Source organism: Papilio machaon, chromosome 5, assembly GCF_912999745.1.
Source record: "Papilio machaon chromosome 5, ilPapMach1.1, whole genome shotgun sequence".
Classification (NCBI taxonomy): domain Eukaryota; kingdom Metazoa; phylum Arthropoda; class Insecta; order Lepidoptera; family Papilionidae; genus Papilio; species Papilio machaon.
The window spans coordinates 5,806,567-5,867,514 of record NC_059990.1 but is presented as its reverse complement, the minus strand read 5'-3'; the positions used below and the strand labels follow the sequence as shown (position 1 = coordinate 5,867,514).

Here is a 60,948-nt window from a genome sequence, read left to right as displayed (position 1 = left end):
AAGAGCTGCTGCCATAAAAAAGAGCAAAACCCCTTATACAACAATTTTAAAACACTAGCATCTTTAGAATTGGACAGCAGAATGTTTATTATAATTTTTTTTTCACATCATGTTGAAAATGAAAACATAGAATTCAATTTCTACCATGTGTCATGGTACAACAGTACTTCTATTCTGATTTTTTCGTAACAGCCTACAACTTACAATAACAAATATTATGTCGATTAATCTTGTAGGCACATTGTCAGTAATTGCGTTGTTTCGAGCACATACTGTCTACATAGAGCAGGATCAGCGAATTGCCTCGGCTGGTCGCTGCGCGCGCGCACCCGCCTCACTCTCTCGGCGCGGCGCGGCGCGGCTGGCAATACGCGGATTGTGAACAAAGAGTGAACAAGTTAATGTGAACAGTGTCGGACATTTCAGTGCTTGATTTTTATCAATTTTCAGGTACGTGTTTTTATTATTATATAAATCATAAAAACTACAAAATAGAGATGATCAAGAATTTTAGAAATATACAAATTCAATGTTTTAATTTTTTTTTTATCAAAAACTGTAAACTTTATTTTTAGATTAATTAATTTGTTTACTATAATAATTTCATTGTATACAAATAAAAATCATTGTTAGTGTTATATTTTAAGCCGTCATACGAAAGTTCTTAAATAATCGTCCCTGTACAGACAAAACATGCGTCAGCCAATTGAAACTTTATTTGTTTTCATTCTCTATTTCCTGTCGTTGAAAATGAGTTCAGAACACTCATCAAAAATATAAAACACACCTTAAATTCAAATCAAATCTCTAACAAAACATAAAGATGACGTAGTTGGTTAAAAAACGCAAATGCGTAGGACTAATTAAAGTGCATAAAATAACTTCGTTAAGTTCTAGAGACATATGTGGGTTGTTTTATGAACCAAAACATATGTAGAGGAACCGTGACAAGGTCGAAATGACGTCATTATTGTGATGATACAGGACATACGGGTCGACGCTGTCCGCGGGAAGTTGTATTACAGACGTGGTAATTGATAAAGTGACTGATACTTGTACACTGGAGCATATATGAATATCCGGTGACGATTGCGTTATATTGAAAGAAACGCGATCTATGGTTTATATCTAGAATGTCTATATACAAGTTTGCGGTCGAAGGACAGGTTGCGCAGAACAGCCTATAACTACAAGTTGTCTAAGTACCTAGGTATATAACTTTCTAAGGCCTATAAATCTTATAAAGATAATTTCTGCTAATTTCTATACTAAGCAGAATTTTGATTTCGTCTGTATACGTTTACTTAAAATATAATGTGAAATTACTTATATGACATCATCATTGATCATTTAAGGTTAATGCATGGATAAATGAAATATTTATGTGACACCCAATCTTAAAATAAACAACAGCTGGTAAAACTCGTAGTACATGTACAACGTATGTAAGAAATTTGAAATGATGTTTTTTTGGAGTTTTTACGTGCGTTACAAGAATGAAATAGAAACATTAGTTACTATTGATTAGGATTTAAGTCAACAAAATAAGCAAGTGTTTTTATATGTAAATTATTGCATAGTGGAAGGCAAAGGCAATATGGTTTGATTTCGTGATGGATTTTATATTTAGCTATGAAATAAGAGAAATTGTACACACAGCTCATTGTGATCGTTAAAGCAATTTATCAATGTTATTTTATAATCTATTGTTTAAAAACACCATATTTAAATTTTACCAATAAACTCCCACAATCTCGTAGAGCAGAGTTAATTAACAGTGCTGTGGGTCCAGCACGAACATTTGAGATCGCCTTTATACCGTCATATTCAATTATGTCAAAATTAGTATTAAATTTTCGGTGTACTTTACGCTCGATAGGGTTGCACTGCAATGCGCTGCATAAATTTTGATACAAATTTTGTTGATGACGATACGATGTTGATTGTCACAAATATTCGTGCTAGGCCCACTGTCAATACTATTAGACAAGATACCAAAGCTACTGTCCCATTATCGTAAGCTTCGTTTACATTAGGCCTATCACAAGCAAACCTCAGACGCTTAATTCCTACAGGAATATTTAGTTTCATCTAATTAAACTTAATCCACTGTGACTTCTATATCTTCTCTTGAGATTACTGTGTTCTACCAAAGTATCAAATGTTAGTAGTAGTGAAAATGTTAGTGTTCTTAACTAGCCAATCAAAACTACTATTTGTCTTGTGTCTATGTCTTGTCTTGTGTCTTCATGTCTGTTCAACCTGTTTACTGTTGATATTTTTGGTGACAGTAGTCATTCAGTTCACATAAACAATTAATTAAAATTTGACGGTTCCCACGATTGTGTACTCAATCGAGTGTCCCACAAACCGGTCAGTTCCGATTCATTACATTATAATATTGCGCATGAATCACGTTCGTGTGTTGCGAATGCTTAAATGTTTATTGGTTTTGTTTATGATATTGCATATATTGTAATTTTTATAGTAGTCTGTCTTTTCTTTATTTGGGTCTTTTCTTCCATCCGTTTTATCGTGATGTATAGACAAAAGAGATACGCATTTAAGCCACATCCAATATCTTATTGCAGAGAGGTTGCATTTGGTTCAGATACGTATGTTAAGATGGATAAGTGATGAGACAGGGAGGGATGAATTTAAGAATGTCTATATTGGAAGTTTGAAAGTAACGCCAGTGATGGAGAAATTGAGAAGCAATAGGTTAGCGTTATAGACATATTATGCGGTGAGAGATTATCACATAAATAACAAAATAATGAGATTTAATGTGGATGGCTACAAAGGTAGAGGAAGACCGAAGAAAGTATATATGGAATGTGTCAAAAAAGATATGCGTAAGAAAGGAGTGAATTCAGATATGTCGGCTGATAGAGACGCTTGGAAGCGTAATACATACTGTGCCGAATCTCCAAATGGACAAGGGCAGGTTAATGATCGGGATGTACAGTACCTACCGAGTGAAGTGGCGCATGTACGCAACTCCCTTTTTTACAAAAATCCCCTTTTTCGTTTCAGTTTACAGACTTATTTTTAAAAGGACGTCGATTATTAACACCGTTATAATTCAATTTATTAAAAATATCATCGCAGATATTTTAACTAATAGATTCAACTATACGAAAACTGAATCAAAAAAATGTCTAGCCGACAAAATCTCGCACATCGTAACATTCTACTTAAAATGCTTACAATGTAAAACCGATTGTCTAAAGTTAAGTTGTAACATTCATTTTCATATTTAGCGCCACCATAATCGTCGAACAATGGTGATATTAATTTTCCATTCGGATAGCGCATGCGCATAAAACAAGTGCATTTTGTGTCTCGTCGACATTCGCATACGATGACTCTACGTCGCCCACGTCCCGGTGTTTGCGAGGCCATTTAGGGACCTCAGACACTACTCACTGTCCATTGAATAAATTATCAGTTTCCGTAACAGATATCAACAAACGGTATCACAAATATAAATAAAATAGGCCATATTCACTACTTATTAGTCACCTCCTAATAGGTGTATGTATTCAAACAAACAAGTCAAACTGTTAATATGTATGGTTGTGCTAAAATAATTCGGTTTTTGACCGTCACGTATTATTTATTTGTTGGAAATATAAAATTTGTAGTTTTTTATACTATAATCAAGCTTTTGCTCACGTTAGCGAGAAATTAAAAAATAGCTTAAGTTACTCCCACACACATAAGCTACCTTCCAGTAATAGTCCCGTCAAAATAAGTTTAGCCGTTTCGGAGGTTACTTGGAACATTCCTGAATTTGCAGACGGACAGATATATAGATAGATATATATAGATAGATTTTTCGGTTTAAATGGTTTATTATATTTTGGTTTCTCCTTTTGGTATTTATTACCTAATAGTTCTGTTTTATAAAAATTGAAGCATAAAATCGTAACAAAAAACATACGATGCAATTTCATCGAGCGTGACTCGGATACAAAGACTTCTTTTTAGGAGTAGCGATATCTTATAATGATCTAGTAAAAAGTCTTAATCGGAAAGTGTGCCCGACTCGCTCTGTTGCCTCAAAATAGAAGACTGTATCAGTAACACTTTTAGATACGCTTTGCTCTTCAGAATGTCGTAAACGTGTGCATGTTGTAAATGTTTATGCTTATTTATGTTTATCGGCTATTAAGCACTTGATGCTTCGACGAATTAAACAACATGCCTGTATTCGAACCGGTGGGTGTCGTGTTCCATTACTCATCATTTGCAATAAGTAGCGACCAGATACATTTATAAGAAAACCTGTGTTAAAACGTAATACAAAACTTTTCAATTAACTCTTGGACATTTGATCTTTGTTTCTCGAATTTAGTACTTAAACATCTTTGTTTTGATATACATTTTTAAAAAGTTTTACTCGTAAACGGAGCTTTATTGGTACCTAGCTTCTACCGGGGGGCTACCCACTTAGCGATTCTTACCGACAGGGAAATGAAGCGCTAAGCGGGATATCAAAAACTGGTAAAGCATCACTTAGCATTTTGTACAATTAAATTGAAAAAAATCATTGGCCAAAAAACAACATTTTAACAAATACAGTAGGAATCGGGCAACCAATTAGTGTTGAGGTTTTGTGTGCAAATAACATTAATAAATATGGTCTATAACGGGTAAATTTGAAAATTTCTACGTTTCACTCTATTGTGAGTAAAGTACTATGTTGGTTTTTTGGGCCACAGCAAATTAAGCACGATGTTGACAAAAAGACCGTGCCCCCGCGCTTTGAGTGCGTGGCTAAATTGAAATCTCGTGTGCGTAACGGAAGGCATTTTACTGCTTAGTTGGTCAAGAGCGGAAATGTGGTAACATAACGGCCGTATACTTAGAGGCCAACCGCAGATGATAAATAAAATATATTATTTTTGGTCTTGTAAATATAAATTTGTATTACATTAAATTAAAGGTTTAATTTAAAAGAAAGATGTTCTTAAAAGAATCCATCCAGTGCATGTTTGTACTACGTAGGTACCTTAAAGGATACTTTACCACAATTCTGATAATACTGTTTTCAAAACAGATGTGACGTACTTTAAACAACTAGGTTAATTTTGTAATTAGAAATTATAGTTTGAAATACCAAGAACTGGTTTATCTACGAAATAAACTAGCAAGATATTTCTATTAGAGCTCTAAGTTTTATAAAATCTCACATAATTAAATTTAAACTTTTTGGGAAAATTTGTTTTGCAGTGCTTATTTGGATTAATAGTACAGATGTCGATAACCTGTTAACACATTTGTTGTTCTTAGATTTTAAACTTCTATATCTCACCTTGGCCCACAGACTTGTCCTTTAATTATAAATTTCGAGATTAAAGATTTCCATGTATGGGATCGTTTGCAATCCTCAAGGGCATTGGATTGCACTCAGTGCCATGAGCAATGCATTCGAAGTGCGTTTTCAAAATATTTCATATTCGTTGAAGACCACTCTGCAAATTCAAGTGTGTGTAATTCGGGCCTGAAGACGTTAAATAACATATATTAAGAAGCCCCATTGATCTTAAATCGGTGATAAATAACGCAAACATGTCTTGAACCATATACTGTACTAGGTAATAGTGTTAAAAAAATACTTTATTTATTACAATCTACACGTTATCAAAGTTACTTTATATTCTATCTTAAATAAATTGCATTACAGCTAGAGAATAAAAGGCAAATTAATGATTTCTGTCGACAATTATTTAAAAAGAGGACATTGCCCTAATTTAAAAAAAAACTACGACTTTTATATATATGTATCTAAGTTAATCACTGTTACGATTTTTCCGAATAAAAAATATACTATAGGATATATTATTAAAATAAAAGTGCTTCAGTCGCCTTGTTTTTCAAGAGATTTTTCATTTTTTTAAATCATAATAATGGTAAAGTAATTTAGCTTTAGGATATTTTTAAGTTAACTCTCGATCGAGCTCATTCAGACATCAGAAAGAGGTCTTTATCTGGTATCTAACAAACGAGGTCGTAACGAGTGACTTTCTTAGCGACACGTGGGCCTTATTCCAGTGACGAACACTCAAAAATCACTTACGAATACATTTGTCTATCAGTGATGCTTGTCGCCTTTGTTTGCTCAACTCGAGTTTATTTAGAATACTTACTGATTCCTATGTAAAAAAGTGTCTAACCCATTGCTGTTTGAAGATTGACAAAATTTATCTTAACCCCAACACGTTCTAAAATAAGACATTTGCAATAGATTTTAGAGTATGTGTACACAACAATGTATCATCATCTATTAAATTGGAAGTCAATAATCTACTAAAATTGTTTTATAATTAGAAACGCACACTATCAAAGATAGGTTGTTTAATTTGACGTATATTTGTTCGGTAAGACAAGCTTGAAATAGTATCTTAACATTAATACTAGATTCAGAACATCGAATACAAGAACGTTAGTGCGCAATATAAGATGTTTATCTTTTGTTCTTCTAAATGTTGTATTTAATGAATGGTCCGAGTAACCCAGAATTAGATACACATCTAAAGGTCGACGGACACGCAATAACGAATTCGGGCACATCACGTCTTGCCCTTTTAATCCAAATGTCAAACGTCGCTTCTCTTTGGATGTATCTGATGTTTAACTTAGAGTTTCGTACTTGAGGATGTAGTTTCGAGACATGAATCATTTTGACTTCTAATTGCAATGTTTTAAAATGCCATAGTAGCTCAATGTCCGGTCGTATCATGCAAGTACACAAGAACTTTGTCCGGAATTAACGTTAAAGGACTTTCTTTTAAATTCAAATAAGAAAATTCACACCATATGGAAGAAACCGAAATAGATACGAAGAAAGATGACACCAATGATACTAACATACATATATCACTCGGTGGCTTTATTCCACCAAGAGTTGTAAACCGAACAATAAATCAATGCTTTTGTAAACCAACCGAATCGAAACAGGTGATGCCGACGCGGAACGATAGGGTAACCACACTACATTATGGATATTTTTACCTCAAAATTGTAAACAAATTTTACAATAATTTTTTTTAATATAATTACATTTTTTTTTTATTTAAAATTCATTGTTTGAACTTAGTCTTCTTTCTTCTTGGATCTTAAGTCTGCTGGTATTGATGTTCAAATAAAAAACCATAGCCTTGTCACATTAGCCGAAACAGAATGTTGAATCTTTTCAATTCGACGAAAGCGTATTGTTCATGGCTCGCTCGCTTGAACATGTGGAATATCTCATTGCGTTCCAATGGCTGACCACGACTGGCTCCCCATACAACACCACCTCAATAAAGTGTTTTTTGCGTCATGCATTCCCCCTCGGTTGTGAATAGTATTCGTTCAATTGTAATATTTTTGAAATAATGTATTACAAATCTTGATAAAGTACGCAAAATGATATTTATCGCCGCAAATTGGTCGGAATTTTTAAAAATTTCATCGTCAGACCAATAAGCTTTCTAAAGTAATCTTTTTTTTTCGTCAATTAGCTTTTAAAACCTTTACCGCTTAAAACAAATAGAAAAGCGTCGCACCTACGATGAGATAATTGTCTAAATCGATATAAAAACGTTGCTTTTAAGCACTTTAAGCCGATTCAAGGTACGGATTTAGTCACAGTATGCTCAGTGCAAAGTCCAAGACAAATATTTTTCAAAGAGTATATGACAAGCAGAGTAAATGGAACGGTCATGTAATCCTCTTAAGTTTGAATAAAGCGGAACGAAATCTTAGACTTGATAATACTGGTGTAATATTTAACGATTGCGACGATTAAAATAGATAGATATATGAAATAATATAAAATTGTGTTATACAGAATGCATACAACAGTAGTACCTACTATTTCCAAGATCGCAACAGTGAGATCAATAAACAATGACATCACGAACAAATGTTAACTGATCATACGCTTTATGCGGGCGTTACAATATCCTATACAATTTGATGTGAAAACAAAGCCAGCCCACACCAGAAAAACGTTTCTTCTTCACCAATTCACTAATTACAATTATAGGGCAATTGATTCCTTCACAAATTGGAAGCTATAAAACTTTAGGTCGGTGAAATAAATTGATAATTACTAGCTTGCAATATGGTTTATTTTCGTTCGTAACAAACTAATGAGCTTGATTTTTCAATTAAAAATAACGTTATTGTGGGAGCAAATTAGGGCAATTACTAGTATGCGAGTGGCAGTAATGCGGCGCGAGCTGCATTAATTTTATGGCCCATGAATGGTGAAATAGCGTAATGATTTCACCTACATTCCGCCAGGATGATGTTTAAGTTGACTGACATATGCTTAAGAAATAATGTAGATGATTAGATGTATTATTATTGGAAGGCTTATGGGGCGGTATGGTCGTATTGCGACAAAAGCCCCTTTAATAACTAATTAAAAAAAATATATATACTAGCACTTATTTTTTTGGTTGTTGTACCAAAAAACTTGTACTGTAACGATCAGGAAATATTTGAGTAGGTTAAGAAAAAAACTTCCTTTTCTCTTTAAGAAAGGATCAGTAAACAATGATCTTCGAATATAACACATAATTTTGTTTTCATTGCTGAGCTATTTTTTAGCCAGTATTTAGGTGAATTGATGTGAGACCACCTCCTAATTTATATTTACCAAACATTATTATTTAAGTTCGTAACATGACACGTTGCATTCTTGTTTTTTTGAAATTATGAACAAAGTATTCTGAACATTTAAATAAAATGATTGATGAACAGATTTTAAAATATTCAATTATTTGTGTAATAAATTGCAATATATTCTACAGACGATTGGAAAATATACAAAGCCGATGACACAAAATAACACTGTCGTGGACCTTTCACACGAATATTTAGACTTCTCTTAGCATTGTTAATCGAATTGACGGGCATTGGCTTAAGAATTATCACATTTCTATCCACACAAACATGTAAACAAGCTTACACAGTTAACTCCACAGCATACTTATGGTTGATAATGAGATATCTTGTATGATGTTTTAACCTATCAGCGGCGTTACTGCAAGACTTTTTCCTGAAATGACTTGGTTCATATAAAATAATATAAAAGTAATTTTACGGCTACTTTGTCCACTGGCTGTGAATTTTATTTTATTTCTTAACTTTAACAGTATCTGTATTTAGTTTTTTCGTTTTCAAACTGACCGCGTCACTAGATAAATTGTTAATATATAATATAATATCCACTTACAGTTTCCACACATTTCATTGAAATAATTGTTCGACGTTAAAATAAATATTTTTTATTTTATACTTTTCAGATGTGAGCAGTACTTGACGGACACACAAAATGACTCGGGACAGTTACGAGATGGACTCCAATCGAATATCGCGTGGCGGCTCCCTCTTCGGCACTGATCCTCAATTACAGATGAGAAAGGCCCTCAGAAATAACGAGTACGCAACGTTCAAGAAGCTCGTCAGTTATGGTGCCGTGGATCTCGAATATACGTATCCATATCCAGATTACAAGACATGTCTCGAACTGGCCGTCTCGGAGCCAGATAGACAAGAATTTATCAAGCTCTTGCTACAACACGAGGTGCAAGTAAACAAAGTAAACGATAAAGACGGTAAAGCTCCTATTCATCTAGCCGTCGAAAATGGAAACCTCGATGCCCTTGGGCTTTTACTAGAGGATGACAGAATCGATGTTAACATAAAATGTAAGGGCAATACAGCATTACTTATGGCTGTGAAAGGAATTCAAGACCTGGATGACAATAGGGAAGAAAGCATGTCCAAATATGAAGATATGATAGAATTGCTATTAAAAGCTGGATGTAACGTGAACTCGCCAGATAATAAAGGAATAACACCTATATATTCCGCTGCAAAACAAGGCCTCGAAAGAGTGATCAATTTGATCCTAGATTATGCTAAGGATCCTATTGATTTAGATACATATAAGGACATAAGAGGTCGAACTGCGCGTTTTTATTTGAACGATGCTTTTCCTCATCTTTTGGCGAAGTTTGAAACAATATCTAAGCAAGAAGAAATAATAGATCCGGACAAACTATTCTCTTATTTAAATAGACATGAAGAAGACAACTTTATTCGTGACTATACAAAACTGGTTAAGAAAAATGAACATCGTCCAGCTTTGGCTGCCAATAACGGTATGAATACAATGCTGCAATTAAGTACAGAGAAAGGATTCGAAAAAGTTGTTGGAGTCCTGTTAAATTCCGGGGCTGACCCTAATGCAACATGTGCTTCTAATACAGTTAAGCCGATTGCTATCGCTTGTCAAAATGGGTACTACAAAATTTTAAAAATGTTTATTGACAATGAATCAACACTTTTTGATCCAGTCAACAATGAGTCACTCTTGCAAATAACAATAAGAGGAATGAAAACAAGTCCGTTAGATTCAAAAGTAGATTTCAAAAGTTGTATTGATCTGTTATTGAAAAATCCTAAAATCAATACAAATATTAATTATCCCGATATTAAAAATAACACAGCTTTACATTACGCGGCAAGAAACGGCGACAGTGACACGGTATTAGAATTACTCAGAAGTGGAGCTTGTATAGGGCTTCGCAACAAATTTGACGAGCCACCCTTGGCAGATATACATGCGAAAACACTCGAAACGTACTTGGATGAATGTATATCAAGTAATAGTGAACGACCCAGCGATGACGATTATGAAATTCATATAAAATATAGTTTCCTAGTGTATCCAAATAACTCTTTGGAAAATGAAATGTGCAGGGTACCTCTGATGGATAATACAAATAACAATATTAAGGAATATGATGCTATTCTAGCACCTGAAACAGAAGCACTTTTATATATGACCAAAAGTGAAGAATTGCGGCCATTATTAAAACATCCAGTTATAACGAGTTTTTTATATTTAAAATGGCAACGAATTAGCTGTTTATTTTATGCTAACATAACATTCTATTCTTTGCTATGGTTATCTTTAATTTTATATATTATATTGGGCTATGGTTTGGAAGAGGAACAATCGAAATCCTTTGAAGCATTAAATATTGTAACTCATATTGGCGCTGTAATCGGGTTAATACTCTTAATATTTCGAGAAATATTTCAGTTACTGGTATCACCGACAAGATACTTGCAAAGTATAGAAAACTGGATGGAAATTGCTTTAATATTTGTAACTGCTTGGATCGTCGGGTACGATTCCGCTTCAGAATCCACTAAACAACAGCTATCAGCGGTAGCTATTCTCTTGTCTTCTGCTGAGTTGGTTTTATTAATTGGCCAATTTCCTACTTTATCAACGAATATTGTTATGCTGAAGACTGTTTCTTGGAACTTTTTTAAATTCTTACTTTGGTATTGTATTTTAATTATTGCTTTTGCGTTAAGTTTTTATACTTTGTTTCGTAATGTTGCGGAAAGCGATGACCAGACACCACCGAATCCTAATAACACCGGAAAAGAAGGTGAAGATGATGAAGAAGATTTCTTTGAGGACCCGGGGAGATCGCTTTTTAAAACAATTGTTATGTTAACAGGAGAGTTCGACGCTGGGTCGATAAAATTTAGTACATTCCCAGTGACAAGTCATATAATATTTATTGTTTTCGTTTTTATGATTCCTATTGTCTTGTTTAACTTGCTTAATGGTTTAGCCGTCAGTGACACACAAGAGATCAGAGCCGACGCTGAACTTGTCGGACATATTTCACGCGTTAAATTAATTTCATATTTTGAAAGTGTTCTAATTGGCAAGGCATACTCGAAACCGTCAAAATTCTGGTCATTTCTGCCACCGTATCTACAGGAGTTGCAAGTGATAACGCCAAAAATATTGTGTATGAAACCATTTGCAAAACGCATTAGCCTATTTCCATTCTTTTTGCCTAAATACCGTATTATTGTTAAGCCCAATCAAGATTATACTATTATTATCCCACATGCAGAACCACTGGGAAAATATGGCGATGATTATGAAGACGTTGAAGGAGGTAAATGTTGCTTCGAGCGTTGTCAGAACTATAGATTAGATCGGAAGATTGTTAAGAACGCTAAGTTAGTTATAGCCAAAAAGACATATGTATCAGAATTTGATGAAATTAAAAACAAGTTATCGTTATATGATACAAAAATAGAAAACATTGAAAATATTCTGAAAAAGGTTCTGCAGGCTGTTGATATTCAACGTAATTATTAAGTTTAGGTTATAATAACTAACTAATGTGATGTTTTAAATAATTTATATTGTAAACAAAAGTTTTATGTATTCCATTTAATTGCCTTCCATTAGTAATACGCCTAATATATGATGTATTTACCGTTTACATGTTTTTGAGAAATATAAATTGAAAAAAATACAACGCTTGTTTTATTTATTTTTTTGTTACCTACCTGTATAAATATTGTTAGGAGTTAGGTGTTAGATAAAAAAAAAATCATTGCTTATTTTATGAATGTTATTTAACATTGTGGTCACGTGAGCAAGAACGCCCTACAGAACTTTTTTTGCATATCTTTTTTTAGCCTACTTTCAGATTTTTAAAGGCGATAGGACCTAATTTTTTTTATTGAATAGAAACATTTTTTTCATTTATTCAAATTATGCCCTAGCGACCACAGTGTAAAAGTGCACCTGCATTTAAATTATGACTTATCCAAAAAGAAACTTACAAAACGCGGGATCGGGAAGCGGAAACCAACGCAAAGCGTATTACCAGTGCATAAATAAATTAACCATAGAGCAAAGGCTGAGAGATAAATGTGTGCACATTTCGAATAGAAATAATATTGAGCAAATAATGCAGAAATATTCAATTTCCTTTACATGAAATCAGATTTATTTTTGTTGTTTAGATCATCTTTTTGTGTTTGCTTTTTTAATGCCTTTTTATGAACTCTTTAATACGAACTTCGTTAATATGTAGTTGTAATCTTTGTGGTTCTTTCAAGTTGTCGTCAATTTTTCTGTAACTGTCAAATCAACGCAAAATTTTAATTTTAAGTTTATTTCAAGTTCTAATGAATTATTTCTAAAGACATTAAATGTTTCAAAACTGGATTTTGCCTAAGGATAAAATGCAAAGCACCATAAAGGAGGTGCTCGACGCTTTAGGGTAATTCTTTGAATCGAATAATTGAAGTTAACAACAAGAAAATGCTAGTTTTAATTGACTGTTATCAACCAATTGCAGATGTAGTTTAGAAGCAGATACTGTTTGGGACTACATACAGAATGATCCCAATTACGGGAATAGTAATCTCTCTACGAAGCAAGTCAATGAGTACGCACAGAGATTAGCGCTAAAAGCATCTAACGCGAAGACATTTCTAAAGAAATACGATGACCTAAGGAGCCGCAAGTAAGTCTTTTTAGTCTTATTAATAAATTTGTTGAAAAGGATATAAGGTTTTCTATATATCTGGCCATTTTACTCTACTTGTCAGCTTGTTTGCCTCATGGTTTAAAGTATAACTTCCATTTATATCTTTCCAGCACTGATAATTTGTCAGATATCATTGTTTCATTTTATAAATTGGTATGTGATGAAAAGAGATCCCGTGTTACTAAACCAAAAGTTTCTCCAAAACCAATATTAGGAGATAATAAGCATCAAATAACTAAAGAAGATTTGCCACAGGTAAATATTCCATTATATAAATTACTAAACAGTTAGAAATATTCAATCATATAAAAATATTTAAAATCTGAATGTTGTGTATGTTCTACTTAAACAATTTTTGTTGTGGCTTCTGCTTTGTTACTTATTTCTAACAATTTTAGATTAAAGACAAACTTCTTAAAGCTGTTGATGAAAGTAAAAAACTAGTAATGAAGTCATTTGAGGAACAAGAATCGAAACTCCGTCCGAATTGGTACAACAGCTTGGACCTGCCTAATTGGCAAAAAGATAATCCTGCTATGTCATGGGATTTCCCTAAAGAGCCTGCACCAATTATAGCATCATTAGGTAAGTCACAACTATATTAACATTTTGATAGAATAAAAAGATTTTTTTATTGAAATAAAATGTACATAAATAATTTTATTCACATTTAAATCTTCATTTATTGTAAATTAGCTGTCGCCCTTAACTCCGTCTGTGCGGAATTAAAAAAAAAACTTTATAAATAGCCTATGTGTTCTTCCAGACTTTGTTCTACATTTTACACATTACTTCCAGAGATACTTTCAAACAAACATCCATCCATATATCCATCTAAACTTTCACATTTATAATATTAATATGATAAACTATGCTTTAAATAACTCAACAAGTATTTGACCACAACTTATTTCTTGCACAAATAACCTTGCAAATTGTTTTGCACTCTCACCTTCCAGTCAATGATGTTGCCAGTATCAATATTTAATCTTCTACTTCCATTACAGCTGGAATACCAATAGCCTCACAAGAAAATATTATCATAGACGAACTCCTTTATGTGTTCTCTGGTGTGCCCGGCAACTATATTGTACATCAGCCAGTTAAAGATGCATTGGAACCTCGATCATTTCTCATATCTGATGATCTGGATGATGCATTAAAACAGATTGTGCAACAAATGCTACCTCTAGCATCTAATTACTCTATAGTAAGAAGATTTATTGAGCAATGCAATATGTGGTCGGGACAAGTTTTACATGCATTGGTTGCTGCTATTGAAATTTTACTGAAAGATTATTATGTAAGTAAAAATTACTGTGAAATGTGGTCTTTCAACGAGAATATTGCTGTAGTTTGGTTATTATAATAATACTAGCTTTTACCCGCGACTCCGTCCGCGCGGAATAAAAAAATGCTCACAATATAAAAAAGTTCCTATGTCCGTCTCCTAGTTCTAAGCTACCTCTCCATCAATTTTCAGCTAAATCAGTTCGACCGATCTTGAGTTATAAATAGTGTAACTAACATGACTTTCTTTTATATATCGACGCTGGAAAGCGTAAACGCTGTAACCCCGAAAGTATGAACTATACAGGAGAGCCAAAATACTTTCGGAATTTTTGAACAAAAATCATAACTCGTGAGCTGATACGCCTACAAGCATGCGGTATTTAGCAATGTTGTGTAGTTTGTGCTAACCTATAATAAAATCATTATTGTTTGATAATGGTTAAAATTATTAACGTGTGAAAAACATATTTTCGAGTTTTCAAGGGTTACAGCGTTTATGCTTTCCAGCGTCGATATATAGATGGTTACATGTTAATTTTGATAAGTAAATCATTCTTAATTTGGAATAGTTGCTATCAATATGATCATCATCATCAATAATTTTATAGTTTTATTTTAAGTTTCGTAAATACATTTTTTATATTACAAGGTGGCAAACGAGCAAGCGGCCACATGAATTCGCCGCAATGGCGAAGCGACCGATGCCCATAGACATTAGCAATTGCAGATGCGTTGCCTACCCCGAATCGACAAAGGAGGAGATGCACAAAAAGAGAATTTTTACCTTCCTATGCATCTCGTCCTCCATCAAATCCACCTCCCTTTCCTATCCTTTCCTTATAAGAAAAGGGGTGGGAAGGGAAAGAAGACTAAAACTAGGTCTCCGGCACCACACTCATAAGACTGTATGCGGAATTACTTCCACTTAACGCCTGTCTTCTGTGTGGTTGTGGTATTTCACCTGGCGATCAATTCGTGCAACTGATGTTGTTGTTGCTGACGTCTACCACTGTTAAACCTATTGTTTTTCGTTATTGCAGACTATGATAGCACAATTGGAAACTGAGCACATGGCTGGGAATTTGTCCTTACAAAAGCTATGGTACTATGTTCTACCGACCATGCACACAATGCAAGTATTGGCAGCCATCCTCACTAATATTGGAAAGGTACAACATTTCAAACTTTATAAGTATAGTTTTAATAACGAGTTTATTATATTGATTTGCGTATTTCTAAAACTGCTTATGTAACAAATATGCATAAAATAAAATTTCTATTTATTGAGTAAGAGTGTTGGTACAAATAACTGAATTTTCTACTTTTTATATCCATTATTAGGTTAAATTTGTAATATGATCTAGTTTTTAAAGTCTAGTAATAATAAAGATATGTTTTATAAAAATAATTATTTACTATGTTTAGAGTGAGTTCCGTGGCGGAGCGGTGTTAACAGTTCTTCATGATAAAACAAACACATTAATGGGTGATGCGAGAGCTCAGGAGATATCCTTGTTCCTGACAGAACGCGCCTGCAGACCTTACCTCAGGATATTGGATCAATGGATACACAAGGGCACTATTGTTGATCCATTTCAGGTATTTTTATACATTTAGTAACTTACAGTATTATAGTTTTTTTTCTTCTGAAGTTATCAGTTTGTAATCTTGTAGTGGTAGTGTTAAAAAATGTTTAATTTATTTATCTTGCAGTTCCTAAATTTATTTTAAAATTATGAAATAAATTGATTAATATAATGAAAATATTATATAAAAAAACATTTACATAATAAAAAAGCACTTAAAGTCAAATTATAGTTTTTGGTACTAAAAAATCTTATTATATTCTCTTTACTAATTTTTATATATAAAGTAAATGTTCTATTCCCATTTAGTAAATTGAAATGTTTCGTAGGAATTCATGATAGAAGATAATGAGCTGGTAAATAAAGAGGAATTGCCTGTAGATTACTCTGCGGACTACTGGGAGAAGAGATACAGCATACAGCGGGAGAGGGTGCCAAAGTTTCTTGAAAAATATACAGATATCATACTGAGGACTGGCAAATATTTAAATGTTATCAGTCAATGTGGTATGTATTTTATTTTATTTCATAATAGTTACTATATGAATGTTATAATTTTTAAAAAAATGTCAAATAATGTAAATGTGCAAAGAAAAGTTTCAGTAAACCTTCTTAGACTTTCTAAGAATACAAACCAAACTTTTGTCAAAATTTACCTCAGTGTTGAGGAACGGATGATTATGAAACATGTAATTTTTTTTTATATTAATAGATAATAAAATCTAGTCATAGCTATGACCTAAAACTGCTAACTTTCTGAAAAAAATTCATCACAAATTACAAAGCTAATTTTTATTATATCAACAGGTAAATCAATAGCGAAAACGAACACGGAAGATATAAAATACTCTTTAAGAGAACAGAACTACAGTGCCATTATACAGAAAGCGTATGCTTTCGCAAGTAAATCATTATTAGAACTACTGCTAAAGGAATACGATCTTATGGGAAGACTGAAGTCCGCTAAGAACTACTTCTTGATGAGCCAGGGCGATTTCATCGTACAGTTCATGGATGCCACAGAGCAGGAACTATCAAAGAAAATTGATGACATCATACCATCCAAATTGGAATCTCTACTGGGATTATGTTTAAGGTCAGTACAAATAGTGGATAAGTGCAATGTTTTTCTCCCTTATGGAGATAGTGTTGGTGGCTCAGTGACTTACATTCTGTAGATCCTGTGTTCGAATCCTGCCATGTAAAAATGTTTTATATATGTACATTAATCCTACGTTTACACGGTGAAGGAAAACATCGTGATATAAGCACATATCTGAGAAGAAATTCAAAGATATGTGAGAAGTCAACCCGCACTGAGCTAGCGTGGTTGAATATGTGCTACTAAGCCCTTATATAGGGTAGAGCCCCTCGGTGGGGATGTATAATGAGCTGATGATGATGTAGGTTTTTTCTATCCCAAGTTTTTTGCTTATGAAGGTTGTCTGTTTATACTGGACAATGTTCATCGCTTATAGAGGATTCTTGCTTACCCAAGTTCGATCTATTCTACAATCTATTGTAAATAATTTGTTTTAATAGTTGCGTCATATTTCTGCGTCATAGATTCTGGTTAGTTTTATAATTATTAACATATTCAGGCTCTCTGCGGCAAGTCATGATCCGTACAATGAAGATATGCGAGTGGAACTGTTGCCATATGATCTGCAGTTCCAAATGTTCAAAATTCTATCTATCGAGACTGAGGAAGAAAAAGGTAAGTTAAATATCCTAAAATAACACTAAACTTAATGCTAAATTAAGCAATGGTAATTTAAATAATATATAACTTTAAGTAATTGTATAAAGCTAAATAAATAAATTTAACACTATATTCAAATTAATCTAGATCTATTTAATTCTTCTGTAGTTAAATGGTAAAAACATCCATACATCCATCCATACAAATAATCACATTTTTAAATTTAGGTACATAATGCAAAGAATACAAGGTTTTTGATCCAAAAATTTTTAATTTGGAACTATTGGGTATTTTTTTTTATTCATTAAATATGTCTTCTCTTTGTTTCCAGAGTACAAACAGAACAAAGATTGTCCCCCGTTGACGGGTATAGAGACATTCTCATTTGGTATGGAAGTGAAATGGCCGGTGTCTCTGATATTGAATCACAAGGCCATCGCCTGCTACCAAATGATCTTCAGACATCTATTCTACTGTAAACATGTTGAAAGATTGCTTTGCAGGTCAGTTGTATATCAAATTGTAATAAGGTCGAAAATTGCTCATAACAACATACAAATGTTCTCAATTACAGCTCTTATGGTGTCCAGTGGCTGTACATTATTCTCGATCGATCTTAGATGGGTCGTAAATTTAAATCTTTGACTGTGCGGTCAATATGAGTCCTTAGTGTAAAATGTACGTCATTATCCATTGCTTGCAATATATAGGTCTTGGTGTAACACAAGGTATTGAGGTTTTCAAGTATCTTGGCGGCTCAGAACATTGTACGAGTCAATGCAATATACAATGTTAGATGAAACGGGGTAAACAATGCGGGGGTAGAGCTGACAAGATATTTGAAAAGACGTATATTTGTTGTGGCTCAGGTGTAAAGCACTTGACTTGCAATCTGCAGATCCTGGGTTCGAATCCCGTCATGTACCAATGTGTTTTTCGAGTTTCCATATACATATTATGTACATTGTGATGCAACCTGCACATATGTGAGAAGAAGTTCAATGATATGTGTGAAGTCAATCCGCACTGATCCAGCCTGGTTGACTGTGACCTAGTCACCCCTAACTGAGGGTAGGCTCTTACCCCCTCAGTGGGGACGTATAGTGAGCTGATGATGAATATTTATTGTAGAGTGTGGCTGTACAACAAGGTGGTGAAGCGTTTCTCTGAGGCGCGTCAGTACGCGGAGGCGTTTGCGCTGCGCCAGCGCATGCTGAGCTGTGTGCAGCACTTGCAGTACTACATGTGTGTTGAGGTCATCGAGCCCTCCTGGTGTCAACTCATACAGAGTCTTGACAAGGTATCAAACAACTTTTTTTTTGTTGCTAGACTAGCAGTAACTTCTATTTTAAGGGCAGTTTAGAATTATTGCGTGAATCAGTCACCGTCAAAATCGTTTAGCCGTTCCGGAGATTACGGACATATAGGCAGGTATAGATAAAAAAATGTTTATTTCTGGATGGATGGATGTTTGTTTGAAGGTATCTTCAGAACGGCTCAATTTATCTTGATGAAATTTGGCACAGATGTAGAACGTAGTCTGGAAGTACATTCCGAGCGGACGGAGTCGCGTGTGACAGCTAGTACATCATATGTACGAAATAGATTTTTTACACAGACACTCCAATTTAATTAATACATATAGATATTTAGGGTTTTATTTCTGTTAAGTTCCGATATGTTTGATTTCTGTTTTTCAGTAATTTAATATTACAAAATGAGAACAAGGTAAGGATACCCACAAACGATGTTAACTGTTTTGCGGCAAAGATGTGTCCAACATTGTAATAATGTAAAAAAAAAATCGAATACTTCACGTTTATAGTCTTGAATGTAAAAAGTCGTCTGTAACCATTTTAACCAAGAACTGAAGTTACAATAGTTTGTAAAGTTTAACAGAGATGACAAACGCTGATAATTTGACTTCAAAAGCGTGGTAGTTTTTTTCATTGAATAAGTAGATTTGGAGTGTTGAAATGTGCCTGCAGGTGAACAACGTGGACGAGGTCCTGGAGCGACACAACGACTTCCTGGAGTCGTGTCTGGGTGACTGCATGCTCACCAGCCCTCAGCTGCTGAAGGCCGTCACCACGCTCTGCCTCGTCTGTGTGCAATTCTGCACATTTATACAGGTTCATGTTTATTATTAATCCAACAATATTTTAGAATAATTCAAAATGTATAAAAATGTGCTTTATTAGATCTGCTTTTCGGAATTTTTATTTATGTATATTTTAAAATGTTTTACATAACCTTTATATAGACTATTGACTAAAATTTACTATTATGTATACAGGTAACAATTATTGGGTTCTAATAATTTTGCTTGATTGTCTATTTAAATGTGTTAAAAATATTAATAGTTTAGCATGAAAAATGTATCTTTTCTCCTGCTATTCTAATATTTAAACTTATATCTATAACTTCTAGAGCAAATTCTACTCTATCGTTTTCTTGTTTCTATCTTTTCGAAATAGCTTTTACTCTAAAGCCAAATTCGATGTGTATTCACTAAATACTATGTGTTTTCACAACCTACGCCTATAACCTAGAGGGGTAGGCAGAGATCACAGACTTCCATTTGTTGTTGCCAAATGAACCTCCGCAATCCACTTTTCGCCATTTCGGGAGACGAAATGTAACGGGTGGCGAGCCGCGTCGCCATCTTACATTGGTACATGACGGGATTCGAACCCTGGACCTGTAGATTACATGTCAAGTACTTAAACCCTAAGCCACTTACACTCTCAGTACTTAAATAGTATCCGAATAATTTTTTTTTTTAATTTGTTAACATAAAATACACATCAAATTTGTCTTTAATCTTTAATTCTAGTCGTTGTATTTAGATATTTTATTTTCATAATGTTTATTTGATAAATTAATTTATTATGTATTGTTTTAACGCAACCAAAACACGGTTAATTGGCAAAGGAAATGCACAAGTACTTCGTGGACGCAGAGCTTAACTGTATGCTTGGAACTACGTATGACCATACAGATTATAGTGAGGTATATATGTTTGATAGCACATTAACTCTATCATCACATTAGTAAACATGATGCACAATAGTATAGGATATAATAGACTATGATTTAGGCAATAACTAATCCATATAATTTTCATAAGAATTTAAAAAAAACTTCATTATGTTATAAAGAAATGCTTCCATGTAGTATTTGTGTTAAAATATTGATGTGCTTCTTTTTATTATTATTGTTTCATGACTTTTCTAATTTAGACTTATACGGTGAGTATTTTGTATTACTAAAATACTAATGTATTTTGTTAGTCTGTTGTATAATAACATAAATAATATATATAATAACTAGCTGTCGCCCGGGACTCCTTCCGCGCGCAGTTAAAAAAAAACTAAATGTAATACCCCCCCCGTATGAAAAATAGATGTTGGCCGATTCTCAGACCTACTCAATATGCTCACAAAATTTCATGAGAATTGGTCAAGCCGTTTCGGAGGAGTTTAACCATAAACACCGCGACACAAGAATTTTATATATTGGATATTATTAGAATATTATATTAGAATAAAACATCTTATTTGTTAAGAATTATAATTTCAAATGTTCAAATTTTAAACTACGAAACGACATAGATAATGTAGAAACAGAGATCTTAAAATATCTGGATTAATCTATGTTTAAATTCATAGTCAACTCTACTAGTTAAAAAAATCACATATTTGATACATATTATTACAAAAAACTTTGGTTTTGTGAAAAGGTTAACATGATACGTGCATGTAATGAAGTACCTTATTTTGTGTACGTTACGTCTACTTGACTTTGTATAGTCAATGAGTTTTGTATGTCAGGGCGGAGGTTGCGGGGCCGGGGCCGGGGGCGGGGGCGGGGCTAGTGGGGCCGGGGGCGGGGGCGGGGGCGGGTCGTCGGATTCGTTCTCGCGCTCGGTGTCCCGGTACGGGCTGCGGTTCACGGCCGCGCTGCTCTCCGTGCTCGCGATCATTGAGCGCATGGCCAGAGACAACAATACCAACAAGCTGCTCAATATCTCTGCAAGGTACAGTGTTACAGTAGTAGTAAAGTATACTATAACATTAAGTAATATAATGGCACAGTTAAAAATTGTCTTCATTGTGATGCAACCTGCACATATCTTCAAAGAAATTCAAAGATATGTGTAAAGTCAACCAACCCGCACTGGACCAGCGTGGTTGACTATGGCTTAGTCACCCCTAACTTAGGGTAGGCTCCGAGCCGAGTGAGGACTATAGTGAGCTGATGATGATGATACTTTAGTTCTCTTAACGGAACATGTTTTTGTTTAACTTCCAGATTGAACTTCAACACGTATTATGTAAAACAACTAGAGAAGTTCTGTTCTGACGACAAACTGCTGGATGGTGAGAAGAAGCAAGTGAGCTCCTAGCATAGACCTGTGCGCAGGCGCACCAACCTCGTCACCAGTGTCTAATGGATAATATATCCCATTACAAATGAACGCCTAAATCTTGTAAACATATGAACGAAGCTTGCCATACACGGTGGCCATTAAATTATTTCAAATTTTGTGGAAATTATGAGATAGAGCGAATTGTGAATATAATTGTATAAAATTAAATATAGCTGAGAGAAAAGTTTTTAAAACTGTAAGGTTTCATTTGGAACATGGGACAGTTAAATTATATTTTAAAACACGAACATAACACGATTCAAAGATGTAAAGTCAACTGATTGTGTTAACCGTTTTTTAAATATTTAATTTAAGAATTTAATGACATTTGTATGAAATTAGTAGATTTTATCATGTTTGTTATAATTTCACTTTATTCCTGATCTATTTTATTGGTATTGCAGTTTGATATATAATATATAATACATATTTGGACGCAATTTAATATTTATGTTGCTGAGGTCAAAAAATCAGTTACTATTCTTTCATCAGTTAATACAATCAGATTTGATTAATATTTTATTATACTAAAAGGAAATATCAAAATAAATAACTAGCACATTAATACACGAAAAATCTAGAACAGATGTTGAATGTTGCTTCTAGGAATTACTTGCTGGTAATGTTTTAACTAACAGTTAACAACTATATTAAATTTTAAGCAATAATGGTTGCCAAGTATTGATGATAAAAATTTTAGTTTTAGGTATTTCACAAAATATTTTTTTTAATAACAGCCATTAAAATAGAAAGTACTATTTTAATAAATGCTTGCAAATAGACAAGTAATTTTTCTACGAAAGTCTTGTTTGCACAAGTCTTTAGACTGATATTGATGATTCGCAAAAAGTTATTTTAAATTCTATAGCTTAGGGTTTATTTTTGTAGATCAACTAATCTCTAACTCATCTTAGGTAATTTGTAATGATATTAAGTATTTGTAAATCTGTGAATTAAAAATGTAGTTATTCGAAAATTAAATTAACAAAAATATGCACAAAATTCGAGTTAGTTCTCTAGTTATAAAAACGATTTACGGCCGAACTCATTGTTCTAATTATAACTGTTTGAAAATGGATGGGTTTTTTAGATTGCAATAACGATCTAAATTTTGAAGTTTTATGGGATTTCGTGATCGATTATTGGGATGGACTGTTAATCCAAAAAATAACCTTACGTTAATTTCTATTTGAATAATTATAAAATATGCCACAAATTAAAAAGACAAAATATTGTTTCATAAATTAAATAATACATGAATAAGCTTAAGCTATATTTATGTATTGACATCCATCATTAAAAATAGATATTTTAGAAAGAAATTAAATCGACTAGGCCTAGTTGTAATTACATTAAAATTTATAACAAGTACAAATTGATAATTTAAGAATCACAAAATATCATTAGTTTTGGTTCCAGTATATAAAATAAATGCCATAAAATTATCTAATAAAATTATTCCGTGCACATATATTTTTGATATTAAAAACGAAATTATGTTGATATGAATAATCTCATAATAAGATTTTTTTTATCAGGCACTGTGATAAAGAAATTATTATACGGTCAATCTCGAATAGTAATTATTAATAATAGAATTGTCTTTACTCAATAGTACTTGCCATAATAATGTAGTTCGTACGATTTATTAAAGCCATGACACTTTATTAGGGCATATAATTTTAACATGACATAATTGTTTAATTTTTATAATACGGTAAAAAAATCTTCCATGTTTCTTCCAGTATGTTGCTGAGCGAAAAAGATATTACTTTTGTGGTGTAGGTGACATTTCAACTGATAGATCTAAATAGGTGGCACCAAAGACAAGAGTGGGCTGTCATCTGTCATTTTTATGCGTCCTTCTAGCTATTTAAAAAAATGTATTCCCTTATTTCAGATTCAAAGTGAAAATAAGTAATTTAAAAAAAAAATGAGTGAAATTATTAATAGTACATTTTGTATGCAGTAAAGTGGTTTTTTTTTTTGTATATCTTTGGTGTATTTATTGCTACTGTCACTCTCAATCTTGCTGACATCTATGTCAGTGAAAACCCACGGCTACTTATATATATCACAACTAAACCGAAATAAAAAAATACACCAATTTAATTTTATATGAGACTTTCTACTAAATTTTACGAAACAAATGCTTAGTAAAATAAATAATGCATGTTAATTTATTGTTTAAAAATAATTGTCCACGTCTTATGTTAATGTAATAATTGAATAAATTACTGATGACATATTTTTTTTACCAAATAAAACTAATTTACATCTTTCTCTTATTTTATTTACATATATAATATCTTTTATCCTTTCTTACTTAGCTTAAATTAGTAGCAGTAAAAATAAATTTAAAGAAGTTTAAGTTCTAAATATTTTTTATATTTACTGTATAAGTTTTTTTTAACGAATAAATAAAATAAAAAGTCGACACATGTATTCACATAAACATTTGAATTGTAAACGTGACGCGCTTACGTATTTCACTTTAATCGAATTACAAACTTGTAATAAAATATCATCCTGTCTTATAAAAAAATGTTTAAGGAAATAACTTTAAAAAAGCGGTTTCTCACAGTGCTTGTTGTGTCAACATAACAATCGCACAGGTTTTTTTTTAGCAGGCGGCGGGCGGTGACAAAGACTTACGAAAGCTTCGACAAAAGCTCGCGGCGACCGTTTGTCGTTCGCGAACAAAGGATAACGAATTCTGTTTTGATTGTTCGATATAGAGAAGTGGAGAGGCCGGCACTTGTCTATCATAGTGCCGAATCACGTAAGAAAACGCCTAACAATGTGCACGGCAACATCAATATCAAATAAAAGTTCTGTCTAAATTTTTAACAGTTTCAGCTTTTATGCGTCGCCTCATGTAACACAACATACCGAATTCTATACACGTGTTATGTTTCTTTTGTTTGAATTATAAAAATGATGTTAGCGTTTAGCAAAGTAAAAAACAATCTATTGAGAGTAACAATTTTTCGAATACGACCCTGTATTCGACGGCTACTGGCTACTGATAATCTGCGTCAATTGTATCTATACTAGCTTTTGCCCGCGATTCCGTCCGCGCGGATTTTAAAAAAGATAACGGGGTCCTATGTCCGTCTCCTGGTTCTAAGCCACACCTCCACAAAATTTTGTATTTCGTTGTGTTAAACAACTTAAATGTGGATAAAACGATTTATTTTCGTTATCTATTCGCACTAGTAGATACTTTGAAAACTCACGCCGCTTCGGACGGGAGCGGAACTTGTGCGAGAAAGGCAGTAGACTACAATTGCGGACCCGTTGATGATTTTGGATAACCGTACAGGTTCACTTTATATAATCGGTTCGCGATTTAACAAAATAGTATATTATGCGGAGAGGTGATGATCACATGAACATGAGAGATTGAATTTGGATGACTACAAAGGTAGAGTAAGACCGAAGAAAGTATGGATGAATTGTAAAGGATATGTGTAAGATGGGTGTAAATTCATATACATAATATGACAGCGGATAGAGATGTACGAAAGAATAGTACATATTGTGCTGACCCTCTGTAAGGACGCCAGTCGGTTGTTACTGATTTAACAAAATAATCGACGTTGCTATTAATAAAAACGAATTTGCGATAACGCGTTATTTGTAACGAATATGTTTTATTTAACAAATGCCAGTAATATATACACAATATATACCTTTTTTACAATTTTTGTTTTGTTCGACGCAATGCGCGTTCGGAATTGTTTCCGGGGTCAAAGGAAGGAACATTTGGTCGTCATTACAATTACAATTGTTTAATTTATTTAAATTAATGATAAAGATGTTTTCCACACCGAGTCTACAAGGTCTTACATTTACAATATTTGTAGATAGTAACGTTTCCTGGATTAATTTGGGGTCCTGGGATCTTGGATAATGTTAACAACATTCGAAACTCATACGTGGTAAAATTTTCATCTGTCTCAAACAATTAATGTAAAGTTACAAACAATTTTCAGTGACAGAAGATCGGAGGCGTTTGAAGGTCAGACTACCTTTAAACTTTTTCGACCATTCGTTTTCGGATTTTAGTTTTTAGTTTTTAAAAACATTTAACACGACTTGATGAAGCAATTAAACCAATAATTTTTATTGTAATAATATTTGCAAAATGTATACCTCCGAAAGTAAATTATAGTAAAGATGTAGTTAAAAATATACATTTTTAGTTAATAGATTTTAAATATGATTTTATTATTAAATCTAACTATTTTTAAATAATTAAATATAGTCAACATTAATAAGATGAATAGTGAAAAATGAGTACGTTCTATAAACACCTGAATTTTATACGGCCATTGAAAAACGACGCGCCTTTGAAATTTGTTCGTGTGATGTAGACTGGATCGGGTCATTCTTATGGCAGAGATTTATATGTTTTATACGTTCAGTCTATAAACGCCACGCTTTTATCGGCCGCGGGACGTTTACTGATTAATAAAGTGGCCGAGATGCGGAAGGAGATGCCGCTTCCTAGAAATATCAACTATGTTCATACTATTTTTACGGTTTTTTAAAACCGACAATCTCGATGACTAGCTGTTACAGTATTTTTTTGAAACAACTATAGATTTGAGATTATTTCGAAAGAACTAAGAACTAGTTAGAAGACACACGAGCAAGATCTTATGTGACGTCTGAGAAAACTTATAACAAGAGCCAAGTGGTTGCACCAACAGCTTCCATGCGATGTTGTCTAAAAATTATTTTTTTTGTTTAATCCTAACCTTTCCTTTTTAGAGAACTTATATTTTTGTATCAACCTTGTATTGGTATTTTTATCAAATATGCAAAGCTTTATTTAGTGTGCGCGGGGGCAAGTTTATCGGATTATAATCGTAGCCCGAAGTGCGTTAAACTTGCGCGTAGCATCCGCATAGCCGCATACCGAGCCGTGCGTTTCGACATCCCATCTGAATTACAATGTATGGAATTCACAGACCTCAAGCGTTGCCAGTTGCCCCCGCCTCGTTACCGCCTCGCGTCCGCGTCCGCATCCGATCCGTGCGGAATAAGAAACAGCGGCACTACTGTTAACTCCATTGTTCTTGAACGAACAACGGACAATGTGTTTTAGTCGAATATGGCACCGCGATTATGTCAACGGTTGTGTTTTGTTTCTAAAGTTTAAACTTCGAGTGTAGCGAGAAATGTTGGAGTAATGCTTTCTGAATATTAATTAATAAATATACCTACAATGCATTTTTTATTTTATTGATTTTCAATGTCATTATTATTACAGTTATTACATCATAATAGTTTTTGCAAAGGTGTGGCATTTTTAACACTGTAGTAACAATATTAATAACCATATTCTTAACAATGGATGTTGCTTGCCGGTTTATTAGCATCTAACCGATCCGAAGTTTAGTTGCGTCAATGCTATTTAAGCAGGTTACAGATTGATAATCTTACTAATATTGTAAATTTCAAAGTTTAGACGGATGGATAGATGTTTGTTATATACTATATCCAAAACGGCTTAACGAATCTCGTTGAAATTTGACACAGATGTAGAACATAATCTGGAAAAACACATAGGCGAAAATTCGTTGACCGTCATCGTAATCTCATCTAATAACTATGAGAAAAATAGATGTGTGATAAACGTCCTCCGGTCTTGGTATTGTACATATATAATATATATAATTAAAATCCAGTTAACGTAAGTTAACAATGACTTTAGAGTTCTTATTCCTTTCATCTAATCATTCAATTTTAGTTGTAGTTATATATGTTCGCAAGGTCATTTAAAAAACAAATACTAAAATATGTAATAAGAAGTATTTTTTTATTAACTTTATCATTCATTTGATGAGATTAGATAAAGTAACATCTTTAATATTTGCTAGAAAAAACCAAACCCGACTTGTAGGTAACGATTTACGAAACTCGTTCGAAGCAATGACGCAATAGTCTAATTATTTCCGCATCGCCACAACTGACACTATTTAGTACGTAGCTACGTAGTCGGTGGGCCGGTGGGAGCCGGAGGCGACCCGCGTACGACAAGGGCTGTCAACCTTTATTTTTTTAATTCTAATGAAAAAAAACTCGTAATTTTTTGCCGGGTTGGCATCTTGGTTCTGAATCGGAAAACGAAAGAAATTATGTTCACTAGAGATGTTTTGCGAACAATCACACAAAACTAGTGACTTGTTTAAGAATATAACCCACATTAACCTCAATGCAATGATGACACGTACACAGAATATGCAATTTGTAAAGCCAATAGGAGGCAGCCCTAAACAGGACCGTCGTTGCGTCAGCGGAAAGGTTGCGGCATTCGTTACATCAAGTGCTTACGCCACCTATAGTTACTTCAATACCTCAGAGATAACAAGGATCAACAGATGTCCGGTATCCAAACGAGGCGTCAAGTTATCGATGCGTTTTACAAAATTTGTATTTGGCATATTGGTACCGTTATCAGAGCGAACAAAGAGAGCCCTATACTATACCACAATGTTTCCAGTTTTGTGGTACACTTAAGTCAAAAACTATTAATTTTTCATATTTTGGACTTTCTCGCAGTAATTTCAATTTATTTCTAGATATTTTATCTTTCGTAAAAATCCTATGCTTTTGATAGTATATAATAATAACTAGAAGTTTATAGCCAGTACTGACTTGAGTTATTTTACAAATGATTATAATGATGGTATACAAATGGACACACGAGAATGAGTGTCAGTTTTACATTTCTAGGCTATTTGTATTTTTTGATTTAAATGCTCTCATTTCTGATATTCCTTGAAATACGACGGTTCCAGATCTCAGTTCCAGGAATATGAATTCGACGTCTTTAGATTTCTTTCGCTCTCATTTGTATATCAAATGTGTTAATAAATTCTTTAAGTAATAAATATTTTCACTAGAATATATTCATATACTTTTTTTAAAAGATATCTTGTTATAAAAATGGATGCAATATTTACGAACGATTTGTAGTATTCTATTATAGGTAAGTTTTATCCATACATTTTTACAGAAGGTAACACAACGAATCATTATAGAATTATCATCAAAAACGTAATTTCAAGAAAAAAATTGAACTACCGTAGAGTATATTTATTTAATTTAATTTACAATAATGAAGTCGGGGGAGTGTACTAGTGATATGATTTGGTATTTTCATGAGCGTTTCGAGTTCCGGTAGGTTCGTGGAAATGTCCATTTTCGCGGTATGTATGCGTTGGGCGGCCTATAGGTGCACGTGGTCTCGGGGGCCAGGGGTCGCTGCGGGGAGGGGAACGGTAAGGTTTGGGATCGGTGACCGCGTACGCGTTGCCTTGCATAAGGAGCCGACCGTCTTTGTATTCTACTAAGGTTGCGGACTCCCCGACCGATGAGAATGGCGCGAAACTATTGACGCTTCAGAACACTGATGCTAACAATTGTTTTTTTAAGCCAATACAATGACCTGACATGTCGTAAGTCCACGTAATATTTCGTATGTTTACAATTTTACAATGAAACAATCTATTCATTTTTGCATCATTAATAATTTATTTTCTATAACTTATGATGTTTGGTTCACGATATGAATTCTTAATTGCGGTTGGCAAACTTTTTTAATAAGTTATCTGCATTTACTGTATAACAAATTAAAAAGATAGACAAAGCTATAGTGTAACCTCATGTAAGAGATTGGTTGATATATTTTTCTTTTCTTTTCATAATAAACCTTAAACAAGAAATTCTTACATAGAAAACAATAGTGTACAATTTGAATTATTCATAATTCCTACGTCATAGATTGTGATTACATATAACTAGTTACTACTTTTAGCCTACTGTCGATTGTACCCAAATAAATTGATATGATAATATTAAGGACATCGGCGCAAGTTACGAATTCAGTTTGAATACATTTGAATTATTTCGTAATGTCGTCGAATGATTTATTGATGATGTATTTAAATACATCGCCGGCAAGAGAATACAACTGACAAACTGTTTTGTATGTAGGGTACAAACGTTTAATCAACGATAAATAATATTTATATGAATTTACGACTACAGTTAGGAACGAAGAAGCAGTAGTGAATAAATTTATATAAGAATTTCTGAGATGAGGCATTCAAATCTACATCTCTTGTTAATTTGTTTACCCAATATTAATGCTACAGTTTATCATAGAGGTGATCAACAAACAAAAATGTTTTTCTTCATCAGAACTATAGAAGTAGAAGCTTCATAGAACAAAATTATATTTAAAACTAACTGTTGCCATCGAATTCGTCCGCATGTGTCTTCGGGTCGCAAAATCTATAAAAAATAAGCCTAAAATACATCTTCATATTTTAGCTAACATACATTAAAAGTGTGGCAAAAACTGTTCAACTGTTTCGAAAATTACCTAAAACAAACGCAGGTTCGCGAACAGACAGAAAAAAATGCTTTTTTGTTACAAGTAACACGAATACATCATGTTCGTAAAATATGAAATTTTTATTTTGATGTTACATTCAGACATTCCATTTTTATTAACTGTGTATATTTACATACAGACACTCAAATTTTATTTATCTGTGCAGAATAATTCATTTTCATTCTGTTATCTTTTGTCTGGATCAGTACTTACACATTTGAAGAATTTATAGGTTCTTTTGTAATAAAATTACTTTATCGCATTTGTATTCTTCCGTAGAACAAGGATCCGAGTCCGGGCAAGCAGATCACGTGACACATGTCTTCTATTACGCATATGGTGATTATTCATTTGGCAAAGGATCCTGGTGCATTCGTCACCGGTGTCAACGCCCTTTTAGGGCATGACAGCTATCCAGGAACTGGGGATATACAGCTTAGAACTTCTCTGATACGTAGATACCCAGTCTGAACTAACGTGCATGGAATTATATATTACTGAATTTCTTGCATTTCTACTTGTTAACATCTATACGATTAATAATATTATAGTGTCTGTCTGTGATATTAAAAAAGCATATTTTGCGAACATGATGTTACATGCGAGCACTACTTATTATGAAATCTAATTTTACAATTTTTGTCTGTCCGCAAACCCTTGTTTGTTTCGGATAATTTCCGAAACGGCTGGACCAATCTTGAAGGGACTTTTACTGGAAGGTAGCTTATGTGTGCGGTCGTAACTAAGACGTATTTATTTCAGAAGTTGCGAAAAGTAGTTTTGGTTGAAATAATAATGAAATCCCAACCTAACTACTTTAGTTGATAATAAGGCAGGAAAGATCGTTTTACTAAGTCAAAATAAGTTAAGGTTATTGACCTTTTAGCACGTAAGTTCTTTCAGGTTTAGCTTAATCAGTGAAGTTATCAAGAGTTTCTTTTTGTTGAGGTTATTCAGTTAAGGGCTTAGGTTTGTAAAATTTTCGCGCGTTATCCGTTATTACGTAGGCATACTGTAACCCGGTTCAGTGCTGGCAACTTTACAGCGTTATACAATGTACATTGCTGGCAACCTTACAGCGTTATACAATGAAATTACCATAGCGGTGTGGAAGGCGGGCAGCAGGAAGCGCGTTCCTGCCGCATACTGATGCTCAGCTACTTACTTACTGTAATCACTCAGCCATCGCTATGAGGTCCTGTTACATAGGTACCTGTGCACCCGCTACTTGCACTATAAAGTGTAACGATTTACATCTATTACCGTGCGTTTCCACTACCGAAAAACAAAACTAAATTTATCTAATCTAATAAAATAATACAACATTTTTTTTCATATTACATTTTGGAGTAATTCTTTTTAATGACATCTATTTAAAAAAACGTTTTTTTAATCATTGCTTGGACTACACAATTATTTATTCTACAGTTATTTTTAAGTTTGTCTTTGATTACTAATTAAAAGGCGTCTTTAAAATTTAAGTGGTTTAGCATATCTTTATTAAGACTGGTAACAAGTAAAGGGCGCTTAGTTTTAACATGGCCTGACATAAGAGCAGACGTAAGTAGCAACTTACGATGCTGACTTGTTGTATGCGCACGCGCATTGAATACAAATGATGATATTTGGCGGTCATAGCGGCCACAAAACACCAAACTAAATTTATGACTCGACTACATAAGTATAGGGTAACCATACGTGTTGATTGTAGACATAATCTACAAAGTGATAGGAACCACAATCTACCAATGAGCTTTTTCGCCTTTACCTACGAAAATATAAAAATTACAATAAAACTATAAATATGATTGGTGAACGAATTATTATTATTCAAAGTGCGTTGACTGTTTATGTTGAAAAATTATTTTGTAAATCTTAAGCTTCTTTTGAAGTTATCTTAATTTTGTTGATTGGAATGAATATACAACTAACCAGAATGCGTAATTCTTCTCTATAATTTTGAAGTATGAGCATTGAAACTTTGCTTATATTGTATTAATAACCGCTATTAAAACATAAACAGTGCTGTGGAAACTATAGCTACTACTCAATTTTGCAATAATTTTAAATTCCTTTTAATTATCCTCAATTGTAAAATTCGTATGGACACCTTATCGGCTAGCTGGTGACATGTCCACTACGTAGCTTCACGTCTGCTGCCTGTGAAAATGAGCTTATGGGAATTGATACTCGGAATGTCATCATAATTGCTTCCGGTCACACAGTTTCGAAGAAGACGAACAGATACTATCGGGCCTGACTTGAATATTGACTAGTATTGAGGTAAATTTAAGGGGGATTTTTTGATACATAAATCTGTTATAGACCGTTAGGGGACTTACTTGTTTAACAATTGATAGTTTATTCTTAATGTGATGTGCGATTTAAATACAATCAATAAAATAATTAGGACAAAAACTGTTCGTTAAACGGAACGAATGTTTTAATACCAAATAAAATATTATAGCGGCGCCACATTAATGAAGCGAAGCTCCGTGAACAGGCGTGAACGTAAATGTGGATGGTGTTCGCGGGGTTCGCCTTGTTCTCCGATCAGAATCTGTATATTGCCCCGCGACAAAGGGCTGGCGCCTCCTTCGCGCGGCGTTCACGGGTAACTTATCCTCAATCACGGCCTCGTGCCAGTCTATTTATTTTTAATTCGATTTAGAATAATTTATTGTTTTGGACATTTAAATAGTTATATGCAACATCAAACAAAGTTATTGCAGCAGCAGCTTTCACGTCAAATTCACGGTGGGTTTTACAAACGAATTTGAACATCCGCGAATGTGGAGGATAAGACTTGTATTGTATTACTTATATTGACTTATATTTTTTCGAAAATGATAGAGTTTGAGGTAGCCCAATGGAAAGATTTTATATATACTTAATGTATGTACTTTTTCTTTCTAAATTCTTGAAAAAGGCTCGCAGAGGCTATATAGGCCTTGAAACTAAACATGTTTCTGTTTTATTCTAAACTGATTATGTACATCAAAGTTCGGCAATACGTTAAATATAAAGATATGTTAAAGATAATTTGTTTTATTTTTATCTTGGGATTCTTCAAATTTTATCATGACGTCTATAACAGAATTCAATTTTATCACCTCTAAAAATAATTTCAGAACTTACGTCCTTAGATGTCGGTAAGATATTGTAGCAAATAAAAAATTGCGGTTCCGTTTAGGTAACTTAAGCGCAGGTACTTTTCTTTGTGAAATCGCTTGTATATTAAACAAATTATAATATATAATATAACATATTATAATATAATATAATATAACATATATATAATATAACATATTATAATATTTATACACCAATTTTGGTAAGACTTTTCTTCTAATAATATTATTTCATCCACTCAACAATAGGTGACGCTACTCGTATTGGATGTTTAACATTATAGGCATAAACGATATTAAATATTAATAGTACTCTATAATATATATGTATACGTATATTTCTAAATCTTAATTTCTAAAGATAGTTCCACACATTTACTAGGTCGGAAACTACCAACTAACGAAGTGTCGAACAATAAGCATTTTTTCAATCATAGATGGCGCCACTAGTTGCAAATGATTAATCTTGTCATGCCGGATATAAAAATGTGATAATCAAATGGTAAACATTGGTAACGCTGCGTTATTTTTAAGCGTTGTAATACCACAATCTTAATAAATCGTGTTTTGGTATTAAATTTTTTAGAACGTGTTTTTGTGTACGACTTGAAATAGATATATTGAATAGATACATATAATTATTACCAAACTTTAACTAAGTTCATTAATACATAATGACGTTGACTATTTAAAAAAAAACTTTTATAGAAAAAAAAATTGTTAGAGGTGGGTCTGTAAATCGAACTGATCCAGTCACTCGTCTTCTACAACGTGTCTTTACGTCCTTGCCTTTACTTATTACTCAGTCAAATTATACATAAATGTACACAAAATACACATATTTATGTATAACGTAAGTACATAAAATATTTTCATCGCGTTCATTTCATTTACATCCGCATACAACCGCTTGTAACTCGATATAAAAATAATAAAACTAGTTATTTTATACCTTTTAATAGAACTAACAAAATAACTTAATGGCTTTATTGAAAATAGGTACTGATTTTTCTATTTTCTAATTATACAGGATAAAGATTGTTGTACTTTATATTCATATTTTGGATCTCTTCTTGGTCCCGCAGTCTCTGTCCCATAGAATTATAAATTAATGCATTTCATTATTAGACACTAAGGATAGTAGAATTTTAAGTGTTTTATGAATGCAGTTATATTTGCCATTCTTTGTAACCTACAAACCATCATTAACCAAGCTGCATTAGCGTTAGTGATACAGTAAAACAGGCAAGTATAAAAAGCATGGTGTTTGATAGTTATATGGCTTTTGGTATCATTAATTGTACATTTTATATTATTTCGAACAAGGAAAACGTTGATAGGAAACCGGATTTCCATTTTGTTTTTTTTTCTGTACCGTAATGTTGGTACACAATAGCCGCTAAGAACCGCCGGCCTGTCTCTCTTCAAGAGGCTCTGCGGGTACATTGTGCGCTCGCCTCAATGCACTCATATTGACTTTTTGTTTTGTCATTGAGATATTATTGAACGGATGGTATTACCCTTCGCTTGTCGCCATTCCAGTTTAGAACAAATAACATAAACGGCGATTTATGAAAGACTACTTATGAGATAAAGGACGGTTAACAATAAAAAAATATTTGTGTATGTTTTCATTAAATTATTTAATTAAATCATTGTAGTTAAAATCGTAATATATTTCTTTTAAGAAATAGCATAAGGGAAATGCCTATTTGCAATATGCAATAAAACAGTATATGGTTCGTCTGCGTCGTTCTTAACTCAATCTTTTAAAAACATTGAACTATAGTTTGAGTTCAGTTTATCTTTAATATTTTTTTTATCTACAATTTAAAAAAAAATATAGAAAAAAGTGTGGTAATTTCCTTAGCATGCAGGAATTGATGTAGGCGCCTAAGTCTTTATTCTTACTTGCTGGTGACGTTTGCGTTTGCGTTTGATATTGCGCCATACAAACTTTACGGCGGTTCACAATATTGCTCGAGATGCTGCGCACAACACAATTTTAGATAACGGCGGGATGTAAAAGGTTGCGGAGAGGAGTACATACCTGTATGTGGAATCCTCGACACTAAGAGAGGTTATATTAGAACCAACTGCGAAGACAAGCGCTCGCACGAGCCACTATAAAGTTTGAATCATGTAATACCAACCACCAACGCTCGAAATGTCAAGGCCACAGCCGCTCACTTCCTTTGCTCCGTACTCTGTACCCCCGACACCGTCGTTACCGCCTCAATAAATATAACATAAATACATCTAACGGAAAAAAATGGAGTATCAACCGCGAAAGATAACAGAACCAGTTATAAGAGCATTTTACTACTTAATTATGTGGCGCAAAACACTTTTGACGTAGATTTTGTTTAATGTTGTAATTGACGTAACTCCTATCAATTGTTTTGTCTTCATTTTTCATTAAGTTTATGGCGAAACGTATCTAGTTTTTTTTTTATTTATAGTTAACAAATATATTAATGTTGTTGTAAATTTCCATTACGGTTACTATCTGCTTCTTCTCTATTAATAAATTATTGAAGATAGTCTTAATTAAAGTAGCTCAAATAATTTTTTTTTTTGCATGCTTACGATATGTATATAGTCAATTATTTTTTTTATAATGGAGGTAAATTGAAACTTTGCCTGATAAGATTCTCGCCTTGTCGTAAGGTCACCTAGTTCTAATGCAATTGATTTTTGTATGATAGCTGTTCATGCTATATCCATCATATCCAAGTCCTTACGATTTTCATTATAGGAAACAAAAAGTTGACGGATAGAGCAGTTTATAAGTGTTATAGTGATTGAGTAATTTCCTACGTATTTCCCTGAACGATAAGAGATTGTGAAGGTCGACGATTAATTACTTCTGCGTTACGTTAATCTCGGTTCGCGCGGAAATCGCTTTGAAAACTTTTTTAAAATACGACAACAGTCACTGACTTCATTCAGATACAGTCAAGGTTGTTAGGAAATTATTTTTTTCTGTAATGTGTTACCGTTAATCTGTGTAGTAATGTACCGAGCGCTTGTACTTATGTTGAATTAAAAGTACTATTAACAACATAAGTAAAGCGATGTCATGCATTTGAGATCTTATAGTAAAGATGTTATGTTTGCTATATTTGCTTACCTTATGTTAAAATACAAGACTTTATATTTAAAACGTGCAAGTAAAATGCCACCTTATTTGTCTGTCGACGTTTTGGATTAGTTCATCTGATAAATTCTTTTATTTCACTGTCTTCGCGGCAACGGTACCTGTTAGCCTATCTCTTATATTTGGTAAATACAGTCGAACCTGGATAATAGAGAGTCCTCCATATAAATTAGATTATATTAATAGAATCTTCCAAAATATCGCGGTTCCTTGGACTCTCACTTATCCAGGTTCGACTCTAGTTATAAATATAAATCTAGGGGAAGATAAGGATCACAGAGTCTCTTTGAGAGATCACTCTTTTGCATACTCCTTCACATCTCGCTGCTCCTTTATTATTATTACCATAAATAGATCGTCGGTTAACAAAATAGGTACATTTCATACATTTTAATTTTACTAATATTATAAATGTTTAGATGTTTGATGATGAATGAATGTTTAGATGGATGGATGGATGGATGTATGGATGTAGTTAGAAGGTATCTCCGGAACGGCTCAACGGATCTTGATGAAATTTGGCACATATATAGAACATAGTCTGGAAGAACACATAGGCTATTTATTATGTGTTTTTTAATTCCGAGCGGACAGTGTCGCGGGCGACAGCTAGTAGTAAAATTAAAATTGAAAACATGACGATAGATGGCGCTTTCAAACGCCAGTTGTGAGCGAAGCGAAGGGCCCGGCGCAATGACGGCGTCAATGGAGCGCAGTTCCGCAGAACATTTCTTATTTTCTTATTACGGGCAGTGATTTGAGGCTAAAGAAAGCCAAAGAGTGGACGTATAAAATACCCCTCAACATTTCTAATTTTGTATTAATTTATTTCCTTTATAATTGTAAAAATTATGAATTTATGAAACTCTATGCGTGAAGTAATTTCAACACGAAGGCCATAATTTATATTAAATATCTTTACCATACCATTGTATGTTACTCGCACAGATAACGTAAAATAAACATTTCATTTATGGTAATTTATTAAAGTATATTTTAACGTCTCCACAACCTCTTTTGTTCTAGTTGGAGGAAGTTTTGGTGGCCGTTGAAGCGTCAAACGCTGGCTCCCGCCCGCATTTTCCCATCGCCGCTCAGTGTCACCCGAAGCCTTATATAACTATAAAAAATACCAGTCCTGGAAGCCTTAAACAGTGCTTTTTATACACACTTTTTACTTAAGATGTAAACAAAACACACTTTGGCAAACTTATTAAGAACAGATTTGTTTATACTCGAAAAATTTGTAAACTATTGGGCTTCAAAGCTTTATAATATTCAAGTATACTAAATACCAAAAATACATATACCAAATATCAGATTATTAGTAGAAGTAGAGTATGACACCTCTATTTCAACTTAGGGTAAGAAAGGCTTCCAAACATAGAGCCCAATATAGCTAAATTCAAAACAAGAATCAATGTACAATACAACCGTTTTAAATTGAAAAGCAAAGTTGTCATAAATATCGTGATTCCAAATAATAAATCGTTTAAAAATAAGTGAGTTTGTTAAGTATAAGTACACAATGCAAGCATCTGAAAGCAAAAGACATACACTTCCACAAACGCACGCATAACATTCGGTTTTTTTTTTTCGTTATAATCCGTTGTGGTCGGTTGCATCAGTCGCGTGCGGCGCGGTACAGCGAGAGTGCATTCTCTGCCATCTAATGACAATGATAGAGCATCCCCGCTTTCCAAGTTCATTGACAACGAAAGTATACGATTGTATAGACTGCATCAGGTATGCGTGAAAACATTCGCCAATTAAAAGCGCGACGGCGGTCTCTCTGGCACAGTATATCGCAACACAGTAGATTGTCTTTTTTTTTTAATAAATACAAATAACGACAAATTATTCGCTGATCTTTTAATACTTTTATTTAGGAATGTTAATTTCGGAGTTCCCTTTGGTACACTTGTATAGGACATCGATCTTCTTTCTATATTAATAACGTTCGTGACATATAACAACTCATAAAAGTTATTTCGTCTAAGACGTAAAAGGAGTAATAGAAAATTATATTTCCAGTTTCAATATTTTCAGGAAGTTTTAAAGCATATTTATATAATTTAAATAGTGTATTATAATATATTTTATTTGTAATTCTTATTGTCTTACTGTTTATAATAGACTGTGGTACGAGCGCGAGTCGCGCCCGCCTCACTGCCAAGGCCGACGGTGCTTTCTCCGCACAGCCATTACGTGGCGCTCGACAACGTTTGTGTAACCGATTATCAATCTTGTGTAACTGTTATATCTGGTTATATCACTTTTAGTAATAACAATACGCTACCGAATTCTGAAACTGACATCTGAAATTGTTATTGTTATATATATGTTGAGGTGAAATATTAATCTACAATATAACTTACTAAAACATTGAACACTGAAACGGAAAATACTATCTAGTTCTAGTTATACCATATTTGATTTTTTTATCGATAACAAATTTGAATTAACTGAAGTTGGCTTTAAGAAATTCACCTTTATTCGACACTTTCCACACATTACCTACTTACTAGCTTGCATTATCACGTATTCGTAGGTTTTTCTGATTTTTCTTTCTTCCCGACCCTTAATGTATGATATCAGTTTTTCAATACCAATAACTTTTAAATAATGGTTATTAGCAATATAACTGGAAAATTCAATAAAATTAAAGGTAAACACATATACTTAAAAGGTAAAGCGTACTTGCCCTTGTTACCCAAATACATACATTAAATTAGGTTTTAAGTTTTCGTGGTTATCTGCATTACGTAAGCGTTATAAACATGCCGCCGCCTCCAACGTGAAGTGAACTTCGGAACTTGTTTACATTTCCATAGCTGCGTGATTTAAATATAGATTTTTTTAAGATAGTATCCGGCATCCTTGGTTACTGTACAATCAATGATGATTGCCGGTCGCTCTTGACCTAAACCCTACCACAGGCCGTCCACATCCGTTGTTTCCGCATTCGATCTGATTAGGTTCCCCATGTTGATGTTACGTTGATCCGAGACAATGATTTAATAGATAAAGATAATGACATAGATATCTCTGTTACCCTTTTTAATTTTTTCACATATTAGTTTTGAGATAATCAATTTTTTTAAAGTTGTTACAAATCTTTTCTTGTTGCCAATTCCTCGAAAGTGGATACTGTTGCATTTTACTTAAAACAACAATCACGCTCAACTAAAGTAAAAGATAGTAACTACTAACCTTAACTTTATTTGAGCGTACATACCTCAAATAATAAGGAACTTTCTCTTTTCACGGTCAATATTTAAACTGATTTAATCTCACACATTCTGATAATTGAAGGTAATTGGCATTCGCAGCAAAATTCTGTAGAATCAGTTCTAACCATGACGGGGCCTTTGCCATTTTAGTTTCTTCGGGCAATATTTGTGGCTTCTGTAGCAAATCAAATTAACTATTTCGAATCTCGCAGATAAATAAATTATATGTTGTCAATCTTTTCCTATTCTTAATTTACTGAAGATAAATGAAATACACTACGTTATGTTTTCTGAGTTTGGTTCAGCAACGTCATTATTCTAAGCTGAACAGAGACGGATGGCGACGGTCGCCAACGAAACACAAATCGCCGGAACACGCTCGAGGGCGCGGAAAGATTATGTTGTCGTCTAATTTAGTCATCTACCCTATTTTTATTTTGTTTATCGTTGTTTGTGACTTAACTCTTTGAACAAAGTCATTATGTATAAAACACAATAACATTATTTATATTATTCTATAAGTATCTGCTTGTTAACAGTTGTCATATTTGAGATATTTGGAAAATTAATTAACTTTGTGGCAAGCTCATGGTGACTTTTTCTTTGGCTTTAAGAATCATCTTTTCTTGAATTGTAAATTTAAAATTCTGCGATTTGTCTGTGATTTTGCAAATTTGACTTTATAAATTGATATCTTCCCATCAAATTGCTTTTTTTTTTAAATGTTTTATAGTGAACACTGGAAGTATTTGATGTTATTTAAAAAGGTTTTAAAACTAAGCAATATCGTAGTTTTATTTGATGACATAATAATTTAGGACCAATAAATAAGTTATAGAATATTTTAACATAATTATTAACTTGGATCGATTATAGTAATAGTTGTTGCTGGTCAAGGTTCTCTTAATGACAACAAATTGTTTGTTTCTATGTGTCCAAGTATATTTTATGAATATTTATTACCAATATCTAGGTCAAACACGTTGTATGAGCTAAGAATAACGTAGATCTAATTATAATAATACTAGCTTTTGACCGCGACTTCATATGCACAGAATTTAAAAAAAGAGTGAAAAGTGTTACTCGAGTCTATGTCCTGTATCTCTGCCAAATTTCAATAAGATGTGTTGAGCCATTGCTGAGTTATCGAATAAGCATCTAAATCAAAGTATTCAACGGGAACCGTATACATTTTCGGGATCATAGTTAGCCTATGTGTTCTTCTAGATTGTGCTAACATACACTCAAACATTCGCATTTAATACTAGCTGTCGCCCGCAATTCCATCCGCACGGAATTTAAAAAAAGGAATAAGCAGCCTATGTGTTCTTTCAGACTATGTTCTACATCTGGGCCAAATTTCGTCAAGATTCGTTGAGCCAACCCGGAGATACCTTCTAATAAACATCTATCATCCATCCATCCATCTAAATTTTGGCATTTATAATATTATATTATAAAAGTAAGAAGTAATATTTATTTTCAGTATATATAGACAGGGATCGGTTATTCGTTAAAGTAGGTACTAAAAATTCAGAGTCATATCGTAAAGTCAATATCTACATTTAAAAAACTATTCAAAATAGACTTATTCTTCTTAAAAATGGTAAAAAAAAGAAGCAAAATCTATAGCGGCTATCTCACCTCACGTAGAAGTTTCATGAAGAATGAAAAGCAAGGCTTTATTTTTTTTTGTACAAGTGGTCCTCAAAAATTATAAAGCAAACTAATAAAAACAAGCAATTGATAATTAACTTTATCGAAATCATTCAAGTGAAAAGTGACAACAAGTAAAACGTTAACCAATCTAAAAGTCGTTGGACTCAGGAAATTAATGAAAAAAATACTCCTTTAACTTTCAAGGCCCTCACGTAACTATTTACCTACCTTTGATTTTAAAAGGCGAAAAAATGAATTGACTCAAAGTTATCCATGTGAGACCATTCTTTGGATTTGATAGTTCTGGTTAAGTACTTGGAACATGAATAGTGTTGTGAGAACTTGCCTAATCATTTCAAACTGAAAAAAATCAGTCTAAGTGGAACTATTCTTCACATACACGTATCTTATTTGAATTTCATATAAAATGCAGTGTAATCGTTATCTCGAATCTTGTTAAGTCGAAATCCTCAGTAAGTCGAAACAAAAGGCTTTTATTTTCGGCTGGAACCACAAATCCTCTCTAGGTCCCAGCGTAGGCATTTTAGTACGTATCATATTTTACACTCGATAATTCGTATTACGAAGTCGAAATTAGTAAAATAAAAGTCTAAGACTTCATATCTTGAACTTCTTGTTTAGTCGAAAACTCAATAAGTCGAAGTATTAGATTAATTATATTACATAAAAACTAAAATATGTCATTAAAAGGTGTCCCTTTAGGCAAGGTTCCGAAGATACTGGCAGCGTTCCCCCTTTGAATGGCTAGACTAATTCTTTGTCCAAGGTAGCTGCCAGCTCTTCGGTCTCGGTAATGTAAAGTTTTCTTCATATATCCTCGCCCAATTCTTAGTAAAGATAATTAAATGTGTATTCATAAAACCGTGACAGAGGTGAATGTTTACGGAAGTATATATTTTTTTATATTTTTATTAATTATTTAAATTGTAATAAAAGTTGAATAAAATGCTTAAAATAAATTAATTTTAAATAATTATGAAGTAAATCTGACAGAATTGAAATAAGTGGTAGGCACTTAATAAAGACAACTCTGGATTAATTTCTAATCATTGGTAATGGAATGTAGAACTGGTTGTCACTACGATGTAAATAAATGAACACTGAATAACTCAAATAACCCCAGCCTTCTAATTTAAAAAACCAATGAAGACGTAGCGAGAAAGTAAACGATTGAGCTTATAGTTAATCATAACAAGCCAAAGTTCTAAGCTAAATTTTTGGGTAAAGATAGAAAATATAAATAATAATAATTTTCTTCAGTATAAAATTATTAATTTGTTATTTTAATTATCTTGTACCCATTTAATAAATAATAATAATAATACTAAATTTATAAAAAAAGTCCAATTGTAATAAATATTAAACATACCATTACTCAAAACCTCTGAATAAATAAACAATTAACATTTTCTTGAATTTTGTAGTATTTTCGTGAACATTCCAACGCGACGTTAGCCACGTTCGTAATGTTTACACCAGAATAGTTTTATGATTAATATCCAATCCATTACTGTTAAATAAAAGAAATAAACATTAGTGGAAATTGAAAGCAATTTCTTACAGCTCTAATTTAAAAAAGTTTTTTATTTTCGACTATCATAAAATTTTATAACGCACATTTTTTTTCTAATGTCAATACGAACCCAAAATGATCTTTGAACTACTTGATGGATGTTAGAAGGTATCTCCGTAACAGCTCAACGGATCTTGATGAAATTTGGCACAGATGTAGAACATAGTGTGGAAAAACACATTAAACGTTAAAGTTTTTATTTAATTCTGCGGTGATGGAATCGCGTCCGACAACTAGTGTTAAATATTTAATTAGGTAAGGTACTTGGGTACTACCGAAAGTTCAGATATAAACGCCATATTGTATGAATGTGCCAGTGTTTGCGTAGCGCGTTTGTCCATTCACAAGACACATTATCATGCTTCTACGCACAAATGCACTCGAGGTATAAAATATTACAAAAAACTTCGCATAATGCCCTTGCACAGAGGACACCCACGTCGCAAATATCTCGGCCATTGGGGCTATCTCATGGGCTCGTGTGACTTGAGCCATGGAAGACGATCAATGGCCGAGATTTATTTTTCGCATAAAAACAAATTCTTCACATTATTTCGAGTGTAAAGAATTCAGTGAAAGCATTTTTCGATGACAGTTAAAGGGCTTCTGTGCAGTTTACGATGGTTGGAAAAATATTTACAAAATTCAATACAGTTAGTTAATTAATTGTTGTAAAAAAGGCGTGAATTTTTAAAAAATCATATAAATGCTACTCTCTTCAGAGTTTAGATTCTTAGTCCTACATAACTAAACTATGTTCTTTCACTCTTATATAATTTATGAACCAATTGTACTTTTGGACTTCTTAATTTCGCTGATAACTAGTCGTATTAAACAGATAACAAATGCGTAAAACCATAAATTATTAAAGAATAGTCAGGTATCGACTTCATATCTTTTTTACATATATATATTTTTATAACTAAGCATAGTATATAAGTATATTGTTTATATATAAGTATACAATATATAAGAATATTGTTCATAAGCTTAGTTTATTAAAAGTTACATTTATCAAATCCTATTTCTAAATGTGAATGTGAATGTAAAAAATGTTACTAACTAGGATAATTCGCGCGTGAGCTTTAACAGTCCACAATAAAATTAGAAGTTGTGTTATTGTTGCATCTTAATTATTACGATATCCAAACTTAATATTCTCCAGAGAAGATTTCTTAATTGATGTATACATACCACTGTTATCAGATGCCAAAGAGTTAAGTTAGTAAATATATTTGAAAATTTATAAATGCATATATTATTTTAGAGCATTTTCAAATACGTCTCGGAAAATGAAAATCTTAAATATAAAAATCTTACTAATAAATGCGAATGTTTAGAGGGATGTTTCTTTGAAGGTATCTCCGGAACGGCTGAACGAATTTTGATGAAATATGGCGCAGATATAGAACATAGTCAGGAAGACTACTGGACAACTGGGAGACACATAGGTTTCTTTTAAAGTTTAATTCCACGCGAACGGAGTTGCGGGCGATAGCTAGATATAAAAACTGTAAAATAGTATTTGCATTAGTCATTATCTTAACAAAATAATTTCCTTCTTCCTATCTTCAAACGATAAGATAATTGTAACGTAACAGATTAAAATAATAATGTAGATTTTAAATTTAATGAGTAATAAAAATTGTTGTAGCAAACTGATAGACGTACTTTGCCACTTATCTTTACAGTATATACAATAAAAGTACGTTGTAAAAATCGGTGGTTTTAAATTAATTGAGGGTATTAGAGAATGTGGTATCAAGTATGTTGGGAGTATAAATAAATAAGTTTGTTATGGACCACCATGTTCGGTAGTGCGATAGGTGCAAAGCGCGCACACTGTGTAAGCATGGCCCCCGCGAAGACGACACCATATCTTAGTGCACACGAATGTGTTTTGTTGAATATTATTTTTAAACAATCCCAAGAACAGGAGCGGGCCACATGTGTTGCCACCTGACTGCCGCTTTCCCACGCTGGCTGTACGAGCCCCCGTAACCAAAACAACAACCGTTTACACCTCCACGTATTCACCCATAAGATTAAAGCAGCAAAGTCTACCGTTTTCATCTTTTTTTCTGTACATTCGCTTTAAACCTTTTTTTTGTTTACTCAAATGATGTGGTGATTGTTTTTTAATTTATTCCATCGTTTAACATCGACATATGGTTCCAATCAGTGCTACTCAGGGTCTTAAAGTTTTTCAATCAATACGTGTATTTATAATAACGTATTTATGTGTCATACAAACACGATTTTCTACTTTAGACTGGCTTCATTGGGTGAAAGATAATTAGTCAGCAACCCTTATGCAATTAATAATTATTATTTAACTACTAACGACTTACCTGAATTTACCATTATAATTTTTTATGATATCAAAAGGTGGCAAACGCCCACCTGGATTCGCCGAAATAGCGAGGCGATCATTGCCCATAGACATCCACAAATGCAGATGCGTTGCCTACCTTTAATCAACGGAGAAGGGGACGCACAGAAAGAGGATATTTTTCCAACTTATGCGTCCCCTCTTCTGCCAAATCCACTTCTCCTTCCCATCCCACCCCAAGAAAAGGGTGGGAAAGGAAAGAGGACTATAATTAAGCCTCCAGCACCACATTCATCAGACGAAACGCAGAATTGCTTCCATTTTACCCCTGTCTTATGTGTGGTCGTGGTATTTCACCGGTCGACCCGGCCCATTCGTGCACCCAACAAATATTGTTATTGAGGGATCTACCATTATCTGAGTTATTTACCTCTAGTCATCACTATGATTAACAGTCAGTATAGATCTTTAATCTATATCTGTGCAATGCAAATATGTCAACCGTTGTAATAGAAAGAAATTAGAAAAAAGTTGAAACAAAGTAAATTAGTAGTAATAATTAGTAGCAGTAAATTATAAATACATACCAAAATCTCAATGGAACATTTAAAAAAGCCATAATTTAAATGAATCATTAACAGTATCTTTGATCATTCAGAGTTCACGTATAGTCGATGTTTCACAAACAGTCGTATGTAAGAGGGTACGAGACAAACGTCATTTATAAAAGCTGTTTTGTCGCTCGACAGATGCAGGAATAATGATGTCACAGTATGATATCAGGTCAGACCGCCTCGTTCACTCCACAATTGATAGACGTCCATGATACATTCTCTTTTTATTCCGAGGGAAAGGGAAAATTATGACTAATAACTATGTAACTCTGTCAATAAGAGTTATTGCTCCAATTTCTGAAATATACGTAATTAATAAAATCAATTATGTATATTAAAAATAAACATCCAAGTAACTTAATACATTTATTCACAGTATAAATAATTATTTTTACATAAAATTTTGAATAGTTTGTGAAGTAAATAAACACAATATTGAATCATAAATTAACATCTTATTATATCTATCTAATATATAAAATTCTCGTGTCACAGTTTTCGTCACCGTACTCCTCCGAAACGGCTTGACCGATTCTCATGAAATTTTGTGAGCATATTCAGTAGGTCTGAGAATCGGCCAACATCTATTTTTCATATTTTTTTTAACTGCGCGCGGACGGAGTCGCGGGCGACAGCTAGTATGCTATAATTTTCACTGACAATTTGAAGTTAACTACTCAAAAGAAAATACAAGACGACATTTCATAATTGCACATCTTCATTCATGAACAATTTATTATGTTGTTAATCGAGCAACGACATTCCTGCATACATTTCACGGATGCAAATGGATTCAAGACTTGCTTTAATTACACGGAGATGTATTCGATGAGGAAGCGAGCGGCAACATGGCGGCGGTGACGTCATGCGCGGAATTAACCCGATTCTGAGAAACGAGACGGCCGAGTGTCAGTGCACTTGTCCTGATTGATAGCGAACGTGTGGTGATCCTACATTGTACTTTATTGATTGTACCGGTCTCTAGTAATTACTGTTGTAATGAAGATAGCAAATTATCACAGTTTGGAGCTAGGAATTATGCACAAAATAAATTTTATAGCATATAACACATTTAAATAATAAGCAATTGTCGCAAAATAGCGCCAATTTCCCACTGATAGTTGACATTTCTTTTTTTTTTAACAAAACTTGCCGTTGTAATGTGAAATGTTACATACATTAGTTAATATCTTATATCTTTATACCTAATTAATGTATCAGTCGATGAAAGTTTAATGACCTCCATAAGCGATACGTAATCCGTAATAATAACCGTTCATCTTGAAATAAAGTGGCCATAACACACCTCATTTCGATCGGCCGCGGACTCGTAATATTAATAACACATGCTCTCTCCCGCAGACTCTTTATGGAACTTGTGGCCTCTGTACATCTACCGGAGATTCGTTAAACGCAGCTCACTTAATCTGATGAAGTATCCATAAATATTTTTTAATGCTCACAAACTTTTAGTTAAGCTGATATATATACTAGAGAATTTAATAATTTATTTAACTGTGGCCGCTGTTAAAGTTAACATTACATATACTTATTATAATTAACTTGTATTTGTTGTTGAAAAGTACGCACGCCAATGTCAATGTTGTTTGTTTTTTCAAATTTTTCATAACTACAATTACTTATACTAATATAATGGTTAATGACTCAACTTTAGCATTGAAATATGTTTGCTGAGTAAAGAACTGCAGTGTAAAGATGACGGATGCCAAGATACAAACCGTTTTTCGAAAGAGATAATATGCACGGGATACGGAAGGACTTGATCGGCGTAAAGCACTCGCTAGCTCTGCGGGAGACGTGTCCGGAGTTTGACTCCTCATTACTGCTTCCATGCTCGTTTCTAAAATCGAACTGACTACTAAAAATAAATCGTTGCACAAATATTAAGTAGACGTGGTACGAGATAAATTATATTTTTGCCTAGTAATAGTAAGTAATACATAAGATGTCGTTTGGTACGTATCCTCATTAAATGATATTAGTCCGTCAGTCTGGTTTATGGGTCTTTAAATTAGTAAATGCTTGTTTCTACTCCTTTGTTTATTATTATTTTATTTGCATGGCAACTACCGATAAAATAGACTACTTCCTACAATGTCATTTGATACATATTTTTAATACCTATTAAGATAAAATAGACGTGATGCCAAACTACCGGAATGATTGTAACTTGATGCTTGACGCGCGGTATGCAGCCAAGCGACTATTTCTGCGACGTTTTATTCATGGTCCTAATTTATCAAACGTTTTGATCATTTAGGTAATTCTATGGTAGATATTCTTTCTGGAGTGTTAACATTTTAAGATATTATGTCATGTTATATTAAAAAAATGATAGTGTTTGCTGTGCTGTGTTAAATCGCTTAAAAATATTAAAAATTTAATTAAAATATTTAGTGGTTAGTTATGGTTGTTTTGTTACAAAACATTGAACATGATTTGATTTAACTTATTCTAAAATTATGAATTTCATATTAATGACAAAAACGATTAACAACAAACTTAAATGTCTGTATTTGTTAATCTTTATATTAAAAAAAATTTAAGATCGCAAAGCTCTTAACAAAAAATGAAATTAATACCATGACCATAAAATCCTTAAGCAAAGCTTTTAGGGTGAATATCGAAGAGAGTGCATTTAACAAGGGCCTACTGTTCGAGTTTGATTTAGCATGAAAACATTTCGAACACGGCTCCGATTCGCGTAACGTTCTTTCGTATTAAAGAATCCTTTATTATCTGCGGTACATTCGATACCCGCCGCCAGCTGGCGCCCTCGGCTTCCGTAGTTTTCCTTGCGTTCAGTGTTGACATCTTACTTAATATTTATAATGAAATTGGGAAAATCAAACAAATGGCCACAAATTAATGAATGAACTTAAACTACCTATAATTATATTTTGCCAGCAACATAAAATATATTTAAAGTAACAGTTAAGTATTTATAAACTTCATTTCTACTTGTGTTTAGCATAGAAAAAAAGCGTTGCTTTGTTTTCTTACATTGGCAAATTATAAATTAATTACTGGCAACACTCTTTTTCAGTCTACATTCGTCAGCAGACATGGAATTCGATCTTTTGTTGTCGGAGGCGAGATCCAGGGGTTTATCTCAGTGGCGATCGGTGCGCCTCGTGCCCGTGTCATCTTCTGTAACTGTAGACAGGGCGAGCCTTTGTGGTAGCAACAACAATGAACAAGCATGTGCCCACTGTCAACATTTTAAGATAAGATGCGCTTTAAATTTCACATCGCTGTCAATTGTGAACACTCCATTAATGCTTTTTGTAAGCTTCGTTTTAACTAAGGTTTTTTTTTATTTCATTCGATAAATAGCGATGTAAGATCTTGCCCAGAATAAAAAAAATCGTTTCTTAGAAGGAAGATTACATTACTTATAATTATATCTTAATTTATTTTCTAATCATATTGAAATTGTTTACTCATTACACATTTAGCAACAAAGAACAGATGTAAATAAAATATATAATATAGTATATTGCTTATTATTCATATGCAGATTTAGATATTCTCTTCCTGCAAACTCCACGTAACAAACTCGCCTAACAAATGTCACCCAACCTTAAGTACTTTCTTGATAAAACTAAGTGTATGTTAGACAATTCTAAACGTCTAGATTCAAAAAGGAAATCTGTCAATTTAAAGAGATAAAGCACAGCATGAACTGTGCAAGCGGTGCAGTATACATATAGATAGGTAAGTTTGTTGGTTCGTATGCGGCCTACATGCATAATGTTGTTACGGCGTATTACGTGCGCTGACACAGGCCGTTATGCAAGCGAGCGAGCAGCGAGGAACCGCCGCCGCTGTGAGAAGGCACCTGTAATACTTTTAAGGCCTCCAGCACACCCACCAATACACATATCACAAGTAGAATCGACAAAATATATACGTTTACAACAAAAATCAATATTAGATTTGGAGTAATTTTTATCCGCGGATTTTAAATCCATATTTTTAATCCATTTCATTCAGATTTAACCAATACATTAAATTTTTTTGTTCTAATTTCAAGGACAGTTTTGAAAATAAACAATTTTTGTAAATAAATCAAATTCTATGTAAATTCCGTTACATATGAAAAAAAAACACAAAATGTGAGTTAGCAAAATTAAAAAGATCGTAGATTTATTCTCTATTTCACATGTAATTCAGATCACCTGCCTTATAATAAAGGCGTATTCTCGTGGAAAAATTGCTCTTGATATTGATATCCTTTACAACCGCATCACCTTTTTTTTTTTTTTTTTTTTTTTTTAAAGTCAGGAAATGCGTTTACGCACGCCTACGCCGGGCTGTGCAATGGCGTAGGGAGTGTGGGATGGCGTAGGGAGTGTGGGGAACCGCATCACCTGCTTTTAGTCTTGTTCTACATTTAGGTTTAATAAAAATATTAATTAAATTCAAAAGTCATGTGTACCTTTGTTATATACTTTTAATATTTTATGAAATACATATATTAATATATCCTAATCAAAGCTGATAAACTCTAGGTCTAACTGTCAGTTTCCACTGATGAATGACTCGTATATATCTCGTATACTTTTCACTGTCGTTGAAAATATGATAGCAATATGCTTTTACAGCTGTGACAGTAGTGAAAACCAACACTAATAATTATTGCGAATATTTTTGAGCACAGGTCACTTAAGGTCAAATGAATCTCTTATTATTTTTATGGAAGAAGGAAACGTCTTCCGTCTACCATTAAAATGATCATTAAAATAACTAGCACATCTACATTAAGTAATACTTATAACAGACAGACGATAAAAAATATACACTCGGCGTCTCGATGTGTGTTCGGCGGACATGTGCGTCGCAGCTCTTTTAAAAAACATAGTCCTGAAAAAATGTAAAAAAAAGACACTCAAGCACTGAAGCTTGAGCGCTTGACAGGAAACATGATATTTTATTTTGGCCGTGGGATCAAACCAGACCGATAATTTGTGTCCCGAACTGAACATCAGAGAGCGACGGTGAATTTAAATCGTTCGAGACGTTTTCAGATATTAATAGACTGGAAAAAGGGCCCTTCATAATTTTACAAAGCGAAATTAACGCCCCAGCTCTCAAAGGATAACGGGAATAAAGAATACTAATGAAAGTATATTAAACATAATTAGAGGACATATAAATAAAATAAAAGTGAGTGTTATTTTGGAATATTTGGACTTTTATTGTTATGTTTACACGACAAAGCTCAAGCGCATAGACTTAATATACTGATGATGTTTATATCCATTAATGTCATTTTTGGCGGGAAATTATGATTAAAATTAACTTCTACATACAACGGGTGTAATTTGTAGTGATTGGTCAAAAGCTACACGAAGGTCAATGACCTCAATATCTATTTACTAAGCCCAATTAATATTCAGCGATTTCCAATAAATCAAAAGTAAAAAATGAGGTGACAAACAGAACCATTTTTACACTTCCACAAGTCTCATTTAATAAGTTGCAAGCTTATATGTATGTAGATGGTCGTTGTAGCTTTCCCCGTGTCGATTGAACTCAGCAGGGGAAGTAATAATAAGTAATGGCAATCAGCGTCAATCTAGTCCAGGAAACCTTACCGCTGGCTGAGTGATTGGCTCGCAACAGGGCCCATTGTGCCCCAGCGGAACAAAAGTAGCCCCGCACTGTTTCATTATTTAAGTCTTCGCGTCGCTTGGCTTCACCCGATACTTAATTTGAAACACTCCAGTATCATGTCGTTAACTAGTTTCTACGTTTATCAATCGATGTTCATAAAGATGGTTAAGCACTTCGCAACGGACTTTAAATATGAATATACATTCTATGTGTCATACAGAATAATACTAACCTCTTATCAAATGCATGCTATCAAAAATACATAGCATATAAAAAGGTGTGATCTCTTTTGTACGTGAAAGTTTTCACCGTTAAAAATACGGTGACTGATAATAAATTTCGGTAACGCATCAAGAACACTCCAATTGATTCGCATAATTATGTATTCGGTACAGATGCACTGAACTACGTCATCTTCAATGACGAACTATATGTTTAAATTTCGTGATTCGCCTATACAGGGTTAATGTAGGTAGCTCGAATCAGTCTGCATCAGGAATCAAAGGAAGTTTGACGGAAGTTGTTACACATCGGACTTGTCGGTTTCCTAGCGTCGCTATAATCTTTGGTGCCGCGTTAGGTTCGATGACGACGCGTTAATAGCACGCTTACGAGAAGCGGTGCATCAGGAGGGCAGCATCGCTGGCGCCTATAGACTATTTGACTCGACTGACACACAGTGCAGTGTCACCAGGCACCTACAGGCGGAGAACGGGGCGTCGAGTGGGTAAGTGCCAATTCATCTATTAACAATATTACGCCATCCACTGCAACGCGTAATCTAAGGCAGGTTTTGCTGAGAAACCCAAACCTCAAAGATTCAAAGATCTGTGTGAAGTCAACCAATCCGCACTGGGCCAGCGTGGTTGACTGTGGCCTATTCACCCCTAACTTAGGGTAGGCTTCGAGCCCCTCAATAGGGACGTATAGTGAGCTGATGATGGTTAAGCACCTTAGCTTGGAACCGAATATTGACTCACATAATATTATCACAGAATTAAGTATAACGGTACGAATATTTAAAATTACTAGAAACTTATCTCTGCTACGGTATTACAATGAAGGTGCCAAAATAGCAGAATTTGATATCAGTACAAAGGCTTATCTACACGAATGAGACTGTTGTATACACTACACATCAGTTCGAGGAAGTGTCATGACCACACAATTAGTTTTGTTGTGTGTGGTCGACACATCATTTGTAGGTGAAATGTATGCCAATTTTTGAATAATTACCATTACAATTGTTTTATTTAATGTTGATACTTCATTTACCAAAAAAAAAATCAATCGATTCGATCATCAGTATGTCAATTAGTGCTAGGAACGGGAACAAAGCTATAAGCGCTAATATGTTAAAATATTTTAAATAAGATGAAATGAAAAAAAATTATGTATTTCGGATGTGAACTGGAAATTGTCACTTTAATTAACCTAAAATTAATCATTATAATATAATTTAAAATATTAAACCGGTTAGATATCGACCAATCAAGGATCAATAAACTGGTTCCATCAATAATTCGTAGATGTGTTTTATAACAATCTTAATTGGATTTGATAAAGTCAAAGTCTCAAAAAAACACAGGAAATTTCATCGCTACGATTTGCAGTTCTGTTCCGAATAGCAGCTTAAATTATTGGCAATAAGCAACATTGGTAATAAGTTAGCCGGAATAATTACCGGTTGCAGATCGAATTTCTTTTTAATATCCATCTCAGTCCCCGACGGCTGAAACGATTAATGGAAATACAGTTTAGGAATACGGTACGGTTTTTAACATGATTTTTGAAGAGGAAGATTAATTATACATGACGTTAAAAAAATCATTCGACAATGACAAAGCTTTCGTTTGGAAATACTTCATAAATATATATGACGGATTGTCTACGCCCTGAAGTTTGAGCCTTTACCGCTAAAAAAGTTGCCAGTTGTGTTATAACTTATACATATTAAGTGTAAAATTTTTCAATTTTTACAAATTAAGTGGAGCAAAGATGGAGTATGATTATTCTACCTCTAAAATGTATTATCACTTAACCATGGCGTGCTTATAAATTACGTAATAGGGATTTCTATTAAAGTATTTATGCACTGAAATGGTTTCTAGGGTTATGTCTTTATAAAAAGTTATGTAACACTTACTGTATTTACCCACTTACTCGTTGCTTATCAAACCTTTATTGCATCTGCTTAGTTCTTTAGCAAAATAAAGATCATAACAAGAGCAAGAAAGAGATAAAAAGGGGCTATATAATTATTTATCTTTAAAAGAAAATTTTGTGGCTTGATGAGGAATAAAATTCCCGAAGTTGTATTCGGAAATACCATTGAAGATATTTGTTATCACTAAATACTTGTGGGAAATAGGAAATACCACGAATAGGTCACTTGTTGAATACTAACATTGTGATAATGTTGATTCAATATACATTTCTGCGGGGGTGACGATTGCAGACTGGATTGTCTTAGCGTCATATCACTGGAAATACCATTTACTACTAATTATTGATGAAATTCCAATGTGAAACTGACAGAAATAAAATTTAAAGGAAAAAAAATAGTTTTTTTGTTATCATCAACACAAATACAGCATGTGTACGAAACATTTTTTTGTTGATATTACACAGACATTACAATTTTATTAATACGTACATTACTACAGTACTATACACCATAGTGATGCTTTTATTGTGGGTAATAAAACTTTAGTAAGCCACTGTAACTCAGTTTATAATTCAATCCTATTAAAATCTGTATAGCAAATAAAATTAACGTTTTAATTAGTATTCAAATTAATTACAAAACAACTTTGATGGTCCTTTTTAAAAAAAATGTAAATAGTACTCGGCAGGGCTGCTACCGCGCGAGAAATAGATTTTACGAGTGCGTGCGGCGCGATATTTACGCGTGTTTACACTTCGGAGGATTTTATAGGCGCAACGACACCGTCACTGGTCGACAACCAGTACACCAAGGGACACTTTTAACATCCGCCTTACACAACTGCTGTGCAACAAGGAACTAAACGAGCCAGTGGTTTACGAGATGATAAGTTACAGGTACCGTTCGCAAATCAAAAAGCTGATATTATGAATACTGGTGGGTATAATAGAAGATTAATCTTGCAAAGATGCAAAGACATAATTGAGATATGCTTTTATTGAAGAATTTTTACAGAGTATAAACAATTCTAACCGACAGCAATCGATTTAAATTTCAAACTACCTAAGAAACTAGCGAAAATGTTGACATCATTGGCTATTAATATACAAAAGAACTTTACAGATTAAACTGGAAATCCGCTCTTTGTCATCCGTTACCGCAACTTTCCAACGATTTTAAGACAAAGGCGGCAATGACTCATCGGCGAGATCATTAGGCCTAATATTCCACATGTGCTAACCATTTACATCAATAATAGGGTTGGCAAAAATAAATACTAAATAAGCAAATAAATTTAAAAATTAATTTATAAGTTAACTAGCCATTGCCCGCGACTCAGTCCGCGTGGAATTAAGAAAAATACTTAGTTAGTAGCCTATGTGTTCTTCCAGACTATATTCTAAATCTTTGAGACCCGTTGAGCTGTTCTGAAAATACCTTCTAACAAACATCCACCCAGATAAATTTTCGCATTTATAATATTAGTAAGATAATCTGATAATGTGAAATCTTTTTTTGTTCTATCGGTTGAGGGAACATTTACCAAATCAGCAAATATTGTTTTAAAAACTTGAAATATTTGTGCTCGAAACGGCCTTTTTCATGTCATTAAAATTCAGCAAAGTTGGCAATACTCCTTTTTCTAGTAAAAATGAAAAAAGAAGTAACAATTAATTTATAGATGATTTTGGAAACCCTATTTATTGCCGTACAAAAACGATTCATCTTGTTCGCTATTCCTAGCGCCGGGCCTCCTGGTCAGTGTACTATGAGTTTAACAGCGAATAAGCGAGTACCTACATCGATTAAAGTGGAAACAATATCGATATTAAATTGATTTAGTTTATAGAGTTAGATAGAGTCACTTTATTTAAATTATAGCTTATCGTATCACAGAAAGAGAAATAATACAAAAAAAATAGTAAAATTATTGTATGTTAAACTGCATGCCATTGGAAGTTGCTACTTGATGTCGAATCGACCTCAAACGTCCTTCATTATCATTAATTTAGTATAATAAAAATAAGACTTATGCAAAACATTCTTTTGCCGAATCTGTATGACCAAAGACAGCGATCGAATGATGTCAACATCCAATGTCAAGGTGAGATAACTATTGCATCGAATCGACCTCGATAGCTTTAGCCAAAATAAATAATACAAATGTTAGCATCAAAAATTCACTCATTAAATACGTCCTAAAAGCCACAGCTATCCAGAATAATATATGATATTTCGTTTCAATCCAACGCCGGAATTGAGTAGGGAAATGTTAAATTCCACATTTGTGTACCTTTCGTGACTTCATTTTTTTAATTATCTTGTGAAATATTTAAAATAAAACGAAGTCATTTATTTACAAATTTTTTACCAGAAATATTTTGAAATTCTAGCGAAAATGTGCATTATGTCTATGGTCAAAATATTGCAGATTTAAATTGGAAGGAAAAATAAATCACAACGAAACAAAAATCCTTCTTGAGCTACAGTTCGAAAGTTTCTCAGTTGAATGCTCTTCGGATTGTGGGTTGACGTAATTCTTAAATTGGACTTGCATAGGGACCATAAAGTAAGCGATGACGTGATCCCGCTTGTACGCCGCGGCTAGTTGTAGAGCGACTCGCGCCTCAGATATGGGACAAGTCTCCTTAGGCTCCGCACTCACGTATAACTCTTTTCTCAATCCTGGCGCTATAAGGAACCTGGTCTTCGGATAACAACGCCAGTGTGCGCCGAGCCTTATCTCGTCATTCCATAGACCACAGCAATGAATGTAGATTAATCTTTCGCATCCGTTTATGATGCTGAAAGAAATTTATTATTTCTTACGTAGATAGAGTTGCAAATGAATATTTGTAATAAATTATGTATATATAATAAATTTTTCCATATATTTACTACAAATATTTTTCATATTCAATCGAATCGCTGGAGGATCTCTGTCGTATGCTCAACGCTGCTTTCCGATGCGTGAGGCTAAGAATGAATCTTGACAAGATTAAAATCATGTTCAATGAGCAAATCGTCCCATGCCCAATTACCATCGGGAATGCGGCCGTTGAAGTGGTAACGTGTGCCTCGGACGTCAGCTTGGACGGGGTAACTTCACCAAAGAGATTGACAGACGCTTACGACTGGGCTTGGCAGCATTGGGAAATTTCGTTCCATCCTCACCTCGCAAATACCTTAATGCCTGAAGACGAAAGTCTTTAACCAGTGCGTCTTCTCCACGATGACCTGCGGCGCGGAGACCTGGACAATTACGGGCTGGCCCAGAAGAGTCGCTCAGCGGGCGATGGAGAGAACTATTCCCGGTGTTTCTCTACGGGATAAAATCCGGAACGAAGAAATTCGACGGAGAACCAAAAAAAAACGACATAATTCTCTAAGTCAGTAGGCTGAAGTGGCAATGGGCCGATCACATCTGCCGGGCCAGCGACGCCAGATGGGTAGGAAAGTCCTAGAATGAAGGCCACGGAAGGGGACCAGGAGCATGAAGCGTTCTCCCTCCAGGTGGACTGACGACTTAGTTCGCACGGCGGGAAGTCATTGGATGCGGAAGACGGAGGACCGCGTACTGTAGAAGGCATTTGGGAAAGGCCTATGCCCAGCAGTGGGCAGATAAAGGCTGATGATAAGGATGAATGGAATATTTGGATATTGCAAAATTTATATTTTCATAAATAGGCTATATCAGCCCTTCCCAGATATAATTAGAAATGAAATGCAAAATAAACTTACGTTAATTTCTCATTGACCAGAGTTTTATCTATTAAAAGACTCAATGTATCAGGAAACCAAATCAATGCTATAGGAAATTTTGGTACAGGTTGTATGGTGTCTTTAATTAATACATGTTTACTCTTATCGGTCTTATTCCGTTTATGTAACAGTAAATGTAATTCATCAAAGTTTATATGAACCTGCAAACAGAAAGTACATCTTACTATGTATTTATTATACTTAATTTTTTTGCTACCTATTGAAAAGTTCTTTGTGTTTGTCTGCTTGGAATTAAATCAATTATCCACACTGAAATCTATGCATGTACATTTCAGTACATTTTCTAAAAATAAAACAAAACATACATTTTCAGGTTCCACTTTTTCATGTGGATTATTAGATATAATAGGTGGAAGACAGTTTTCTTTATCGTCCTCAATAATTTGTGATAACGCTATCATAATTTTTGTCACATGATACGGGAAATGTGATTATTCAAATCCGCTTTACTATCACTACAATTTAATTATTATTGATGATGTTTATCTCATGCTTATTGTCATTAACACGTCATGAATTGCCTTATGATGTTCCCTGATGTTACCAAATTACTAATTACCACAGGATATGATAAAAATTTTGATTAGTGACAGATAATTATAAAAATAATTTATAGCATAAAAATACCAATAGTTATTATTTTACGTATATGTATAAGGAAAAAACCATAACGATATTTTTCTAGAAACGGTGACTAAGTTTATTTTAAAAGTATAATTATTTCTTTAGTACTCAGTTCAATAGGCATTGCCAAGAGGGCCAAGACAGGACGAAAGGGCGACAGTTGAAAAAAAATACATTTTTTAAGTTCGTCTTCTACGCGCTTCTTAACCATTGATCGGATTGAGATTAATCTTCGATAGGGTCATCTGCGTCTGCATAAAAAATGCTTTGACTCTTTGAATTCTTAAATTTACTTAGCATTGCAACGCATGCCGGGTTTTACTGATGTAGTTACAATAAAGATATGAAAGTTGCGGCCGCAGTCGAGGCGTGACGGTAAGTCCCGAGGGAGCGGAAGTCTTTGCTTCCGCCCGGAGATCCGCTCCGATACTCGCCCGGTCACGACTCCCGACTCCCGACTTGAACTCGCTTCTTGAATAACGAACTTGTTATTTGTTATTTATGTCCCAAAGGATTACACAGACCACGACACATTCTTGTCAAACATACCTTCAACCACCCAACAAATAAGGATCACAAAACCCAGCATACTTATACTAACAATCAGGCAGAAAAAGTCAAGACAGTCTTCTGATTACGAATTGCTGTAAACGTTTGTAGATAGAATTTTGAATAAACGAAAACTTTTAGTACCAAAAGATACAACGAAAATTTGCATGGAAAATAATTTCTATCAATTAATTTTTAATAGTCAAGTTACAAGGACCAGTCATTCGTACTTGTCTTCCAGTCAAAACTCCTAGTAGGTAATTTAAATTACATAGAACTGTAATTACGTAGTTGGCAACGCAATACAATGCTTCCACAGTATTAAAGTGAAACATGTAGTGATCCGGCGCTAGCTCTGGCCCGTAGACTAAACAATGACATCAGCTGACCTATTGCGGCCGTAATTTTTGAACAACGACGTCGCTTCAGCCGACCCCGACGCGTGTCAGACTCAAACTCCTCGTGTAAACAAACATTCACTCAAATCAAAATCTGCACAATACATAACACATTACTAACAAGTTCTATTAAAATACAACGATGAAATTCTAAGGAAATATGTAGACGATATAATGATGATGATGAAATTTTTGTTTCGTATTTTTTAATCTATTTTATATCGTCCCTAATTTTCTATAACTTATTGATAACATGTTTGATTGCGATCCAAAAGAAGTGGATAACTAAAATAACGGAAAAAACGTTACACAATATCGATAACACAAAGTACAAAACAATATAACGATATGGAATCGCGAAATCAAATAAGTATGTTACGATATCTGTATATTTCTCAGAATCATAACGAGGAAGGAAAACTGGATGTTTAAGGCATTATTATACTGCCGATGTTAGTATTAAAGAATGCGAATGTCGCAAACAACGTTCCGTATAACTGACAGATCAAAGTAAACAAGTCTTATGATATTAATCAATTAATGTAGTATTAAATATAATATTAAATTAAGAAAAAGGTACGGAAATTCTGATAACCTTTATAACCAAACATAATTTGATGTTGTGTTTTAGATATTTTTGAAAAATCGTGCAACTCTATTACTTAGAAGATACTACAAACAAACTCATAACCAGTTGTCATATATATAACTCAGTATGTAATCTATTGACGGCAACGAGAGAAAAACAAACAAGTAACGTTCCACATCATCCACTGACGCTATGGAATTCATCAAAGCTGTTTCCAAGAAGACGGCAGAGGTGTACGGCGTGTCGGCAGGGGTCGGGGGACGGGGAGACGAGGTGAATTAACGGATGGAGTCCGTGGGAACGGCCGACACTTCCGCTCCGCTTAGCCGATCGCGACTCGACACTCTTGAGCTATTTCCTTTTCGTAGGGTGACCAAATATCACTGCCACAATCACAAACGCAACGCTTGTAATTATACAGAATCGATTATGACTCTTAAAGTGATTTGAAAAAATATTACATGTTGTTGATGAAAAGTTGATGATATTATCTGCCTACATAGACATCGTAGTTGTACGTGTTACCCAACGTCTCAATAAACGATATTTATTTGTAATGCTTTAGATATTTGTAACAACAATGATTTGCACATTAATGATGTGCTTGTTGCGTTTCATCATTATAATGATTTCATTTAATGATTTCTTTTATATGTGGTGT

General features: G+C 33.7%; 2 protein-coding genes across 2 annotated transcripts; both read left to right on the top strand.

The window, feature by feature from the left end:
* The first annotated feature begins 250 nt into the window (after positions 1–250).
* LOC106708551 (transient receptor potential cation channel protein painless) lies at positions 251–12,217 on the top strand. Its single transcript, XM_014500087.2, has 2 exons — positions 251–450; positions 9,306–12,217. The coding sequence occupies exon 2, from the start codon at positions 9,335–9,337 to the stop codon at positions 12,200–12,202; it is 2,868 nt and encodes a 955-aa protein (XP_014355573.2). The 5' UTR covers positions 251–450; positions 9,306–9,334; the 3' UTR covers positions 12,203–12,217.
* Positions 12,218–12,994: 777 nt separating this feature from the next.
* On the top strand, positions 12,995–22,643 carry LOC106708524 (gamma-tubulin complex component 2). The gene is made up of 16 exons (XM_045677903.1): positions 12,995–13,118; positions 13,197–13,364; positions 13,499–13,643; positions 13,787–13,973; positions 14,396–14,691; positions 15,722–15,850; positions 16,107–16,280; positions 16,597–16,774; positions 17,075–17,363; positions 17,869–17,984; positions 18,301–18,472; positions 19,101–19,269; positions 19,958–20,101; positions 20,904–20,989; positions 21,847–22,008; positions 22,284–22,643. Exons 1-16 carry the CDS (start codon positions 13,048–13,050, stop codon positions 22,375–22,377), a joined length of 2,580 nt encoding a protein of 859 aa, XP_045533859.1. The 5' UTR covers positions 12,995–13,047; the 3' UTR covers positions 22,378–22,643.
* The last annotated feature ends 38,305 nt before the right edge of the window (positions 22,644–60,948 follow it).

Bases quoted from the DNA above. Each gene is read 5' to 3' on its own strand.
- LOC106708524 (XM_045677903.1), top strand. From the start codon at position 13,048: ATGTTTCAAAACTGGATTTTGCCTAAGGATAAAATGCAAAGCACCATA. The intron at 14,692-15,721 runs GTAAGTAAAAAT...TCGTTATTGCAG, and splicing joins TTTTACTGAAAGATTATTAT to ACTATGATAGCACAATTGGA. The intron at 19,270-19,957 runs GTATCAAACAAC...ATGTGCCTGCAG, and splicing joins TCATACAGAGTCTTGACAAG to GTGAACAACGTGGACGAGGT.
- LOC106708551 (XM_014500087.2), top strand. From the start codon at position 9,335: ATGACTCGGGACAGTTACGAGATGGACTCCAATCGAATATCGCGTGGC.